At 40.8% G+C, this 72,089-nt stretch overlaps 2 protein-coding genes across 9 annotated transcripts; both read left to right on the plus strand.

Moving 5' to 3' along the window:
* The first annotated feature begins 17,789 nt into the window (after positions 1–17,789).
* FMR1 (fragile X messenger ribonucleoprotein 1) lies at positions 17,790–38,461 on the plus strand. 7 transcript variants are annotated; one of them, XM_089536310.1, is made up of 16 exons: positions 17,790–18,646; positions 21,483–21,535; positions 22,594–22,687; positions 24,492–24,563; positions 24,801–24,949; positions 25,832–25,925; positions 26,012–26,128; positions 27,834–28,004; positions 28,100–28,178; positions 29,212–29,321; positions 30,390–30,452; positions 30,575–30,661; positions 30,909–31,107; positions 33,583–33,726; positions 35,305–35,387; positions 35,993–38,461. In XM_089536310.1, exons 1-16 carry the CDS (start codon positions 18,596–18,598, stop codon positions 36,152–36,154), a joined length of 1,728 nt encoding a protein of 575 aa, XP_089392436.1. In that variant the 5' UTR covers positions 17,790–18,595; the 3' UTR covers positions 36,155–38,461. The 7 variants fall into 7 exon arrangements, with proteins under 7 accessions (XP_089392436.1, XP_089392440.1, XP_089392442.1 ...); XM_089536314.1 differs by having other exon boundaries at positions 36,044–38,461; XM_089536316.1 differs by having other exon boundaries at positions 17,791–18,646; positions 33,547–33,726; positions 35,998–36,086.
* A 3,377-nt stretch (positions 38,462–41,838) lies between these two features.
* On the plus strand, positions 41,839–52,907 carry FMR1NB (FMR1 neighbor). 2 transcript variants are annotated; one of them, XM_089537107.1, is made up of 5 exons: positions 41,839–42,066; positions 45,262–45,354; positions 46,743–46,883; positions 50,232–50,325; positions 52,417–52,907. In XM_089537107.1, the coding sequence occupies exons 1-5, from the start codon at positions 41,898–41,900 to the stop codon at positions 52,580–52,582; spliced, it is 663 nt and encodes a 220-aa protein (XP_089393233.1). In that variant the 5' UTR covers positions 41,839–41,897; the 3' UTR covers positions 52,583–52,907. The 2 variants fall into 2 exon arrangements, 1 of the variants encoding a protein (XP_089393233.1); XR_016282227.1 differs by lacking the exons at positions 41,839–42,066; positions 50,232–50,325 and having other exon boundaries at positions 45,199–45,354.
* Positions 52,908–72,089: the final 19,182 nt, after the last annotated feature.

Raw genomic sequence — 72,089 nt, forward strand, 5'->3', positions numbered from 1 at the left:
GTATTTAAAAGAATATGGACATCTAGATATTTTTTTTAAAAAAATCCAAATACAAAATTAATGTTGTAACACATGCAGCCAGAAACAAAGAACAACTGAACACACTCACACCATTAGCCACAAGGCAATATTGCTCACAGGACATGGCAGGCACTTTCTTTCTGCAAATGTATAATAGTATCCAGTACTTCTGAAACATTATTTTTTACGCAACCAAAAATAGCTTTGGATCGAAAAAGATTTTAGATGTTGATGCTAGAGCAGTTTTCCGTTGGTACATTGACATAGGGCAAACAAAATGTGAAACCAATGAATCAATAAAATGTACATACACCATTAAAAACTCAATTCAGCAAGTCTACTTTAGCTGGGATCGGCAATTGAATTTAGGCCTATTTCCTAAATAGTATAGTAGTACAGGCGCCAGCGTGGCATAGTGGTTTGAGTGTTGGATTATGGCTTTGGAGATCAAGGTTCGATTCCTGGCTCGGCCATAGAAACCCATTGGATGACTTTGGGCATGTCACATACTCTCAGCCTCAGGGCAAGACAAGGGCAAACCTCCTCTGAACAAATCTTGCCAAGAAAATATGATAGGTTCACCTTAGGGTCACCATAAGAAGGAAATTACTTGAAAGCAAACAACAACAACAGTATACATAAAGACATATAGAGAGAGAGCAATCTACAGTGCTTGGCTAAGGTGCCTGGCAATGGATGATGGGGATGGGGTAGCTAGACCACAGCTAGCTTAGCTTTAGCAGCCAACTGGACGAAAACACCATCATCTTCCCAGACCCCCAGTAGGATCCCTAGGAAGTCTGAGGTCTAAATAATAATAATAAATTATTTATATACCTTTCCAAAAGATCAAGCCAGTTTACAAAATAACATAAAATACATAAAATACATAAGTGATTTAGCAAATAAATAAAACATCTAAACGCTACATAACTTATACAAACTGAAATCCCATCATCATCCATTAATTAAAATACAATCATCATTAAACATTAAAAAAAATAGAGGTGTTTCCCTCTCTCTTGGTCTGGTCTCTACGACAAGACTGTCTTTGTCTTCTGCAGCCAGATGCTAAAACCCAGCTAACCATCTCCCATCATCCCCTGGCCACTGAATGGCTGTGGAAGGGGGCCAAGTGACCTGGCAACAAGGGAGTAAGAAGGGCATTTTCATTGCGCTAGTGTAATTCATGATATCAGCCATGCTCTAATAAGAAGTTTTGAAGGGCCATTGAAAATGACCAAGTTTCCTTCTCCCTGAACTGTTCTATGCCTAAACTGCATCCTCCAAATCCACCTCTGATTTCGTTCTCAGAAAAAAAAATCCAGTGGCAGCTCTTTTCCACATCAGCCCCTATTGATTCTAAATTATGTATCTGTCTTCCCACTCAGCTGTCTCGATGCACCGTTACTAAGGTTCATTTTTGGCTCGCTCGCTGAACTGGCAGTCTGCAAACAGATGCTCCCAATGCAATGGGAAACCTGATGCCTTTGACATGTATTATCCCCATGCCAGATGGCAGGGAGAGGACGACACTACCTGCCGAGCAAGAAGGGAATTGTGTTTGACATGTCCTTCATTCCAATGAGCAACATGGCACTCCTGGCCAAACTTATCATCTGGTCCATCAAATGTTGTTTGACAGGGCTAGACATCTGACTGCTAGAGTGGTGAGTGCTTGGCTGTATTTACATGGGATAATGCGCAGATGTGGAGTAAGCAAGTGAGCAAGATCACAGCACCAGAAACAGCCAGGAAACAAATGGTTTCAGTTGTTCACCAAGGTTTACAATATGTTGGCCTTGCTTCCCTCACAAGGCATTGGCAAGGAATGAATACCTCTATTGCATGATTGCTCATCCATTGCAATGGCCTGTTATCGCACTTAGTAGCAAAACTGCATGCCATTATGAGCGGTGGGATGCATTTACTAAAAGGGCTGACATATTATTTGTTTCCTGTGGCCGGTGTGAAACATTTCTAGCTCACCCCTTGGTACAATCACTTCCATGTTTCGTCTTGATAGGTTTTCAGTTTTAAAAGTAACTTAATGCAAACAACCGAAACAGTAGAATACGGAGACATAGCCATGTTAGTCTGGAATATCAGCATGCAAAATGGATCTTGCAGCACTTTTGAGACTAACTGTGCAAAAGAAGTTGTAGCATGAACTTTTGTAGACTTTGTCTACTTCCTCAGATGCATCTGTGGGAATAGACCAAGGTCCAAAACACACTGTAGAAACAATCCAGTTTGAGACCACTTTAATTGCCTGGATCAATGCTAGGAAATTCTGGGGACTGTAGTTTTGTGAGACATTTAGCCTTCTCTGTCAAAGAGCTCTGGTGCCACAACAAACTACAATTCCCAGGATTCCCTAGCACTGAGCCGAGGCAGTTAAAAGATCCCTGAACAGCACAAACTTTAAAAGGAACATCGTGGTGAAATAATATTTATGATCCCTGTCATGGATGATGCAGTCCAGGTTTCAGAGTCTTCCAGGAAGAGCCAAGCAAGTAGATTTGCAGACTGGCCCTGGAAGTCATTGATGAGCTGAGGATATTGATCATTTCTAGAAACAATATCTAGAAACATTAAGCAACGGTCTGATTCAGTCGCTGGTATTTTCTATCAATACAGTCTTCCTCAACTTGGTGCCATCAAAGTGTGTCAGACTACTGTCCTCATAATCCCCAGACAGAATTATGGCTGGAATGATGGGTTGTGTAGTTTGGCATATCTGCAGTGAGTCAGATTGGGAAATGTAATATTTGGAATAATGTTACTTTTGGGAGCTTGGAAATTTTACTTAGGATTTGTATGACCGAACAAGTAACTCTTCCAAGCCATGAGAATACTAGCTAAAGGCAAACACACACACACACACACACACACACACACATCAGATTTCAAAAGTTTTAACACACACACAAACACCCTTTAGCAATTAACTGTTCTGCACTCCTGAGTCTAACAAAATTCATTGGGTAATACTCCTGCCTATTTTGCTTGTCCAAGAAATGCCTATTTCTCAAAGGTTCAGTTTTGCACCCACTAAGATACTTGAAAACATGAGATGAAAAAAAATACGTTCACATATGTGCAATTTTGTGCAATTTAGAACCGGATTCAAAGAAACCTTGAATCACAAACAAATGTTAAGGGGATGGGGCATTGCGGGTTTTGTTCCTTCACATCCGCCTGTATTTTCAATTCTCACGTTTCTGAAGCAAGATGGAAAGGAGAATGGAAAAAGAGAAAAGAACTGTGTAATCCTCTGCCTTTAGATCTTGCAATGCTGTGTTTAAATTGAGTCTCTCCATTTTTTTTGTACTGTCCCTAAAATGAAAAGAAAGTAAAGAAGATGACATAATAATGACAGTCAAGGATAATAACTTTTTTTTAAAGTTCAGTGAAATGACAATCATTTCAGTGCATGATATGGGATAAGGGAGAAAGCTGTCTTTCTGACCATATAACAGGATTTCCCCCCTCCACTTAATATTCATACATGAGACGCTGCTTTAAGTGTGTAAAAAAAAACCTCAATAGAAATAATTGAACTACGTAGCGTGATAGTATACAGCATTATAACATTACTCTCTTTTAAAGTACCTTAACTAGATGTCCTACAGGAAAATTCAGACATATTTCGGTATTATACAGTATTATTGTGTGCCTTCAAGTCATTTCCAATTTATGGAGACTCTAAAGTGATTCTATCATGGGGTTTTCTTGGCAATTCTTGGCCTCATTCCCACTTGCAGATAAATCGGTGTACGATCCAGATCAATCGATCAATTCAACATCGGATCATGGTTTACACTACACTTACCCCGATCACATTTTCTGTCATTTTCCAGCATCAAAATAAGCCACTGATGGTTCCCATTCACAAATAAATCGATTCAAAATGATTCAGTTCCAGCTGGCCAAAGGGGAAACTAGAATCGATTCTGCTCCGCTTGTGGTTCACACTTGCGTAGAATAATTGATTTATTGGGAAAACAGAAAAAATCAGTGTCAAAAAGACACGGGTTAAATGGGTCTGGAGCATGTTCCCCGTCTCGGAATCACTTCAGCGATTCAGATTAAGTGGGAACCAGGGTCGTTTGAACCGGTTCGAACTGATTTACGATCTGATTTAAAAGGTATGGGAATGAGGCCTTTGTTCAGAGGAGGTCTGCCTTTGCCTTCATTTGAGGCTGAGAGTGTGTGAATTTAGGTTTATATTCCTATATCAAATCCACTGCAATGACTCATGTCCATACTGGTTTCTTGGTCTATTGTTCAGCAGAGGCACTTGTGAATACTATCATGTACATCTTTTCCTCTCGAAATGTCCACATTTGCCATGCACACTTTTTCACGTGTTCTGTGCACATTTTTTCAAGCATGTGCCTCTTTTCATGCACACCTTTGAAATGTACACATTGGGTTTTGAACAATTTTTTTGTTTAGTTCTTCCACAAATTACATTGCAAGCTCCGAAACCTACAGACATAAGTATACAAATGGATGTTTGGTTCTCACCGTACAGAGGCTTCTGAATCAAAAGTGTCTGGCTCACAAGTTGCTTTCTGAACTAGAGCGAAGGGGAAACTACAGTTTTTCAAAGTGAATTCTTTATTTCTGCTGGCATAGCTTCTTAGGTGGTAAAATGCTGACCAAGGGCAGTAGCCAACCCGACGCTCAGCAAAAGCAAGCATGGAGTCAAAAATAACCCAGAAGAACTAGAGATTTGACTCACATTGTATATTCATTTTCTCCCAAACTGCAGAGTCAAGCAGTTTCTCGCCTCCTCCTCAATGCGATTCCCTTCTCTCGCGGGTCCCTCAATGAAAAAGGTTCAAATATGAACCATTTGCAGCATAGCCCTTTCTAGTTTCAAGCCTTTAAATATAATTCTCAGTTGAAATGCTCCAGTCTTTGGGATGAAAGAAAAATGGAGCCCAATCCCAGGGATCTAGACAATACTTCTGAGTGCCTAAGAATACAGTTATTCCACATTTTTCGGGAAAGATAGGAAGAAAACACTGATAATTTATTCTGGGGGAAGGAAGGAAGCAACCACATTTACTAACTTGATTACTAAATACAGAGTAAAACACAAACATTGGCTCATGTCCTATTGTTATCCCTGACTAGAGTAGACCCACTGAATGGATAACATTTGCTTTTGACTCCCCATTCAACAATTGGATTAACATCTCTACTCTAGTAGGGATTAACCGTTTATACAGACATAGTACTATTAGCTATGCATGAAGGAATTCTCCAAGATTGCCCTTACAATTCTATGTATTTGACAACAAGGGTGGACTTCCTAAGTGCCACCTTAAGGATGCATGCAGCTCTCAAGGCTGTTCTTGTGGATCACCTCCTTCTTTGGACTGCTCTTTTTCATGCAAAAGAATAAGAGTGAATGGCTGATCTTAGGGATCCACCTTTTAATTAAGGGCTGTATAGGCCTCCCCTAAGAGGCGGCCTGCAGCTGCTCCTTTTAGAGCCAGACTGGGGTCTCAGCAACTGCACGCTGTGGCCCAGATCTTGCCTTTCTGCGCTGCGGAAAGGGCACCGTAGCCACTGGTGCCGTGGCTTTTCAGTGCTTCTTTGGCACTGCCTCATGTAGATGCAGCAACAGAGGAGCACCGTGATGCCAGGCGCCATGTGATGTGGCGCACAGCATCATGCCAGCCTGGGGGCAAAGTCGGGGCATGCATCGTATGGATGCCCTGACTCTGCTCCCAGGCCAGTCTTAATGGCTGGTCTGTACAGCCTCTAAGTTACTGGGTAGTTCCCATGTCAGTGAAGTACAGTGGGCCCTTGGTATCTGCTGGACTTTGGTTCCAGGATCAGCCATGCATACCAAAATCCATGGAGGCTCAAGTCTCATTAAATACAATGGCAAGTACAGTGGTGCCCTCATATAAAATGCCAAAGTCAAGGTTTGCTTTTTAGAATTTATATATTTTGGAATATTTTCAAACCGTGGATTTTAAAAAATGGAAAATTCTCAAGGATTGTAGAAGTCGAGAAAATATATATTTTTTAAAAAAAAAATAAATAAAACATCTCAGTGAGTTCTGATACGCTCAATGGATACAGAATACTGACCCAAGTTTGCAGCAAGGTTGGGTAGATAGGGGAAGAAAACCTAGGAAAGGGAATGAAATGTTCTGGGAAAGGGTTTAGCAGGCAGACTAGAAGCTAAACATAAAGACTGCACATTGCAAAATGTTGTTGCAAGTCATGCATATGTGTTTCTGTGTGCATTTGACATACAGAAATGGGAAGAATCATTAAAAACTGAAATCAACTAGTGAAGATTAAAGTTAGCGAGTTATGCTGTGTGTTTTCAGTTATTTAAAGGGGATTTTAGAGTGGTGGGATGCCATCGCCAAGGCAATTGTAAGCTGTTTGGTCATTCCACCTGAACCAACAGAAATGAGTGATTAGTTCCATGTTTGCTCAACTCTGCATTGCAAGCAGTAATAATATTGGACTTCTGATATCTGCTCCAATTAGTTTCTGTGCATGCCATAGTTTACTTACATGCAAACTGGAGGCCAACAAGGTACACAGAAAATTTTGTTGCTTCTGGGAGTGAAAAACTGTGAGTGTGTTGCTTATGTGTGTGTTTGTTAAATGGGAAACAAAACCCAGATCCTGTAGGAAATGAAGCAACATATCCTAAGGGAAATGTTGGCAGAAAATGGAAAGACAGCATGTTACGCCTTACGTTATACGTCCTTGTTCCAAGCTGCTATGAAAGAAAATCAAAGGATTTATTTAAAGCCAGACAGTACCCTCGTGTGGTTCACCGAAGGACTGCTAACTGATATGGGTTGGAAAATGCCCTGCAATGGGGAGGAAATTACATAATGGGATAAAGATTTGATCATCTTGAAATTCAGGGTCCTTCGATGTGTTTTTGTTTTGCTCAAGGCAGAACTTTTAAAGAGCTTAAGAACTGAGACATGTGTAGCATGTTAGCACCTGGTGGAAGTTTTTACCGTGGGAAATAAGATCCTTAGTATGTGGTTATACAGGTATACCTCAATAAATAAAGTAGATGCTTTCATTGGAATTACTTCTCTGGCAGAAAATGTGGTGCCAGAAACAGAAATAACAGGGAAATAATAGAGATAGGTTCCTATGCTGCAAGAAAAAAATCAAAACTAACAATATGCACAGATGAAAAGAAACAACTAGGGGTGCATCTATACTGCAGAAACAATGCAGTTTGACACCACTTTAAGTACTATAGCGCTGTCCTATGGAATGGCGAGATCTGCAGCTTTACAAGGTCTTTTGCCTTCTCTGAATCCCAGAATTCTGTAGAATGGAGCCATGACAGTCAAAGTGGTGTCAAACTGCATTATTTCTACAGTGCAGATACACTGCAAAATAAACAAAACAAGCATAACTCTCTCTCTCTCTCTCTCTCTCTCTCTCACTCACTCACACACACACACAGAGAGAGAGAGAGAGAGAGAATCCTCCACAGAATCCTCCTTCTCTACCTCATTGTGATATGGAAGTGACACTAAACTTTTCAAGGATATACCAGAAAAACATAAGCTCTGAAAGTTTCTACCAGATTGTTGACTGAGGACCAGCCTAGCTAAGTAAGGAGAGGTTCACCATAAGGACGACCACCAGACGACAAATTAGACATATAGCAACTATGCATGAAATAGTACTCCTCATGGATGGAGGTACCACCTGCAATGACGGAGTCAAAGATCATCAAGGTATATGTGGCATGGGATGTTTTTCAAACCTTTGTCACTGCTTGCAAATAAAGCACCTTTAGGCATTTGAAATCCTTATGTATGTTGCATTAAAATTTTCCAAATCAAGCCAATCCATTTTGATGTGAGTGAAATGGCCTTGAAATGATCACCTTGTCTAGAGAGAACTTGAACCAAGTCCATTAAGGCAACTGAGGAAATTGACATCTGGCAGAAGTAAATTCCTATCAAATTCCTAGGAAGTTGGCACAATACCTAAATGTCAAAATCTTAACGTCAAAACATAGGATTTTTTAAATAGTGTTTTGGCACACAGTGGTGGAAACCAAACTAATAATCCAATAAATATCTATGCAGTGTAAGACAGAGAAAAACTGAGATACTGAGAAAAATGGATGCAAGTTTTGGACTCTAAAGAGAAACTCACACATTTTGTGTCCTTTCTACAAGTTTCTACTTCGACAATAAAGACAGATGTCTACCAGAATGTCATTAATGTTATTGCTATCTTTATTAGTGTATTTTTACCAAGAGAGACAAGATGTTATTCTTTCTAATCTCAAATATGACGTTTAATAGGCTCATTCCAGACACGTCTCCACCGGTAGCTATTTTATTACATTTGCTGCAGATGATGCAATACTCAATTATGTGCCTTGTTATTGCTGCTGCAGCCTTTGCTTTAGAAGCCAAAACCACCATTTACTGGAATACGCTGATTTTATGAGTCATATACTCTCCAACATGGCTTAAAAGATATTCACAGCCATACCCCTTACAACCACAATTCACTGGTGCATCATGATAAACTTTTCTAGCCCTTAGAAGTGGCAGTGTTTATATCTAAATAATTAGAGAAATGCTGGCATATTTTCTAGTATATATATGCAAACAAGTGCTCATTGATATGGGGTTATTATGCAAGCGTTCTAAACTCTCAACTACTACTGTTCAGATGTGTGATGCTGGCATAGGGGTGGCATTGGTGCATGCATTGTCCAAACGCCATGCACCCACGCCAACCCCACGCCAGCGCTTCAAGCTGGTCTGTACAGCCCCTATGTCTCAAAAGTGCTACAAGAGCTTTCTACATACTGATTCTACAGACTAACACGGCTATATCTTTGAATTCTACCACTTTGGTGGAAGGAAATTCTACAGCCTGGAAGCAGCTACAGAGAAGGTTCTCTCCTGTGCCCTCACCAGATGTGTGTCCTCACCACGTGTGAGGATTGTGGTGGGATCTACGAGAAGCCTTCCCCAAAGATCTTATGTTTCAGGCAGGCTTGTATGGGGAAACTGTAGCCTCAATCCAACATCCCTGCAGCAGAACATAAACATCTGCAAGTGGACCTACACTACGCTGATCTGTTGCCACCACCACTGAATTTACTGTAAAGACCTGAACTTGCCTCAGACAGCCATCCCATCCTTCATGGTGAGCAGGAAGGAATGGAGAAGGTCTGACTTCCCCAGACACACAATGATAACACCAGTGCTAAGATCTGTGAGGGTCCTCCATAGGTCTTGGCTGTGAGAGAGGTTGTCAGAGGCTTCTCTGATATTGCCTGTTTGCCATGAAGCAGAGAATGGCCATGCCAGGGTGGCTTGGGGACTATATAGTAAGTTGTGGGGGGGGGGGGGTAGAGGCATTGCAGAAGAAAGGCATACCAAACCCTGCAGCACTTAAAATAGGATATCCATATGTACGAGAGACACTAAATACATGTGTATGTCCCTAACTAATTCTGGCCACAGTCTTTCAGATGGAATTTGGAATCTTTGGCTTCTAAGTGAAAAGCACTGTGCTCTACCACTGATTCTTCTTGATTCTAAGGGGGAAGGCAAGGATGGAATGATCTTGGTACATCTACACTATATAAATAATGCAGTTTGATATCATTGTGCGTAAACAGCACTGATGAAAGCGTTCAAGGAGTCATAGGTGTTGGACCATGTTTCAGACCCATAAAGGAGAATAGACAGTACAATGGCTCTATACACACTGAATTTGTGCTTCGCCTCAGGTGTCTGTTACACCAAACTCTTTTGTGAAGCCTTCCAAATGCACTATATGCCTTTGCTAGTCTGTTATCAATCTCTTTATCATTCTTGGCATCTGAGGAGATGATGCTTCCCAGGAAGATGAACTGCTGGACGGACTTAAGCACAGACGTGCCTACAGTGATGTGGGGATGGTAGTGTTCTTCCTGTGGGGCCGGCTGATAGAGAACTTCGTTTTCTTCAGACTGACTTCCAGTCCAAAGAGCTCTGCAGCTGTAGCAAAATAAGATGTTAGGCGCTGCAGAGCTGCTTCCATATGGGCAACAAGGGCACCATCGTCAGCAAAAAACAGCTCACAGACTAGATAGTTTAGAGTCTTAGTGCAGGCCCTCAGGTGGCTTAAGTTAAACAAGCTACCATCAGTACGGTAGCGTATATAAATGCCGTCTTCTTTGAGATCTGCCGTAGCCCTTTGGAGCATCATGCTGAAGAAGATTGTAAATAGAGTTGGAGTGAGAACACAACCTTGTTTCACACCATTAGTTATTAGAAAGGGCTCCGAGAGAGCGTCGCCATATCTGACTTGACCTCGCTGGCCTTCATGTAGCAAGATAATCATTTTGAGGAATTTGGGGGGGCATCCTAGTCGTTCCAGGATCTGCCACAGACCTTTTCTACTCACAGTGTCGAAGGCTTTGGTGAAGTCGACAAATGTTACATAGAGTCCTTTATTCTGCTCTCTACATTTTTCTTGCAGTTGTCTGCAATATACCCAGGGATGTCCCTTAAGATGAAACCGCCTTACAAAATTAGACTGACAGGCAAGAAAATTCTATGGATGTATCTGCTTTCACAATGTGTCCTTCCTAGCCAGTAGCATTACATTCGTTTCCCACTTTTGGCTTAAATCAGGGATACTCAGGTAGTAAAATAGCTCCTTTCTTAATCTGTCCTGTAATAAAAGGAAAGCTTTTTTCACATCACAGAAAATCTTTTACCCATTAAAAAAAATTACTGGAAAAAATGGGACTTTTTATTTGCTATATAATCTGGATGTATAAATGCACATAGACTGATGAGGTTTAGATTTAATTGGAAAAGTTAATAACTAAAGTGCACAAGGCTTATTTTCCAAATCTGGTCCCTGATATTGCTTTTTTTTCCTTACAAAAAAGAAATGGGATTCTTCATTTCTTCCTAATAAAATTATTTCCTGACCACAAATTTCTGATATTTGTGTATGAATCAGTCTGGCTTCCTTTGTCTAGACTGCAGTCCCATGGTCCCTAGGAAAGATTTCCTCTTCCAAAGGCAGAGAAAATTGTATATTGTCAGATCAGGAGATCTGTGTATTGTCAGATTAGGATGCTCCACTCCCAGCCCCAGGGAAAATGCCAAGGAACTTACCTTTTTGTGTCAGGATGTGAAGAAATCCCACTACTGCCAAGATCCTAGTCGGAAACAGGCATCTTGACATAGCAAGGCAGCACCCTGAGGATTCTTCAACCCCTTTGAGGGATCTCACCTCCTGCATAAAACCAAGATGTCAAATGATGTCTTTTTACTGCAATCAAAACACATTATTTGGCATCTTCTTGGTTTCATGATGGAGATGAGATCCCTCAAGGGGTTTGGAAAATCCTGCAAATTGCACAAGGTATATTTCTCACAATGCACCTGTCTCTGCAAAAGGCACGTTTCTTTTCCATTTTTTGAAACTAAGCTCACCCAGTGGATTTTGGATGAAAACAAAAGACACAAGCAGCTTATTCAGTGCTACTACTTTTATGCAAAGGCAAGAGCCGGCATTATATACTCGTCTGCATGTTGGACTGGGATTCTGGAAGACAAGGGTTTGAATCCCCACTCAGCCATGGAAACCCACTGGGTGACCTTGGGCAAGTGCCATTTCTCTCTTCGTTGCCACTTTTCTTGGTGATGGCTGCCAATGACTTGAAAATAGGATTGAACCCATGCATGGAGGACAAGGCTATCAACAGGCACTGGTCAACATGCAGGAACTCACAATCCAAGCACCCCCAAGAGATGGTCATCCAGCCTCTGTTTCAAGACCTCCAAAGAAGAAGACTCCACTACTCTCCAAGGGAGTGTGTCCCACTTTCTAACAGCTTTGTCCAGTTTCCATACACAGAGTCTAGTTTCCAATGCCTTTGTTCACAAACAACCATCATTAAACCTGGACTTGCCACTTCATTTCCATACACAAAAGATTTTGAATTTGAATTGACATCCTCACATACCAATGGCATATATAAGTATGTCCCTGGCTTTCCACTTCAGCAAATGCATCTGAGGAAGTACACTTAAGTCTACAAAACCTCTTATTTCATGTATTTCTCAAAGGAGAATAGCAAACATGGTGAGACTCAATGGGTTTCTTAGTCATGCTGAAAATAGAGGACATTTTGGAATTCCTCCTCAACAGAAGATTGAAACGTAGGACGCGTCCTGGAAAAGGAGGGCATCTGGTCACCCTGCGTTTGCTAACCCTCCAGAAGCATTTGGGGTGGTCAGCATAGGAACAGAATTATGGTTTAGACGAGACTTTGGTTTTATCCAGCACAATTGTCCTTGTGATTTTAACCCAGGGCATCCTGCCTCTGTTACTTTTGCTCAAGGCAACTAAACAGAACTGTCTCTTTTCTGGAAGTCTCATGCTCCAGTTCCCTGCCTTTGCTGGCAACTCATTTCATTTTCTTTAAGCACTTCTTCCTCGCACTTCTGAATTCCTGGCCTGCTCCTTCCAAATACTTTCTGCTTTGTTTGATGTCAGCGTTGGAAGACCTCCTGACCTTGCTAATCCTCTCTCTACTTCCAGGTGATGTGCTTCTTAATCGAGTGGTATTCTGCAATTGATTCTCCAGCAGCTCCAACTCTGCCTGCCTGAGACAGATTCAATAAAAAGGGCAAGGATGGTCACCAGCACTCTCTGCTGCCGAAAGTTTCCTTTTAAGCGTAAATGAAAAACGACGACGTATGGAATTGCTTTTTGATCACTGCCACGGAGAGTGGCTGAAGATGCAACTCGGCTCTGACTACAGCGCTATTGAATCAATTAAAACTGTCTTGCCAAATGCCACAAAGTGCCAGCGGTGATCTCTCCAAAATGGGAGACAACTGGCGCAGTAATAGCAGGTCAAAGAGAGGAGACCTAACTTTAAGAGATGCCCTCGAGAACTGTAGGTTGCCACTGCTATAGCCAAGGAAACATCCATCAGGCATAGAGATATGAACGTCTGGAGAGTGGATGGAATGGGACAATTAAAAACAAAGTTTGCATGTGTTTTCTGTGTCTTTTTAAGCATTGCTAAATGGGTTATCAAATGTTTTTTTTCAGAATGTTGAATAAATGCTTAATACAAGGGTTTTATACAGTATATTTACTGCCCCAGTTCTAAAAACTTTGCAAGAGGGAGATTTTTGTGTAATAACAATTATTATTATTATTATTTATTTATTGCCCGCCTCTCCCCAAAGGACTGAGACAGGTAGTAATCATAAAATGCAATTTAACAACTATAAACAACATAATAAAATAACATGATCCCCTTACTCCCAGTAAGACTATGTAGTGCCAGACCATTGCAATTCTAGGTCTTGGGCTCTTCTCAGATCTTTTCATGGGTGCATTATTTCTACTTGACACAACAAAGAACAAATAGAAATGAAACGATTTGCTTTCTTTGACTAATGATGGTTTCTTCTGTTTTTATTGGGGATGGCTTACTTGCTCCTCAGAAACTGATGAAACTGAAGAGGTTTATTTTAATTCAGGTGTTCCTTACAGCTAAGTTCTTGTAAGTGTATTTGCAATGAAAATATAAAGTTTGTTTTAAAAAAAAAATAAATTCATTTTGTAATTATTTTTAATAAGCTGTACTTTTCAAGATACCAAATATGATGTTTTTGTACTAGAATCACAAGGGTCCCATGGGTCATCAGATCCAACACTCTGCTCAATGCAACATCCCCAGCAAGTAGCTCTCCAGCATCTTTTTGAAGACATCTAAAGGAGATCCCAACACCTCTCAAGGCAACTGGTTCCATTGCCCAACTGCTAATGTCAAGAAGTACCTTCTAACATTGAATTGAAAACTACTCCGCTGCACTGATGCACATGAGTTAATGAGACCGGGGGTGGTGGGGATTGATTATGGATTGATTTTATATTTCCCCCCCTCATCTGTTGTCAGATGCTATTCATTTTGACAGTTTTCCAAACCATTCCTCCAAATTCACCCAGCTTTTTCAAGAATTTAATTAGAGAATGTGGGGAGACTTCATAGCATTCTGAAGTGAAAGGACTCGCTTTCTCATATTTCATTTTTACTTATGTTTATAATACCATACCAGAGGGAGGATTATAGGGACAACTTACACCAGGGAGCCATCTTGTGGTTAAGTTTAAATACTTTACTGCAGAGTCTGCATGGAACTACCATAGATATAGGAGTGATACATCGAGAAAGAAGTGACCACATTGTAGGGAATATGTACCTGAGAGGATACCATGCTGATTTCTATGGTGTCTACCGTAATAATCAGGATAACCATAATCTGCAGTCTTATGCTATATGGATCATCCTCTCACAAACATTTAGCTATGGATACATCTGTGGTTCTAAATCCCACTGAGACACACAAACCCATGGTAGCAATGCTCTTTTCCTGTGAGCATGATATAGTGGCATAGACATTTTCCCTCCCACTGATACCGACGGATGAGAAATAAACTACATCAGCTCCAAAGTCCGCTTATGTTCCTCTCCGAAATTTCTGGGGGAATTTTGTGCAAACAGCAAGGAGAAGGTAGAGCGATGCAAGTACGCAAAATTCATCCCATGAATGGCACTACCTTTCCACGGCGGTGGGACTGCATGCTCTTGTGAGGCAAGAGGCTATGCTGATGGTAGCATTGCTGCTAGTATGTCATGCTGTCAACCATGTCGGATAGGTTTTTACTGAGGAGCCAGACTGAACATGTGCCAAACAGCTACTGGGCAACAGCAGGAGTGGAGGGTGATACTGGCGGAGGATCTCTCGGAAAGAATGGCAATGGCACCATAGCTAACACTTTTCAGTACTGTGCAGAAGGAGGCACAGTAAAGTCCTTTTGAATGTACACTTGTCCCTCCATATTCGCTAGGGTTAGGGGCACAAGATCTCTGTGAATATGGAAAAACCACACATAACAAAAACACCATGTTTTTACCTGAGAGGACAACTCTCTAGGTCCTCCAGTGCAGCTCTATGGTCAACATCTGCCAGACATTGACCACATAGAGTTGCGCTGGAGGAGTTACAAGCGCCTAATGGAGTTGTGTTCTCTCTAGGTCTTTCAGTGCAACGTTTAGTTACAGTTGACAATAGAGTTGCACTGGAGGACCTATTCCTGGAGAGAACATATTAATCAAATCCGTGAATAATCAAAGCCGCAAATATCAAAGCCGCAATACGGAGGGATTGAGTGTACTTTACTATGGAAATCCTGTGATGAGACAGTCAAAATGAAACGAGAGATAATACCAAATGAAACTTCCAGGTTGGAAGGCATGCAATAAACTACTGGAGTGCAGTAGAGGGCAACTATAGAGTAGAACTGTGGCTAGGGATACAACTGGACGCAAGCAGAGATGACATTCAGCTGTTGTCATGCTCAGAGGAGAAAGGAAAGTCTGAAGCTGAACAATACATACTGCAGTGGTCCCTCCGCATTCACTGGGGTTAGGGATGAAGGGCCCTTGTGAATATGGAAAGAACACAAAGAAAGAGACACTATTCCTTCACTCCCTAAGAGTCTCCAGGTCCTCCAGTGCAACTCTATGGCTAAGATCTGCCAGAATCACACTGGAAATCCTACAAATGCCAGCTTCTAGGTTCTCCAGCGCAACTCTATGGTCAACCTCCGGCGGAGTGGCGTTGGAAGACCTAGCAATTCTTAGAAAGGACATATTAATCAAACCCACAGATAATCAAAACCCAAAGTCAAAGCCGCAAATGAGGAGGGCCAACTGTATAGGAATACGGAATATGAGAAGCATGAATCAGGGGCAGATGGAAATGTAAGCAATGCCAACTTACAGCACTGTCTGAAGTAAACATTCTTAGGAGTTGCTAACAGTAGCAGAGCAGTTAAAGCGTTGGCAATACACTGACTGCTTGAATAAACTCACAGTCACTTGTTGCTATTTCCCAAGCCTTTGGAGGTTCTCCATCATAGATTGCAATAGCAGTATTCAAATATGTACAGACTCTCCTCGTGACTCTTTTTAATACTCACCGTCCGTAATCCAAGCAACTCCAACCATCAACAGACAACAACCTACTATCATCAACCCACAGATGCATTGAGTCAGTTGTATAGAGAGTTGCTCAATGGTTATCGCCTGTTGCCGCTTAACCTGACGCTGTCCTTATTGCAAGGCTTTGCCTCACGTCAAGCGCTGTGATTTAACAATCTCAGCCACACAAACGACTCAACTACATAAACAATATATAGCTCAATAAAACATATAAGAAAATATATTTTATTAAATATATATATATATATATATTTAATAAAAATAAGACATCTGCTGAAAATAAGCGCAGCGTTTCTCCTTGAGGAAAAAATAGATATAAGACAGTGCCTTATTTTCGGGGAAACAGGGTATTTGGAACTGAGATTGAAACAGAAATGGCAGCATTATTATTATTGTTGTTGTTGTTGTTAAGCTTTATTTATAAAGCGCTGTAAACGTATGTGGCTTTGTACCTACGACCAGATAAAAAATAGGAAAATAGAATAAAATAGACCTGCCTATTGCATACGTCCCACAAAAACAATTAAACATGATACATATTAATACATATTGACACTTAAACAATAAAATATCCCAAACACCACAGAATTTACATATATATATATATATATATATATTCTAAATATATACTACATATCTCTTTCTCTCTTTATATATTTATATATATATATATATATACACTATATATATAATAATATTTTAATACATTATATATATATATATATATATACATACATACATACATACACACTTATATATACATCTTCTAAATATATATATATTGTGTGTGTGTGTTTAGTATAGTATATATATTCGGCTCATCCCGCCATTTCCGGCTCAATCTCGGTTTTAAACCCACTACGTCCCGCCCCTTTCTCTCCTCCCAACGCTTCATTGGGCAGAAGAGCCGTCAATCAAGCCCTGAGTGGTGGGGAGGAGGGGGCAAGCGCGTGCCTTCAACTGACACTCGCTGCGCGCGCGCGCACTCCCTCCCTTGTTCTCGCGCGTAGGCCCTTCACGTTTCATCGCGCGAGACTTTGCGGGGGGGGGGCGAGCCGAGAGGAGGAAAAGGTTTCCTCCGAGGTTTAAAGGCATCTCTCTTCTTTGGACTGTAGTCTCGCGCGACTGGGCACGAGAGCGGGAGTGCGCGCGGGAAGAAACAATGCGCGGGAGTGTTAATGCGAGTGCGCAGGCGCACTTCCTCTGTCTATTCGCGGCCCCTCCCACATCTATGGAGGGGGAAGGGCGTGACGCGAGAACGGTTTTCCGCTGAAGTTTAAAGCCTCGCGCGACTACGAACGAAAGCTTTCGGGAGCACGAGGAATAATAGGGGAGGGAAAGAATGCGCGCGGGCAGATAGGGGAGTTTGTGTGTGTAAAAATGAGGGTATAAAAGTGCGCATGCGCACATGTGGTGAGAGCATTAAAGGCGTCTCTTTCTGCTGTAATGTCGCGCGACTAGTAGCGCGAACGGGAGCGCGCGAGGTCAGAGAGGAGAAAGAGAGAGAAAGCGCGTGCGCTTCAGTTTAATGAAAGTGCGCAGGCGCGTCTCCCCTCCCCCACCCACTGGACCAAAGAGTATGAGGCGAGGAATTGAAAGGCTTCTCAGCTTCGGGGCTGTAATCTCGCGAGACTACGAGCGAGAACGGGAGCGCGCGGGGAGATAGGAGAGAGACAGCCAAAGGAAGCGCGCGCTTCAGTTTAATACAAGTGCGCAGGCGCGCTTATCCTTTCTGAGTCCCCCCCCCCATCCCCTCCCACATCAACTGGACGAGCAGAGAGTGGCGGCGAGGGATTGAAAGGCCAATATTGCTTCGGGCTGCAATCTCGCGAGACTAAGAGCGAGAACGGGAGCGCCGGGGGTCGCGCGCGCTGGGACTAAGAGAAAGGGGCGCGAGTGCGTGAACGCGAGTGCGCAGGCGCGCCTCCGCTTTCTCGGGGCCCCTCCCACTTTATTCCCCGTTCGCCGCCTCAGGGAGAGAGAAGGCCGCGGCGGCCTCCGTATCACGTGACCGCGGCAGGCCTTTGATGTTTACACCTGAGGCGGACTCTCTCCTCCTTTGCCGCCGCCGCCGCCGCCGCCGGGCGCCCATTTCCCTTTCCTTCTCGGGCCACGGCTGCAACGACGACGACGACGACGACGCCGGTCCGCGCTGAGGAGGAGGCGGCGGCGGAGGCTGAGGAAGAGGAGGCCACGAAGGAGCCGCCTCGGCCGCTTCCCCCGCCGCAGCCCAGCCACCACAACCCGGCCCTCCCTCCTGCTCCTCCTCAGCGGCGCCGCCATCATCACCAACACCTGAGGGAGGCCAAGGGCGGCGCGGCCGGGCCCAACTCCGCCTCCGCCACAACGGCGGCAGGACGGCTGGGGCGCGGAGGGGGAGGCGGTGGGGGCAGCAGCGGCAGCGGGCCTTCCTCCTCCTCCTCGTCCTCCTTCGCCTCCGCCGCCGCCGCCGCCGCCTCGGTCTCAGCCTCCGCCGAAGACGAGGACGACATGGAGGAGCTGGTGGTGGAGGTGCGGGGCTCCAACGGGGCCTTCTATAAGGTGAGGCGGGCAGAGGTTGCGTCCATGCGGGGGAAATAGTCACCCGCTTGGAATTCTGGGAGAGGCCCCAGTCAAAGCGTTGCCAAACCGGGCTATGATTTCTTCAGGGCGGATGGAGCCCGACCTTTGTGGCTCCCGGCTTCCCTTCCTCCCTCCCTCCCTCCAAAGCCAGGAGGAGGAGAGGCCTCTCTGGCCCTGGAGCCAGCAATAGCCGCTAGCCCTCTCTAGATGCCGAGGGCTGAAGGGAAGGGAGAGGACGGAGGAAGCCTCTTCTTCCCTGCTCTGGATGGCGATGGAGGGAGGCGGGGGCGCAGTCCAGCCCCTCCTGGGAACAGAAAGTGAAGGGAGCCTCCTCCTCCTTTGTGTGTCTGTTAGAAATAGAGGAAGCTCTTCTCATCAAACACATCATGGACCCTGGGAAGCGTTCAGGGAAGGAAGAGGAATGGCGGCTGAGGATCTGGAGCCAGCTGCTCATTGGATTGGGGCAGAGAACTGGCTTAAAGGAAAGGGCTTAAGGAGTGAGGGCTGGGAAGGGTGAGAGGAGCATCCAGCGAAATCCTGATACCTTTGCAAGACGAAGGGAATTCTGGGCTGCAGAGGAACAAAAGGCCCCAGACAGACAGCCAAAATCAAGCTGCTTCAGGTCGCTTTGGAGGTACGCTGTTTCTATGGTGCAAGTGTCCTAAGAGTCCAGAAGTCCTTAGCACTGGATGATCATGGCTTTGGTGCGGCTTCTGGACTCTTGGGATAGATACATGCATCATTGAAACAGCATACCTCCAAAGTGGCCTGAAGCAGCTTGATCTTGGCCTGTCTGTGTCAGGGCAAAAAGTGTGTACCCTCAGAAAGGGCTGCTCTACTACTTCATAGAGAATGGGAAGAGGTAGATGAGAGGATAAAAAAGGTCTTCCTAGTAGATGAGAGGATGGATTATACCAGCAGGAATGGAAAAAGTTCGATGGGGGAATCTATATCAGTTTTCAGCAGCAACATCAGTTTGCTATTTCTGACATTTCCCACGTTTTCACAACTCTCCAATTATCCAGATACCCCCATTTTTTTCAAAGAACGAGTATCTATCTCAGCATAAGAATTAATGGCGATGGCAACAGAGCCACGGCCTCATCTTTTAACAGCGTTCGTTACGTTTGATAGGAGAGGTATGGATTTGATGTTGATGAGGAAGGCATGTGCATCATTGTGAATCTCTTTCTTACATAGGCCTCTGTAAGACTTTATATCATTCCCAGAGGGTTAGACAATACCTTCTTGCTTTCTCCATTGAATCTAAATGTTGTGGGAAACAAAAACCTTTGCACCTTGGCAGACGCCATTGTAAAATAGTAGTAACGATTCTAACTTTAAAGCTATTAGGCCTGCCTAGTTGGAGTACTTAAATACCATGCCACTATTTGCTTGAAAAGATCGTTTGGAACCAGGTTCTCTTTCTTTCGTTATTATTGTTGGGAGTCCATCCCATGGCTTTCAGTAGCGCTTGACTTCCAAGTTATTGCGCACAACATCTGGGCTTAAGGAAGATTACCTGTTTGGTATATTCAGCATGGGTTAAATAATCATTCAATGTAAATTATGTTTTATATAGAACTGTTACCAAAAAAAGAAAAACAGTATTATAGGGCCCATACAGACAGGCCAAAATCAAGCTGCTTCAGGTGACTTTGGAGGTGTGCTGTTTAAGTGATGCATGAGTCCTAAGAGTCCGGAAGCTGTACCAAAGCCAAGCTCAAGTCCTTAGGTCTGGAGAGTGGCTTCTGGACTCTTAGGAGGCATGCATCCTTTACACAGAATGCCTCCAAAGTGACCTGAAGCAGCTTGATTTTGGCCTGTCTGTATGGGGCCTTTGGCAGTATAACTGAAATACATCAATAATTACGTCCATAACTATAGTTTATTATAGTTTTCTTTGTAGTGGCTATTCTAAAAGACGCTTTCATTTAATTAATACACACACGCGCACACATATATGTGTATGTATATGTTTCTCAGTAATAATTTCTCTAACGAAATCAGAGCTGGAACGAAAAGCCATAATACTTGTGTGTGTGCGAGCGAACGCACAACCCAAAACACTTATTTCTCAGTTCCAGCTTTGGTAGTTACTTTGCTTTGTCTCAGCAAAATCCTTATCTACATATTTGCCTTTATCACCTTATAGTTACACTGAGAGTTCTTAGTTTAAACACCATGTTTGTTGTAACGATGAATGATGATTGATTATTTAATAGGCATAATAACTGTAATATCTTGTATCCAGTGTGACCATAATGAATTGGAATGAACACATAACAGGATCTTGTCTAGAACGCCAAAATGCACCACTCAGACCAGATGCAAAAGACCTATATTTAGAATTAAAGAATTCTGAGCCCAGAGGTATACTAATAGAGGAAACGTGTATAACTAACAGTACTGCATTATATGTCAATACCAATATAGTTTGTGTGCATGTACGCATTAGTAAAATATTTTGGGGTGGCTGGGTGATAAATACGCAAAAGCAAAACTTGTTTTGCCCCATAATACATGTATTTGATACCTTTCTGTTGCCATTCTTATGTGTTTTCCCTGTACCTACACTTGCTTTTAGCCGAAAGGCCAAGAAGCCTTTACCTCTCCTAATCATACTTTATGTGTCCTGCCCATCTCAAATCTTAAGATCATTGCTCTGGTGTGCATTGACAACATTTTCATTAATACCAGTACTTTATATTTAGAATAAAGGTGCAGCATTTTCATATCATGCTTCCATTCAGTAGAAATGTCCATAGTTCTGATAGTATGCTATTGCTCTTAACTCTTATTTCTTTTTTTGCAGGCATTTGTGAAGGATGTACATGAGGATTCCATTACAGTTGCGTTTGAGAATAAGTACGTATGGTCTTCATGCTGACTTACAAAGTTGTAAAAGACATGTTTATCTCTTGTGTGTTCAGTGACCCTAAATAACCTGTTGCAGTCGTCACTTAAGTAGAAAAACTTTGCTATCAATTCTTATTGTTTCAACCCCACTGTATCTGCTGAATCTCTGTGCAGTGCTTCAATCATACTACTCTTCTTTCCATCCTGCAATTCTGTCTTTCATGAGTGGTATTTTGGTACCTTGGTTACTCCTCCTCCTCCCTATACAGTACCTACCAGTTTCTTTTTCTAACAGTTAAGCAAAAGGAATTCAATATAGGAACAATGACATAACTATTATGATGTCCAAATTGCTGTAAGACCTCAATGGATTATGCAGCTTCCCACAAAAAGAGTGCTTGAAATTCTTCTGAGGGCTTACAGATCTTCAAGGAATAAACTATAGTTACCCTCAAGCCCTTATTTTATACAATAGAGCATTAATGTTTCAGTAAAAGATAGAAAATTAGTTGGGATCACTTAATGACTAGCCTTCAGGTTATTTATTGAGCCTTTAAAAGAAGGCAGGGGGAAGAGATAACCTCTCCCCATTGCCCTTGTTGCCCATGCTGTTCTGGTTAGTTGGTCCATAAAACAGCTTCAATTAAGCATCCTTGTATGTAAGCCAACATAAATTAATGGCCTGCTTGGGGAGGTGGTGGCAGAAAAGATACAGACAATTGCATCCCTCCTCCCATAAACAACTGCATTTCTGGACTGAACACAGAAGAGGGAGCTTTGCAACTGACTTCTTATTTGGTGTCATTGCCAGATATAGAGGAGGAAAGGAGTATTTTATTCCTCTTGCCATTCTCCTTTCCTTCATGCAGTTTCTTGTTTCCTTTAGCTGCCAGCCAAGTGCTTAAACCCAAACCTAATTTAAAACTCTTAATAAAAATGTAGTTTTTTAATATATTTGTCTTACTCAGGTTCTGGCCACCATTCTTTACAAAGAGAGACACATTTCTTTTCGCTGCATATTAGTTGCTTTTTAATAGCTTGAGTTTTTATTGTGTATTTTATTCTAGCTGGCAGCCGGAGAGACAGATTCCATTCCACGATGTCAGGTTTCCTCCACCTACGGGGTACAATAAAGATATAAATGAAAGTGATGAAGTGGAGGTAAGGACTGTCTTAATCCATGTTTTTAAATGAAGGAGAAATAGCAGTAACATTGGGGTTTTTAAGGGGGGAAAAGAACTGTAAGGGATGCTACTTTATTGATTCTGAAAACATGTTAGCAGTGTAGGTTAGAATTCTAAGGATAAAACATACTAATAGCAGTATTTTAAAACCCTGCCTTAAAAACCATTTCAGTAATTCTTATGCAATGGTTCATAAGATGTTCTTTCCCTTATTTTTCCACTGAGAAAGATTGAAATAAAGTGACATCAGAAGAATGAAGCCTTCCCAATATCTTCCTGTTTTATGTATTAATTATATTTATACCACACCTTTCGTCCAGTGAGCTCAAGATTGCAAATGTGGTTCTTTCCCTTCATCACTTTATCTTCACAGCCCTGTGAAATAGGTCAAGCAGAGATGTAGTGACTGCACTCCCTTTTTGTGGACTTGGAGTCTGCGGTGTTGTTCTTCGCAGGAAGGACAAGTGGGGAGGGATAAAATAGCAGTGCATGCCCATGCGGCCCCACACGTATGCCATTATTTTCAGTGGGACTCGACTTTACATGAAGGGGGAGTCTGGAATGGATCCCCTACAAACTGGAAGGAGCTACTGTAGTTTTTCTTGAGTTTCATGCTGGGAATGTGAATCTGGATCTCTCAAGACCCTGTGCAACACTAAATACTAGACCGTAACAGTTTCCACTTACATGAGGCCTTCTTAACACCTACACATTCTGTCCAAATAGTCAATCAGTCACTGTAGAGGAAGAAATACTGTGTCTCTGCCCTCATCTCCATCGATTTAGCAGTGAAGGTGATCTCACACTGTAAGTCCTAACATCACCAGTTGAGAGCACAAGTACAAATATTGCCTGTATGAAGTTGTACATGTGCAGAGCCATTTCACCATCTCTTGCAGGTCAGGGATAAAATGAAATGCTGCAGGCTTGGCTTCTTTTCAGTTGTTGATTGAATTCTTGGACAAAACAGAGGGAGGCAGTAGACAACTGTGAAGAATTAATTACACATTTGAAACCCCTGCATTCTACTAGCATTGCATTAAGTGCTGATTTTGTGTAAAAGTACATTTTTAAAAACAAGCAAAAATCAGTGGAAGAAGATAGAGGGAATGCCCATGCTCTCCCCATGCCTGGATTAAAACCACTTGCCAGTTTGCTCCTAATTGAGGTACAGCATGGACTTTGCTTAATAGCAGCTGCCTCACGGTTTAATGTCAGGTGCAACTTAAAGAAGCAGATTAGAATAAATGGATACAAAATGTGTTCCACAGTTTGTAATATACAGTGTTGAGATTTTTTGCTCTTTTTCATTACTTGTTATGTAGCTGGATATACTGTCGCCTCTCTTTTTTTAGCAGGGGATCCGTTCCGGACCCTCTCGCAAAAATGGAGTTTTGCCTATATTCAGTCCCCATTGGCTTGAATATAGGCGCAGACATGTGCCGCAGGCACATGCCCCATTCGTCCCCGTCCCCCCCATTTGTCCCTCACTAAACAATTTGGGACAATTCAATTCATTGTTTTTCCAATGAAAAAGCTTTCTGTTTTAAAAAAAAAAATTGAAAGACTTCAGTGAAAATTATGGTAGTTTCAGGACTTCAAGCAGGCCTTCCATGTTTAGTTATGATAGGATAGGAGCATATGGATAATAGGAAAATCTATTTAACTCCCTGCTTCCCTGTATAGTGGTGACATTACTATTTTGATGTGTTGTCTCTTCACTAGTTGACAGTATCTTTATTGCTTAACAGTACAATATTTCATACTATGATTTTGTTTAGGTTTATTCCAGGGCTAATGAAAAGGAACCATGTTGCTGGTGGCTGGCTAAAGTGAGAATGATAAAGGGTGAGGTAGGAATATATATATTTTAATATTATGTTTTCATGTGTTAAGTGTAGCTTCTGAATTTTAAGTTCTTTGGGGTCTCTTATTTATTGGGCAATTTCTGTTGTGATCTTTGTACTAAAGCTAAAAAAAAGGAGTTTCTCAAAAGTAATCAGCAGGCTTTTTCTGTAGAATATAGTCCTACCATATCATCATTTCTCAGTTAAACAGTGTCTTGGACGATTCTTTCTTTTTTTCATTAGTTTTATGTAATAGAATATGCAGCCTGTGATGCTACCTACAATGAAATTGTCACCATTGAGCGTTTAAGATCTGTGAATCCCAACAAACCTGCAACAAAGGATACTTTTCATAAGATCAAACTTGATGTGCCAGAAGATCTCCGGCAAATGTGAGTACATATCTGTTTTGTAAAGGTCTAAAGCGAAGAGTAACAGAATTTTCTTTCTCTCTCCTCCCACCTGCAGCCTTTGCCATCACCAAAATGACTGGGGGGGGGTGCTTTCTAGGTTGCATCCACACTGCAGAAATAATGCTGTTTGATGCCACTTTAACTGCCATGGCCCAGTGCAATGGAATTCTGGGAATTGTTTTGTGGGACATTTAGCCTTCTCCGTCAAAGCTCTGGTGCTACAGCAAACTACAGTTCCCAGAATTCCATAGCTTTGAGCCATGACAATTAAAGTGGTGTCAAACTGTATTATTTCTGCAGTGGAGATGCAGCCCTAGACTAAAGAGCAGATTTTGAGAGTCCCCTCTCATTACTGCTAACAGAAAAAGACATTTGTATCACATTGAATCCTGCTTAGAGAATTTTAATGTATGTTATAAAGTAAGACCAGTCAAATATTTTGATGACTTTATAGTTTTTTAAGTTTTTCTAGAAGTTTTAGATGGTGCACAATTATATAGCATCTAATTAAAGTATTTTATTTATGGGATGGTATTCATGATTGTGAACAGTTATGATTCTAGAATCCATGTCAATCAGTCCCATTTTCTATAAAGGTATGAAAGAGATAACTGCTGTTAATATCAGATGAAAATAATTAAGTGCAAAGTTAAGTAATGGTTTTGAACCATTTCAGTGTTGGGTGGTTTGAAAAATGTTGCTGTTCAGAGAGTGTCAGCACAACTGAGCTGATTTTTGCATTGTCGTTTCTGAAAAGTCTATATCAGCAGGATTCTAAGTACACATTAACAAATATACGTTATGGCTGATTTACATGTGTCAGAACATTTAATAAGTATTAAAGATTAATTTGTGTTTTAGGTGTGCTAAGGAGTCTGCACACAAGGACTTCAAAAAGGCAGTTGGAGCATTTTCTGTAACATACGATTCTGAAGCCCATCAGCTTATCATTTTGGTAAGTACATGTAGAATTGGCATGTATTCATTGGCTCTTTGTTGGATATGATACTGATGAAAGCTCCTTTTTCCTTCCATTTTTAGTCTATCAATGAAGTAACAACAAAACGTGCAAATATGCTCATTGATATGCACTTTCGAAGTCTTCGCACCAAATTATCATTGATAATGAGAAATGAAGAAGCAAGCAAACAACTAGAGGTATTTTCTGTTGTAATATTTTCTCACTAGAGCAATATATTGTTAGTCTATTGCTTTCAAAACAAGGATAACTGAGTCTTTTGGCATCTTAAATCTTAATACAGGTATAGCTCAGTCAACAACATGCTATCAGGGATAATTTTTTTCATTCCCCAGTCTCCACATTTCTTAAGATTTCCACTTGGTGGCCAGAGATACAGATATTTGCTTTTTAAACATGCTTGGGGGAGCTGGCAAGTCAAATATATCTGCTTGTCCCTTTTTTCCTCTGCTTTGCTGTCCACACATGCTTAGTAAGCTCAAGCTTAATTGCATGTTTGTCCAGCTTTCCATCACCATCCTTCCAGTATTGATGCTGCTAAAAAAAATCCAGCTAGGAAGAGGACAGGACAGGAAAAGGATGGGTGGGTAAGTATAGACAGGATTTGTAAGAAGGAGCTTCAAGATACCACAAGACTCAATTCTTGCTGTCTTGCATTTGGTTTGGTTTGGTTTTTCAATTCTCTGGGTTGGTGAGGGGAGAGATCCATACAACATGGCTTTTTCCTTCACTGCCAGACACAAGCAGTAAGAACAACAGGTCTCATGATACCAGAAACAAATAGATTTTGCTGACTCCTCTCCTCCAGCCATCCTAAAAACAAGTTGTTCTTCCTGCCTTTGACCAGAGCAAACCTCTTATATTCCTATGTTTTCTTGGAACTTGCCCTTTAAAAGCAGCTCACGAAACATCCATTTGAGCCTCTTAAAAGGGTCTCTTTGAGGCTTCCCTCCTTTGAGGTAGCCTTTTTGGTAGCTATCACATCTGTTCACCTGGCAGCCTTTTCAGTTGGGAGAAATTCTACACCTTTATTGAGGACTACCTTTCTCTCTATTCTGACCCTTCCTTTATGCCTAAAGTGCTTTCCGCCTTTCACCTGTTCCAAGAACTCCCTTTAAAACTCCATATATAATCCATTTTTACAGTAATCCTGGAGTGAGTCATCATAGTTTCTGCTTTACAGATTGGGCATGGATGTTGGCTGACTTGCCCAGGGTAACAACTGCCCATATAATTTGAACATAATTCAACATCTGTAATGAAATGATACACTTTGTCAGTGAGAATGTTTTAGTTGCCATCAAGTCAGCTTATGGATGAGAGATCACCAAGAGGCCTAGTTATTTAACAGCACTGCTCAGGTCTTGCAAACTTGGGGCTGTAGTTTTCTTTCTATCTGTATTGTAGCCTTCCTTTTTTCTTACTGATTTCTACTTTTCCAGACATTATTGTCTTTTTTTTTAATGAGTACTGTTACCTCATGATGTGCCCAAATTCCTATAGGTTCAGTTTCCTTGTTTTGGCTTGGAAAGAAACTTCAGGCTAAATTTGCTCTCAGAGCCTTTATGGTGGTCCATAAGTATGTAGGACCTCCCTCCAGCACCACATTTCAAATGAGTTGATTGCCTTTCTGCCAGCTTTCTTTACAAATTTCAGATTTATACATATAAACTGGAAATGTTACGGTTTGAATGATCCCAACTTTGATATTCAGTACTCCAAAGTCCCAATAATTGTTTTGCTAAATTATGAAGATTTTATTTAATGGTGTATATGGAATACCCAAATAAGGAACAGTGAAAACCTTCTCAATAATCTCTTTGTCACCCATTGTTTGGGTGCTCATAATCATGTTGTACTAACCCAGAATGCATTTTTTTCCAGAGCTCAAGGCAGCTTGCTTCTCGATTTCATGAACAGTTTATTGTACGTGAAGATTTGATGGGCTTGGCCATTGGTACTCACGGTGCTAATATTCAGCAAGCCAGGAAAGTACCAGGTGTGACAGCTATTGACCTTGATGAAGACACTTGTACATTCCATATTTATGGGGAGGTGAGTTGCATCTCTAGTGTTGCTTCACCAGGATTTCTGTGACTCCAGGATATGGCAGAATTCACAGCCATTTTATTTAACTTTTTTCCCCATAGGATCAAGATGCAGTAAAGAAGGCAAGAAGTTACCTTGAGTTTGCTGAAGATGTCATCCAAGTTCCAAGGAATTTAGTAGGTATGTCAGTTTGCGGTTTGAGATAACTTAAAATGTTTACTTCCTTAAAAACAAATCCTGAAATCCATTGATACTCCCAACATAGGTAGGTGTGTAGGTATGCAGGAATTGAGTACCTAATAATAATAATAATAATAATAATAATAATATTTTATTTCTATACCGCTATTCCAGCGATCACATATACTATAAGTTGAAAAATTATGCCCCAAAATTGACCTATTCTCTGGAGCAGCAGAAAACAAGCTTGCTCCATCCTCAGTATGACAACCCTTCAAATATTTAAATAGCACTTTTTCTGGAGTTGGTCTTACATTTGTAAAGCACTGTAATTCTATTCTAATCATGCCATTAGTCCACCTAGGCTGCCCTGCCTACTGTAGCAAACATATCCAGAATTTACTCTCTACTTAACTAGACTTACCGGGAATTAACCCTTCTTAATTAGAAATCCTGAGGATTAGTTGTAGATGTTGGGAATAAGGACTCTGAGATGTTCTGCCAGCAAAGCATATATATATATATTCAAATATTGACCTTTGGGCTTTCCCAAAATAAACCTATTGATCCATGTTAGATTTCCTGTTACATGGCACTGCATTCCTAGGTTTGTTTATGTCTGCTCCTGGTCTTCTTTACTGAAAAAATGCATGTAATGCAATTGTAATAGTACATGAAAGTTTCAAAGGCTGTTGAAATAGGATCTCCTACATATAAAGCCTGTATATTTCCAGTAGAGTACAGATGTTCAAAAATTTTAGGAATGCATAGATATTGTACTCAGTTGAGATTTTTGTAAGAGTCAAAGCTATACTTGTCTTCCTTCATATATCATCTGAAGTCATAGAATTGTAGAGTTAGAAGAGACCAAAAGGGCCATCCAAGTATTGGGTATTTTGAAAAATCTAGACACTCTAAAATCCAATAGAGGGATGCAGGGACTAGTGTGGAACCTGTAGATTTGCTCTATCAAGGCATCAACAAAACTTTCAAGTGTGAGTCTAAAAGTTGATGTTTCTGTGCTCTTTTGTAGGAAAAGTTATAGGCAAAAATGGAAAACTCATTCAAGAGATTGTGGATAAATCAGGTGTTGTGCGAGTTAGAATTGAAGCTGAAAATGATAAAAATATTCCACAAGAAGAGGTATGTAAATCAAGACTGATTTGTTTTTTACATATTTCATTTAAAAAATTGTGTGAGGGCTGTAATTTTTATTTTGCAGGGTACTTATTTTGCTATGATTTTGTTGTAATCCTGAATAATTAAATGTGTTGAGACATGCATACACAAGTACAGTGCTTGCAACTACCTTTATTTTAAGGATGATAACGTATAGTACATAAATGAATAATTCATCCTGATTTTCATCTCTATCTGGTGTAGTAGGACATTATTTTCGTTTTACAAATGGAGTACTGGGATAGAGAGGGAACACCTTTTCCAGTACTATCATCAAGCTGATGGTAGAGGTAGAATTTATGTCCAGATTCCTTTCAAACACTAGCTTCTGGACATCCTCATTTTCATCATTAGAATTATTCATTTAAATCCTGCCTTTATCCCAAAACTGATACTCAAAGCAGCTTGCAAAAATAAAAGGAAACAGATAGAAACACATACAAAGACATGACTAATGTAATTATTTTATCCCTAGAATTAAAGCTTTGTAACCAATGTATTAAGAAGATAAAATTTCAGTAAATTAATAAAATATATTATTAAAGTCTGTATCAATAGAAAAGTTTTCACTTATTGACAGAAGTACAGCAAGGAAGAAGCCACACTTTGGTGTAATGCAACACTCGGTTTTGCTAACTAGGACTATTAAAAGGTAACAGGAGGGAATGCCAAACTTTGTAGCTCACAAGTTGTGGAGGACTGATTCAGACTCTGTTTGATTGTGAATATAGTTGACCTTTTATGTTGGTTGTGAAGTGGCAGTTGGATGCTTTTTGGTACCGTCACCTACTAGTATAGAGTAGGTGCCTCCAGACATATTTGGAAAACTAGAAAATTGCTGAAGCAGAGAGATGCCCATGTACTCTAGGCTCAGTTCTACCATTGGTTTAATCTTATTTGCAGTTTTCAAATTCAATTTTAAACACTAGTTTGCAGTGCTTTTGTCCTCCCAAGTCTTGGGTTGAAGGTTCTATATTGACTCCTGTGTTATATTTAATGACATCACTAACACATGCATTCCTTACGCTGCAGGCGTTAGTTGTGTCATCAACTGTAGCAGGGAGAAAGCAAAAACCTGAACTCAAAACTTGGCAGGTAAGAAACATTTATCTTCCATAACTTTTATTTATTTCAAAACTATAGCCTTTAGGAGAGCCTGACTAAATTGACTTGGCTTTTTTTGGCTAAAGACCTGTGATTATGAAATTGCTTTCTAGGGGATGGTCCCTTTCGTCTTTGTGGGAACCAAGGACAGTATCACAAACGCAACAGTTCTTTTGGACTACCACCTCAATTATTTAAAGGTTAGCATCTTACTAATTTGCTATTTAGGTGAGGGTTGGTAACAGATAACTGGGGATCAAAGTTTTAAACTCAGCTCAAATGAACCATAGATTTTCAATCTATCGCATAAACTAATTTTGACAAGAATAATCAGTTCTTAACTTCTTTAAAGCACATAACTTTTGCCAAGATGCTAAATAAGATTGATCAAATTAACAGCAACTTGGTATTTATTTTTATATTTATTTATTTATATATTTATTGTAGGAAGTGGATCAGCTGCGTTTGGAAAGATTGCAAATTGATGAACAGCTTCGACAGATTGGGGCCACTTCTAGACCACCACCCAATCGCACAGATAAAGAAAAAGGTTATATGGCAACTGATGACGGACCAGGCCTTGGAAGAGGTAGCCGACCCTACAGAAACAGAGGGCACAGCAGGCGTGGTCCAGGCTATGCTTCAGGTGCGTTATGTGGAATGTTTGTATTTGTATCTTTAAGTTTCATTTATGTGGCCTTTTATCCAGAATGCTTACTTTTGGAATTCTAGGAAAGCATCCAGTACATGAAGTTTAACATACTTGAAAATGCAAATGAGCTTTCATGTGTTATATTTATAGTTGTGAAGCCTGCTACCGCTTTTGCCTAGTTCATTTGTTGTTTTTTGAAGAATCCCAATTTTTAACTGCTGAAAGTATTCAAAGTTGGTTGATGTGGTTCCCTTTCACTTCTGAGGCCTCAAACAATTCAGTGGTACAGGTTAATTTGAAATGAATGATGACTAGGATTGCCCAGTGTGTTTCATGGCTCATCTTGGCTTTGAACCCAGGCTTCCGAAGTGGAGACTTTACATGCTTTTGGTTTTGTGCCTTGGTTGACTGACATCTTGTTTCCTATGATGCTGAGTTTTCATCTCTAGTTAAAATTGTATTCATACTGAAATACAGTTTACTGGCTAAACTTCTTTATTTGGCTGATAATAGCTGAAATATGCTGCTGCTGCTGCTCATATTTAATTGATGGGCTTCTTTTTTGCTGCTTTCTAGTCTACAACCTACTGCATATACAGACAGCAAATGTTCCCAGCAGAATGTAACTTTAAACTAAAATTATGATACTTTCACTTGAGCTGTATTAGTCTGTGGGAGAAAACTTGTGAACATATTTTAGATTGGGACAGGCTAATAACAGCTTGGTAAAAGACAGTTAAAATAGTCTCACATGGTAGTACTTGTGGGATCACACCATCTGGCAGATGTTCTTTATATTACAACAGAATGCTGAAAAGGTCCTGGCCCAGCCAAGAAAGGAATTTCTTAAAGCCATGAAACTTACATGCTGTTTCACATATTCATCTCAAAGTTTGATGCGCTAGGCACATCATTTCTTAAGTTTCTTTATCCCCACAAAAATGGTTCTGATCTCCAGCCATGGAAATACTGCTCTGCTGCTTCTTTCACCTCTGAATCATTCAAATACTTCCTTTAAAACTTTTTTAAAGGTTTGGAATCAGGAAATAGATAGGTATGATCTGGTGAGTAGGGTGGATGGTCTGTGCACTCAAACCCCAAATTCTTCAAAACATCCATTGTCTTGCCAGCCTATGAGCAGGTGCATTGTCCTGTAAAAAGAGAACATCTTTTCGCAGTTTCCCTCACTTTTTTTTTCTTTCAAGGCCTTAATCAACACATCAAGTTAGAGTAGCATTCCGAATTAACTGTTGCACCTGTCCGAAGATAGTCAGACTTCAAAATGACTTATTTTGCCCATGTGGCCATGACCTTTCCTGCTCACCTTTGGTCTCTGGAGCATAAGGATGTAACCTTGTTTCATCAAAGGTGATGAGTTGTTCCCAAAAAAATATCACTAGATTACTCAGTATGCTGCAAAATCAACTTGGAAGATACCCATTTGACTTCATTTCTGGTTAGCATTTAGACATTTTGGCACCCACTTGGCTGACAGCTTCTGCATAGCCAACTGATCATAAATTATAAACCAAATGACTTGTAGAGTATTTCTGGTCTTTCAGTAATTGTCTTAGCTGAGATTCACCCAATCTGTCAAAATCAGATCATGAATACACTCAATTTCAGGAGTTGACACTGTTGAAGGCCTCCCAGATGTTGCTTTACCTTTGGTCTGAAAATCTCCATGTCTCTTCTTTGCAGTTGAGTATGGTGGGCACTTGCCACTCACTGTTTGCATTATACACCCATGGATTTCCTTTGGAGGTTTCTTCTGTAGGAACAGGAACTTGTTGACGGCCTGGAGTTCAGCACTTGAAAATTCTAGACTTTTCATTGACAAGGTTCTATTGATAATCTGGGGAAAAAATCAGAAATTCGAGCTACGAACCTGCAAATTGGCACTTTACAATATAGAAGAGCAATCTTTCAATCTACAGTGACGAAATTGCACTCAGAGCTTTGGAAATGGGTTTGGCCAAGAACTTTTCAACACCACATTGTATTCCTAATCTGGCTTGCACCATATGTATAAATTCAGGATTTTTGGTACAGTTGCCTCAAACTTCAAAAGTTGTATGAAAAAGATGCACTGTTTAATTCCAAGTAAAAAAATAAGTCACCGGAAGTTGAAAGCAATGTGAAGGTGCACAACAATGACAAAATGCCATCAAACTTCCATTGTTGATGAAAAATACTGCAGCAATAATCAGTTATTTGTTGGTTGAACTGGTTTAAACTTTCCAAAAAGGCTTCCATTCTTCTTCTTACAGGAAAATTAACCAAGTCCCGTGAAACCTACAAGATGGGCAAATCTATTATAGCATGAGCTTTCGTGGATGATAGCCCATGTCTAGCAGTTCTTTCAGTTGGTTGGTTTTTATAAGATATGAAAATAGACTGTGGTATGTCTCGGTTTTTTTAAACTCTTGATAGGAACTAACTCTGAAGCATCAAATGCTTCTGAAACAGAGTCCGATCACAGAGATGAGCTTAGCGACTGGTCATTAGCCCCTGCAGAAGAGGAACGGGACAGCTACCTTCGCAGAGGAGAAGGCCGAAGACGTGGTGGAGGGGCACGCGGTCAAGGTGGCAGAGGTCGAGGAGGCTTCAAAGGTAAGATACTTGATAATGTCAGGCTGGCAGATGAACTCTTAGTCGTTTTTCCTAAGTTCTGTACAGTGGGATATGTTTGAATCTGAAGGACGTAATCTGTATACAAGCCAAGACTGTAACAATCCTTTAAAAATGGAAAGACCAACACCATGTTCCTGTGCATTGGGAATTAAAGACCTTTCAGCAGCTTTTTATTAGAAACGAAGTGATAACAGAGAGAATATGGAGGAAAGAGTATAAAACTATAAGAGAAATTGCCCACTTACAAATAAGCCACCATAAATGACAAAAACAAAAGAATAAAATAGTGTTACAGGGAAACAACATTTTGTTTGTTTTGTCTGTTTTTAAAGCTGCACTTGTGTATTGTAGAATAACCAAGAATATAGGAACTCTTTTTAAAGGTGCTTTACCTCTGTAGAGTATTTAATCCCCTTTAAATAAAATATGCCGATACTTACAATGTTCTAGGTGGGCTCACACTTCCCCTGAAAGACTGCGTCTGCAGCTTGAGACTACTCCTGGATTCGTCGCTTCAGCTGTCTTCTCAGATTGATGCGACAGCCAGGAGTGCTTGTTATCAGCTTCAGCTGATACGCCAGTTGCACCCCTACCTGGAGCAGTGGGACCTAGAAATGGTCATACATGCTCTAGTAACCTCTTGTCTTGATTTCTGCAATGCGCTCTACATGGGGCAACCTTTGTGCCACATCCGGAAGCTCCAATTGATACAAAACATGGCAGCCAGACTGGCCGCTGGAAAATCCAAGTTCAACCATATTACACCTATTTTAAAATCACTACATTGGCTGTCTATTAGCTTCCAGGCACAGTACAAGGTGTTGGTTTTCATCAATAAAGCCCTACATGGCCTGGGTCCAGCCTACTTGAAGGAACGCCTCCTCCCATACAATCCTTCCCTTACACTCGGATCCTCCGGGAAAAACCTCTTACAATCTAGAAAGACCAGACTGGCGGTGAAATTCCCAGAGGTCCTTCTCTGTCACCGCTCCAAAAACCTGGAATGACCTACAGGAAGAGATCGCCAATTATCCTCACTCGAGGCTTTTAAAAAGGCGACAAAAACCTTTTTCTTCTGGCAGGCCTTCCCCGATTGATAATGTCCAGAACCACTTGAATCCCCCTCCTTTTATTATTTTACTTATTTGTGGTTCATTTTTTTAATTTTGATGTATTGTTATGTACTTTTTAACCATGTTTTACTGTTTAATTTTATAGTTGGGAAGGAGGGTTGGGTCGGGGTCTTGTGGGGCTTGTTGTTTTTATTATTGTATACTGTATTAACTGCTGTTACCTGCCTCGATCCTCAAAGTGGAGGAGGCCGGATATAAATATTTTTTATTATTATTATTATTATTATTATTATTATTACTTTACAGAAAAGAGAATGAGTAGACTGACTGATAGCACTGCACACAGTCTTACATGTCTATATATATTGGCCTCATGGGATATATTTTTTTCTATGCCCACAAAAGCCAAAGGCACAGGTGTGCTAGTAAATGCAAAATCTAAAATTTTAAAAAGATCTTTCTGAAAACCATATTATTTGTTCAGGAAATGATGAACAGTCAAGGACAGATAACCGTCAACGTAATTCAAGAGATACTAAAGGGAGAACAACAGATGGATCGCTTCAGGTAATATTTTTATGTTTCATTTATGTAGGGCTGAAGATCTACAAATATGGCATTGCTCTGTCCAGTGCAGCCATTTCTGACACAGCTATGCAGCCATAGCACTTTATTACTTTTTCCTTCTGCAGTTGCTTGTGTCTACATTATCTTCATTAACAATGTTATTTTAATTATATATTTATGATGCTATATGCACAAATGGTTGAGGAGAACAACTCCTGTGAATAGTTAATTTACCAAAACCTTCATTGCATTAAATCTTTTCCGTTTGCCAAACAAAACCCCACAAATCCAGCATACCTACAAAATGCCTGCAATGAATTTGTAACCTGCTTTTAAGATAAGATTGGATTTGTGTGGGAAATGAGTTCTGCGCAATTGCTTAATAGCTAGCTATGCAACTTCATATTAATGAAGGTATATTTATACATGTTTATACCTGAATTCTGTAAAAAGAACAGGATTCCTTTTCTCATAACCATATACTTCAGGGTATTTGAAGGTGAAAAGGACAGTTTCTGGAAATGCCCTTTCCAGCAACACTTGATTAAGTGTTGGCTTTTAGATTATCTAAGGGGTATGCTTTATATAACTGTAACTTGTTTCAGATCAGAATTGACTACAATAATGAAAGAAGTGTCCACACTAAAACATTACAGAATACCTCCAGCGAAGGTAGCCGGCTGCGCACGGGTAAAGATCGTAACCAGAAGAAAGAGAAGTCGGACAGCGGGGATGGTCAGCAACCGTTGGTGAATGGAGTACCCTAAACTGCATAGTTGGAGAAGTCATATTTCCTAAACTGTTTCAGTAAATCTTATTCCACATTAGAGAAACTTGTTAGGCCAAAGACAAATAGTAGGCAAGATGGCGCAGGGCATGAAATGAATATAAAAAGTTCTGTTAGCCTTTTTTAACATCAGCAGTATGCAGTTTTTTCAAAATAAGAACGTTATACTTGCATTAAGATATCTTGAACTTCTGAAAAATTGCTTTTCAAGTACATATTGCACTTCAAACAATGAGAGAATCCTTTTTGTTTTAAAAGTACTGAACTGTGCATTGGTATTTCTGTTCAGTTGTACCATTTTAACGCATCTGGTCAAAATCACTGCTAAATTTCAATTTTCAGAATAAATAGTGTTTGCGGTAATCAAATTGGATTTCTGTTTTCAATCTATTAAAAAGTTCCTCATAAAAAACAAAAACAAAAGCTATGTTTTACGTCCTGTGTCAGTTCACATTTCGGTTCACTTTTCCAGTATTTCAGTGAACCTGGATATATGTGTAATGTAATTAAATTGTCATTTTCATTAGCAAAAAGTTGTATGATCTGTGCCTTTTTTATATCTTGGCAGGTAGGAATACTATATTTGAATGCAGAAATCAGGGAAGATGAGTTGGAAACACTAAATGTACAATATATGTAGCAAAATCTCTCCAACAATTAGTACTTTATTAGAAGAATGCATGCTTTCCATAATTTTTCCTTGCATAAACATCATTAGGCAGTTTATAAGAATAGGAAACTTATTTTGCACTGAAGATAATGGCAGATTGTGTTACTGAGATGGTGTTTTTTTGTTTGTTTGTTTTGTTTTTTCCTGTATAGGCAGGACAAAAAAAGTTTTTTAAGCGCATATTTCCATTTGTGATAAACAAAACCAGTTCATGGTTACTGAGGGAACAAATTGTAACTTGTTCATAAGCTAGTAGTGTGTGCCTGCTGTTTGGCCAGAGGACCAATTTAAAAGAATAGCTTTATTTTCAGTTCCCCTACAGTTTTTGGTGTTTAAATGTGGACTCTATCTCAGACAAGATAGCAAAATGATGGCTATTCGTGACTCCTAATTCAGGGATAGTGTACCTTTAACCGCACCGGAAGTAGAAGTATTGCAAGGCTTAATTCATTCATAGATTCAAAATGCAACTGGCATTGGTGTAAAGTTCAGTTACCCATAATAGGGGGTGGGGGATATTTTCAATTCCTGATCATGAATGAAATTTACATGCAAAAAAAATGGTGTAGTAGGATCTTCATTTTAAGCTATTCTATTTTTTATTAATTACTCCAGTAGGAGTGTTGCTGATTATGTACAAAATTGTACAAACCTGGCCCCTGTCTCTCTGTGTTGTGTTTCGTTTCTCTGCTTTTTGGATTAAATTTTTCCCTTGCATACAAGCAAGCATATAAAAATGGCAACAAGCTGCACACAACTTAACGAAATATTATGGGGGGAAAAAGTCTTAAATATTGCCAAACATTTAATGTTGATTTCTAGTTATTTATTTTGGGGGAATGTATAGTATTTGAAAACTGAAATTGGTACCTTGCACACATCATCTGTAAGCTGTTTGGTTTAAAATACTGTAGATAATTAACCAAGGTAGAATGACCTTGTAATGTAACTGCTCTTGGGCAATATTCTCTGTACATATTAGCTACAACAGATTGGATTTTATGTTGACATTCGTTTGGTTATAGTGCAATATATTTTGTATGCAAGCAGTTTCAATAAAGTTGGATCTTCCTCTGCTAATGGATGTTGATGCAATCTTTATAAATGATTGCTTTAAACAAATCAATTTAAAAGGCAAGAACCTATTTTTTTTCCTGTGTTAAAATTGGAAACATTGTTTACTCCAGATGTGTGAAAGCTGAAACATTTTCAGTTTCAAGAATTTGGCTAGTAATCTGCTGTTACTGGTCAAAACATGCGTATTTAGCTATTATATGCACTAATTTTACACTCAAGGCTGACTTCAGTAAGGTGCTAACTAGATTTGACTTAACTAAAACTGTAATAGGATAATCACATTTTCAAATGACATTTTGCAGTATTTTTGTGCTTTAAATGTGTATTCCCTTTCAATTCAACAATCCACTGTTTTTAAGTATTCGTACATTTTTAAAAAATTGTAAATCAAAATGTAAGACTCATTTTGAGAATCATGCGTGTTGCAAAGGTTGAAAGTGCAGCAAATGTCTGATGTTTGGGTTCACCTCCTTTATTGGTAACTTCACATATGGTCTAATAAATTACAATTATTTTGAAAAATAAAAAGTTTTTTTTAAAGAGTGAAAGAGATCTCTGAATGGCCACAAAACTGAAGTATAATATGGGTAGGCCTTCCCCATGCCCAAACCTGGAAGTAGAAGGACTTGGTTTTCTTTCTCTCCCTTGTGTTTAAAGAAAAGAATGAAGAATACAGGACTTGAGTTTCCCTAAACAGGGCTGCTAAAACCAAATACTTCAGGGTGGGTGCTTGACAGCCAGACTTTGTTCCCCAGGTAGTATGCCCTTCACAGACTGGTCCAAAGTTTCATAACTTCTGTTTCATACGCATTCTTTCCAACAGGCTTTGGGGACAAACTCTTTGTTCATACCATTGTTTCAGGAAAGGCTACAAAATGTGCTTCTACTTGACGTCATTCCTGTTGTAAAAATGGAGAAAACATATTCCTAGGAACACTTTATGCATCTCCTTGATAAACTGTTTGAAATCTTGGATTAGGGATAGGCAGAGTATAAGTTCTCTCACACTCTGAATTGTTCCAAAGTATTTTTGTGATCAATCACCCCGTGTTGCAGATGTTCTTGAGTTTTTATTATACTCATGTTTCTCTGAAAGGAGAGAATTTAGATTTAGAATTGCAATTCACCATAGACAATCTCACATGGACTCTTCAGTAACATCTATGCCTTTTTTGTCAATCAAAGTGGAACTGACAGTGGATTTGGAAACCATAGAAACTGATCTATATAAACATATCTTCTGTATGTTATTTAACAGCATAGGTGTGAGTTTTCCTTTTAATAAGGTGTGCACTTTCCAAAGAAAAGTGTAAAAACCTGAAGTTTTTTCCCCATGAATGTTGTGATATCAATATAGTCATCATATTTACAGCATTTTGTTGTACCTTCGAAACAAGCTTTTATAAATTGGCAGAAGGGTTGCGTATATAAATAATCAGACCTATATTATTTTGATATAAGCCTGTTACACAAAGGATTGCCAAAGATAATCACCCTCAAGCAAATTAATACATATATATATATATATATAAATTTTAGCAGTAAGAGAAGTTAGGGAGAGCCTTGGATAAGCTGTGTAGAATTAAAATGATCAGTAAGATGCCTGATTTCGTAGTAGATCCCCATGTTGCAACCCAAACATCTTTAGTTGGTGGGTGTGGGTGCGTTTTGTTTTTTGAAACCCCTGTTTCAGAAGCAGCTTGATAAAGTTGTGTATTTGGGGATATTAAATCTGTGGCAAACCTTATGCTACAGCCACTTTTGCTCATTCTCAGTGGTGCTACAAGATCCCTTTACGAACTCAAAATGAAAGATTGTGGAAGTGGTAAGTATCTTGCAACCAAGATGGATTTGGACGTTTAAATAGTAGTATGAAAGTTACACATTATAAAATTGAGATTTTTTGTTTGTTTGTTTGTTTTTTCACATACAAGATTTGCTGTGTGTGAGGAGAAAGCATCTGAAATGTTACAGCTTCCCTTTTGCCTTGGTGTTTTATAAGTGTAAGGGAAGTGGCATTCTGCTATGCTTGTGAGCTAATGATCAATAATAGGGCTGGCATTGTTTTTCTCTTAAATCCCTAGCTCCTTTTATATGTATTTTTCTTGGCCATTTTAGTGCCCAGTGAGACCCATCTTCTCGCAGCACTCTCTATAAAGTGTCATTGGTGTAAGAGATTAGCACAGCCACCCCTCTAGAGGCCATTACCAAATGGATAAGTCACAATAGAAGTCCCCATAGTGATGGGAGCTACACAGCTCTCTTGAGTAACTCCCTGCACTGCTGAGTTTACAATGATTAGAAAATACAGTGGTAGTGTATGTTTACTTTAGTCAAGACATAGGATAATCAGGTGTGTAGGAGGAGTTGAAGGTAGGAAACAGAACAGAACTGATTGTAGATAGTGTGGAGGAAGAGAATCTCGTTTTCATCTTTCCATTGATAATAGGATTATTGGCTCCTTTCACTCAGAACATAGCACTAAGGTAGGTTTCAATACTCCATCATGTCTCTGTTTATGTTAATTAGAATGTAATTCAGAAATTAATTCACTCCAGCTCAATGTAATGTAAGCAAGTATTGTGTTCTTCATTGTGGTTTCTGTGCATCGTACATGTGAATCCGTGCCTGTGCAGAGTGGCCTATCAGAACCCAGAAAGTGTCCATTTTTGACAGTGGCTTCCTAGACATCATCTAGATTTGAATTAATTTGATTTCATTTTAAAAATTCTTTTTCTAACCTGGCCTCCACCTCAACTGTACTTCTGTTCACAATCATTTCCACACACAGACTTACGGTATTTTGGGTGCTGTTCAAAAAGTATATAATTTGCCATCAGAAAGTCTGATGATGATGGCAAATCCTTACTTTGTTGATGGGTGGGCAATATCTGGACTGCAGCTCCCATTAGCCCTAGCCAGCAGCCCATTGTTGATGGAAGTTGCAGTCTGGCAACATCTGAAGGGCCAGGGATTGTCTACCAGCAGCTTTTTGCCATCTGTAATCAGGAATGTAGGAACCAGCATGGCATAGTGGTTTGACTCTTAGACTACAACTGTGAAGACCAGAGATCTATTCCCAGCTTGGCCGTGAATCTTACTGGGTGACCTTGGGCAAGTCATATGCTCTGAGAAGAAGGCAATGGCAAACCACTTCTGAACAAATCTTGTCAAGAAAATCCCATGATAAGTTTGCCTTAGGGTTGTCATAAGCTGGAAAGGAAAGCACACAGTGTTGACAAGCTGGAGGAGGTTGACAAGCTAGAACGTGTCCAGAGAAGGGTGACCAAAATGGTGAAGGGTCTGGAAACCATGCCCTATAAGGAGAGACTTGGGGAGCTGTTTAGCCTGGAGAAGAGAGTTAAGCCATAATATGATAGCCTTGTTTAAATACTTGAAGAAACGTCATACTGAGGATGGAGCAAGCTTGTTTTCTGCTGGAAGTATTAGAAAAACAGCCCCAAAATTCTTAAGTAAACTGGTGGCTCTTCAGTTGATGGCAGAAATACCCATCACTGAGAGCTGACCTAATTTCAACCATGATGGATCCTACAATAGAAAAGGTCCTATTTGGCAGTGACTTTGTCATAACAAGTACACTGCTGCAACCTAGCTGCCATAAATGTAAGTCAGGTTCCTCTGTAAAATGCTTTAATCATTTAGAAAGGAGCTTTAAATGAGGTAACAAACATTGTTTTTAAAAAAACTTAAAATAGCCACAGATAACAGGAAGCATCTCAGAAGAAGCACCCCTGCTTGTCTCACACACTGTTGCTGTTGTGTGCTTTCATGTCATCCGATTTATGGCAAACCTATCATAAGGCTTTCTTAGCAAGGTTTGTTCAGTGGGGGAGTCCCGTTGCCTCCTGAGGATGAGAGAGTATGACTTCCGTCACCCAGTGGGTCTTCATAACTGAGTGGAGATCCTGCCTCGCTCTGGTGCCGCAGCAAACTACAGCTCCCATAGGACTGAACCATGTCAGTTAAAGCGGTGTCAAACCAGAGTATTTCTGCTGCGCAAATACAGCCTGAGGGATGTCTTTTTAAATTTCTTTTTGTTTTTGCAGGACCAATGCAGATCATTCCCTGTGTGATGCAGAGTTTAACAAAATGCTTGTGTGTATTATATCATGCTGTCAGCCCAAGTGAGTATTGTACAGTAGTTTTAAAGCATAAACTAGTAAGCTTGCTTTGGCAATGGCCGAAGAGAAGAATAGAATAGTTTGGGGAAATTTAGGCAGGTTCTACTGCCCCACGCTTCCAAAACTCCAGTTACAGGTTGAGTCTCCCTTATCCAAAATGTCTGGGGCCAGAAGTGTTTTGAATTGCAGAGTTGGTTGGGTTTTGGAATATTTCCATATGTGTGGCAAGATATTTTGAAGATATCTTTGTTTCAAGTGGCAAAACATCTGACAACAGCCATGCCAAGCTAGCATGCCTCCTAGGGCTGTTTTCTAGCAGTGTTTTTCACTTCAGTGCTGTCTGCACGGGTCAGAATACTCCAGGAATAGCAAGGATTATTCTGGCCCAAAAGCTGCCCCAATGTCCCCTCATTACTTTGAGTCCTCCATTGAATTCAGTTTGGAAATTAATTTAGCTGAATAGAAAGTATCAAGATGGCCAATGTAACTTTGGCCAGAACTTTTAGACTATGTATATCTTTTCCAAACCCAGAACTCCAGAGCAGCTTCCAAATTAGTTTGTCTTATTTATAACAAGGGGAAATCAGCTTTCACACAGAGACATTCACTCACACACCTATAGAAGAGCCAACAATGTAAAGGATAAGATACTGATAGCAATTCAGAAGCAATTCAGAATACATTAACGGTTCCAGAAACACCTCTCTAGTCAAGGAAAGGCTGTAGAGTCGATTGTGCCCAGATCACCTCCTGAAAGTGATATTGAGTCTAGCTGAAAGTTGGCAGAGTTCTTGCTTGGTTTCATGTAAGGCTGAATTAGAATGGCCCAAACAACTATTTATATATTTTAAACTGCATCCTTGGGGCAGTTTCTCAGGACCTTTGAGTTTATTTTTCCAGGAGGAAGAATGTGGAAATGACTGGACAATAAATGCAAGCATCTTAAAGAGGTGTCATGTCCAGATGGCAGTGCCCTTTGATTTCCAACTTTCCTGGCAGATACTTGGTGGCATTGCACCATCACATTCCTATGTGAAGGGGTTATGTAGATTTCAACCTCAAGGGTTTCAAAGGGTCTATCCTGTCAGTGTGTGTTAGTGCTTCCAAACCAAGACTACTGGATCCCCATATTTGGGCAGATTCCCTCCTAGCATTGAGGCAGTTTTCTGTGGCTACGTGATCAAACATCCATTTTAATACTGAGTTGATATAAAAGGTCTACTAGGGGTGATGGAAGGCTGATCTATGTAGTATGCTGCCATCCATCATTTGCTCTGAGATCAGAACTAGGGCCCCACTGTTAATCACATGGCTGCACACCTCTTTTATGACCTCAAAATGAGTGGCACATGTCAGTGGTGGTGGCACTGGATGACACAATGGGATGTGTTGTAAATAGCCACCTGATATTGCAACAGAGGGCTTTGGGTCTTCCAGGAAGATACAAAGCAAAAGGTGATTTATTTTAAAATGTTTTAATTTGGGTATATGGTGGTTCATTTAATAATTTGTTTTATTTATTTATATACCGCTATTCCAAAGATCATAGCGGTGAACAGCAAGTAAGCTAATTAGCAAGTAAGCTAATGATGCACTGGCTGGAGTTCATCTGGATTTTGAGCTCTGCAACTGATCAACTCTTCCTGATTCTTATTTTATTTTATTGATTTGTATTTTATTAAAATGCCACACCAGTGCATTTTAAGTTGGGGAAGAGGGGCAACCTCAAGGTGCTTACAGACTCTAAATATCCATAACAGGAGAAGTAATAGAGGGAGGCAAAGAAAAGGAAAATCCCAAGCTAACAGCAAATAAATCTGCATAAGGCATCTTTGTGACCGGCCTGCACCACAGGAAGAACACTACCATCCCCACATCACTGTAGGCAAATCTGTGCTTAAGTCCGTCCAGCAGTTCACCTACTTGGGAAGCATCATCTCCTCAGACACCAAGACTGATAAAGAGATCGCTCACAGATTAGCAAAGGCATATTTTGCATTCGGAAGGCTTCACAAAAGAGTTTGGTGTAACAAACACCTGAGGCGAAGCACAAAAATCAGTGTGTATAGAGCCATTGTACTGTCTATTCTCCTTTATGGGTCTGAAACATGGGTCACCTATCGCCAAGACCTACAACTCCTTGAACGCTTTCATCAGCGCTGTTTATGCACAATTCTTAATAGACACTGGACTAACTATGTGACGAATGTTGCTGTCCTTGAGCAAACAGGGATCATCAGCATTGAGGCCATGCTATTGAGGACGCAGCTGTGCTGGGCAGGACACGTTTCTAGGATGGAGGACCATCGCCTCCCAAAAATAGTACTCTATGGTGAACTCGCCACAGGTCAGCGTAAGAGGGGCACCCCAAAGAAGAGATACAAGGACTCTCTGAAACAATATCTCAGGCTCGGCCAAATTGATCACCAACAATGGTCCGCCTTGGCCTCGCATCGGGAGGCTTGGAGATGCACTATCCACAGTGCTGCAGCCTTTTTTGAAAGCTCACGCCAAACGAGTCTCGAAGAGAAACGACAACGCAGAAAGAACCACAACCCGGAAACATCATCCAAGGAGACTCTGCTGTGCTTTCTGCAACTGGACTTGTTTATTTTGGATTGGCCTTTTTAGTCATCAGTGTGCTTGTAGAAAGCGCGGGATGAGTCCTTCCTGAATTTTCGTTCGTGAAGAAAAGCCAGAGAGAGAGATATGCCTTCATGTCGCCTGTCGACTTATGGTGACCTCATGAATTTCATAGGATTTTCTTAAGTAAGCAATACTCAGAGGTGGTTTTACCAGTTCTTTCTTATGAAATATAGTGTGTAACATCTGGTATTAGTTAGCATTCTACCACCCAGGTACTAACCAGGCTTACCTTGCTTAGCTTCCAAGATCAGACAGGGTTAGGATGGGCAAATGATGTTTTATTCAGCCTGTGTAGACAGGGACAACATTAACTAGACTTTATCTCTCCAGTGTCCTTTGTTACGTTGGGCAGAAGAACAGTGCTTCACTAGAGCCACTGGTGTATATACATTATCTAACTCCTGGGTTAGTATATGCATATATTGAGAGTTAAATGGGAATATCAAGGAAATTGAGTCAAAAAGTTGTCAGTGGTTTAATCGTGTTATGGACTTACTTGCTTCATACTTGAAGTGCCATGAAGTCCTATGCTAATTGTTTGGAGTCTTCCAGGTTTTGCACTGCCAATTCCGGATGCTCCCAGCGAGCCGAGAACAAAAGCTGAGGCTGTATCTGCAAAGCTGGTCAATTTCTTCAATCCAGTGAGTAAGTAACACTGTGGTATTATTGGGGCTTTTAACTTCGTGTTGAGTGGACTTGAAACGTGGGATTAATTACTGAAATTTCACTTGGCTAAGCTGCAGTGAGGGTGCCCATCTATGCACAGAGCATTACAGAGCATTACAGTTGGACAAGGGAATGAAAAAGTATTGACTTTAGGAATTCCTTCTATCTTGACTTCTCTGCTGCAGTTTTTCTTGGCTGGGCCTGCCGTACCACAGAGCAAGCAGCTATCCAAGTCTCTTGGATTTAGGCTGTACTTTGGATCTGTCCCAATCACTGCTATACTCACAACACAAAATTGATCACAGACTTCAAATATACCAATTGAGAGGGCTGAATCCAGAAATGTTCTTCCGTTCATATGAAGCTCGCTCTTGATGGTGGAAATTCTGTGGCCTTCCAAATGTTGTTGAATTGCAAGTCTCACTAGACTTACCCAACGTAGGTGACAGTGAAGAATCCTGCAAACTGCCACTCATCAACATCTGGAAAGCCATAGGAATCCCACCTCGACCCTTTATCAATGGAGGTGGGGAGGAAAGGTGGCTAACAAAACATATTTCAAATTAGCCAAGGTAGGCCAGTGGGCAAAGGCTTTGATCGTCCTTCCTCTGCAGAGATTAAGACAAGTGATGGATTCCAAGTGTGATAAGGTTTGGGGCTGCATCCACACTGCAGAATTAATGCAGTTTGGCACTGTTTTAACTGTCATGGCTCAATGTTATGGAATTCTGGGATCTGTAGTTCTGGGAGAGATTTAGCCTTCTTTCTTGGAGAGCTCTGGTGCCACAACAAACTACCTCAAGCATTGCCTTGAAGGAGTGTAAACTTGTGTACATGAGTGTTTAAACAGCTTTGAAATTCTCTTTCCCCTCCATATTTCCTTAGGTCTGCAGGAAGTACCCTCCTCTGTGTCCCTAATACTACTACTAGTAGTAGTTATGATGATTATTATTGGATGCGAAGACTTATTATTATTATTATTATTATAGTATATTAAATGAAGGACACGGGAGAGGAATTTCTTGGTTGTGGCACCCCAATTGTGAGAAACCCATTGTTGGTCTGATTGATGCCAATGTGGGTTGATTTCTCATGCCAGGTCAAAGCATGTCTTTTCATTAAAGCCTTCACTGACTAATTTACTTTGAAATGGATATATATACACCCTTTCAAATGGTTGCATTTCAAGTTGTTTTTTTTTAACTGTTGTCTTGTTCAATATGTGTCTAGCTTGTGTCGACTGTTTATGATTTTAATCTGGAATATTTTACATGGTTGATCTTGTGTGCTTCCTGGAGATTCCCACAATAAAGGGTGGGATACAAATCATAGATATGTTGTAATAAATAAAATGTCATTTCCCAAAGCATGTCAACCCAAATCAAATCAAATAGTGGAGCCTTGCCAAGCTGGAGAATATACCAACGAAACCTTGTGCCTACAATACAAGTGCTGTGTCTCTTCAAGAAAACAGATTCAAATGGACTGCTACACTCCGCTTGAAGACCGTAAGTGGCGTTCTGCCTATCAGCACCTTGTATAATCTGTAGACAGGGAGAGATACACATTCTTTTTTATGCCCCTTTCAACTTCGAAGGTACCACCTTCATCCGAGCTTATGCTACTGCTGTTATTCAGATAGCATAATACAGTAATATGGATGCCCTTCCCAGAGCTCTACTTTTCTGCAATTATATTAACTTGATTGCAGTTCACATCATTTGTTGTAGCGTACCTTCAAGCTGTTTCTGGTTTATGGCGACCCTAAGGTGAACCTGTAATTGGGGTTTTCTTGACAAGATGTGTTCAGAGGAGATTTGCCATTGCCTTCCCCTGAGGCTGAGAGCATGTGACTTGTCCAAGGTCACCTAATGGGTTCCTTGGCTGAGAAGGGAATCAAACTTTGGTCTACAGAGTTGCACTCCACCACTTGGTGAAGAAACTGATGTGTGTTACGAAGTAACGCACATTCTCCTTCCCTCAGTTTCTGTCTCTCTTGGGGATGAGCATGTTGGTAGTAGTCATGATCACAGCACAAAGTGGGTCCACCCCTCTTCTGCCACCCCTTTTTTCTCTCTCCTTTCCTGGCCCAGCAAACTTCTAGGACTCCAAGCCATTAGCTCTTCGGCTTAGATGAGAAAGCAATTTAATTCAGAAAATCTGTTTATGTGGATCATCTGTGGAGGTGATTTTTAATTGCTCTTACCTTTGCCATAAATTATCCATAGGTTTAAGGCAACTGTACAGTGAAAGTATTCCTGCTTTGGAATGAAACTTCAAAATCTTGATGGAAAATGAACTATGCTTGTTCGCCATTATCTGGTGTACTTCCTTTTCCATCCACTTATTTGCCTGCGGAGCTATTAGGTACCCAAATGCTTCAGGACATGCAGCATATGTCAACAGGCAGTGCATGCTTATATGGCCCACAGGGTGCACACTGTGAGCAATCTAGCAATCTGTTGACAAAACGGAGACACAGCTTCAATTCAGAGTTCTCGCATCTTCCTAGAAAAGCATCTGGTTACTGCTTGCAATGGGTAATGGGCAATTTCATAGCCCTGTTGGTTAGATAGATCCTTAAATTCCCTTAATTTGTTTTCTTGCTTCACTTCCCAGTTTTGGCAGTAATCGGGACGTACGCTCCCATGTCCTGCAAGCTGGGCAAAGCTGCTTGTCCTGTTTGTGAGAAGAAGGTTCCTGGGCAAGTTGACCTTAGGGCCAATCCAAAAGAGTTACTTCCCTCCATCATTTGTTCTAACTAACATAACAATAAAATTTACAACAAACATACATCATGCAACTCATGATCATGTCTTGAATGGAAGGCTTTGGACATAGGGCTTTTCTTTATCATTCATTCATTCATTCATTCATGTCAGGGATGATGGGAGTTGTAGCTCTTCACCTCTGGCTCGAACTCACCACCTTGTTACGCACCGGTGCTGACCAGTTTTGGCCAGTGGTTAAAGCTTTGCTCTAAAGCAGCAGAGTTACAGAGAATAGGCTGAAGACCCTGACAAACTCTCCAAGCCTTCTCACTCTTGCTTCCACAGAAGTCTTTACACTTCTTCAGGATCCAGCTGGCTCTTGTATCTTCACCCAAGACACCAGACAACTCAGTAGTCTTATATAAAAGATCTACTTTATTCTACTATATACAGCTCCAAAACTATCCAACAAAACTCCAATATCCACTACTACCCACACAATACATTGGGATTCATAGCAATTATTACAGTCATTGGAAAACACCACCCACTCTTGTCAGTTTCCACCCAGTGGGCGTATACAACCATTTTCATTGGTTCTCTTGGTTCATCCCATAATTAATGATTTCATCATCTCACCTTGTCCACTTAACAATTCTCAAGTGTGTTCAATTATCCACTTTGCATTTCTGTCCTTGGCATTTGGGACTTGCTAATTACATTACCTTTTACACCTGTGTGGCTCCTAATTGCTTTTGCTGAGTCATCCTGACTCTCACATACATGTTTTATTTCTTTCACTGTATATCCCATGTTGCTTTTTCCTGTTTGTGAGAAGAAGGTTCCTGGGCAAGTTGACCTTAGGGCCAATCCAAAAGAGTTACTTCCCTCCATCATTTGTTCTAACTAACATAACAATAAAATTTACAACAAACATACATCATGCAACTCATGATCATGTCTTGAATGGAAGGCTTTGGACATAGGGCTTTTCTTATCATTCATTCATTCATTCATTCATTCAATCCATGCCCTTCAGCCAAAAAGGCTCCTACGGTACCTTACAGATCATTAATTTGACAATTTCTTCCCTTCCATCTGTCAGTCTAAATAAGACACAACCCATAAGGAAAAGGTAATGACAGTTGGGGAGAGTATTGAGTCCAGCAAATGGTGGTGGTTCTTCTCTACCTCCGTGGCCAGAGCAATAGAGGAACATGGAGGGGGGACCTTTCACCAGATCCTATGTGGTTACTACTATATTTGAAATAAACAGTTTGATTTAGGCAATAGAAAGCATTGGTAATTCTAGTCCATGATCAGAGGCTATAGTATCCCAGTGAAAGGACACACCTTTGCAATCTTCACAGAAAGCTTGGAAACAAAAATGTCCCATCAACAGAACTGGAGATAAATAATGTTCTTCTCAAAATAACCAGTAATTTAATAATTTTCTCCATGTTGCAAGAAAGTTTTTGAAAACCATAATTTCCAAAGCCTGTTCACAATTTGGGATTTATTCTGCACAACATATACATGCGGTTATTGTGAATAAAAAACAAAGTGTGTTGTATATATTGGAATCAACATTTTCTACACAGGAAATACTATTTCCCTGCAGAAATATTATTTTCTGTGCAAAGAAAGATGTGACCTGTGGAGAAAATGCTATCTTCTATTGAGGGGGGGAAACGTCCTGAAATGTGAATATTATCATCTGTCAAGGATTCTTCTCATCTGGGTTTCTCAAAACTTGAAAAACATGTTGTTCAACCAGTTATTTTTGAAAATTATTTCCATATCTTGACTGGAAGCAGGGATGGATTTGCCAGGTCTGTAAGTGATTTCTTTTGTGCTTACAGAAATGTTGCAAACCAACACTAGCCTGGGGTTAGCAAAATTAAAATTGTTTCTCAGTATGGTGACTGGGAGGGAAGAAGGAAAGGCTATGGCACCACTTTCCATCCTGTTCAGAGCAAAATGCAAAGGCAATGGGTCCAGAACCTTCTCCTGGCATAAATATATACATTGTTCAGCCAGTGCCCTAGAAGTTGTCCCTCCCACCATTATGTCGATAAAGTAAAACTTGCTTGCTAAGATGTAGGTCAGATGCAAGCCAAACTCATGTTGCTCTAACCATAACAGGCCCTCAGCAGATCCTGCGGTTCTTTGGCATTGGAATTGGAGGAGTGATGCTCATTGCATGCTTTCCATTTTGTTGCTTTATAGTGGAGAGGAGGTAAGAAATTATTATTTCCATGCAAAAATCCAGTTCTACAGTGGGGTTGAAGGGAAATTGCTCAGCAACACCATCACTCGGTGATTTGCATGCAGAAGGTTCAGTCCTAGACATCTAATCACTAATTTTGGGTATCATCATCATCATCATCATCATCATCAGTTCTGCCATATTTTCACCATTCCATGGGCTATTTGAGGCCTAGGAAAGGAAGTAAACCATCTAGTAATCGAGGTCAGGTAGAGGAAAAGTGTGAATGTAACCCCTGGATCCAACCTTGGTTGTCATCAGACCCTCCCGCCCCACAATTCATCTCCAAATCCTGAACCCCCCCACCCTAATTTTTTAAAAGTCAGTGTAGTTTTTTTCAGGCAAAAAAAAAACATTGCCCCAAATTCAGTGAAAGCCCTTCCGCGTGTATGCAAATATGCAAGTTCCTTCTTCCTCTTGAGTACCTTCTGTGCCCTCTGTTCTTCCTTCGAAATGGTGACAAGAAGGGACATGATGTTACTTCTGGCCAGAAAGGGGAAATGGAGACAAAACAAGGTGTGCTTGGTTGAGGACATGGCCCATGGAGGTTTGGGTTGGAAAATACACACATGTGCACACTTTTCTACACCTCCATCCCAGTAGATGGTTTAAGGGTCTAAACTGGTCTAAGATAGCTTCCAGTCTTTCAGATTTCCAGCACAAAGTTATTCAACTCTCAGATCATTTACCATGAAAGGAAATTGCACTGTTTTGCACATATGGGACCACATCCCACCCTCTTTCCTTCAGCCTGGCAGATGGTTATTTGTCAAAAGTTTCCACACAGGGACCTCATGCTGTGCAAATCTTCCCATTTACAACTTCCTCTGCTATCGGCACCCAACAATTTAAACTGCAGCTAGCCAAGCAGAGGCACTGGCAAGTTGCCAATCCAGAGCCAAGGAATTAGCAGGGAATTGTTTACTCAGACGAGCCTTGAAAAATGGATGTGTTTGGAGAGCAGTTGTATCAATATTGAAGTGACTTAGCTGTGGGAGTGGGTGGACAGTTGCTATTACAAGGAATGCTGCTGAATGTTGCCTTGAAATGATTTTTTTTCTTCCCATAATTAAGTAGATGCAAGTTCATTTTCTTTTCTAGCATATCCGGTTGGAAATGTCTGAATACATCAAGCAAAGCAAAAATTACATGACTGTATTATCGTTTCCAGTTTCAAGAGGATGCTTGCTGTGGTTGAATGTTTCTTCCCAACAAGTTCCCTCAGCACATCTGCAAGGGCATGATATTTATTGGGAAATTATCAAGGCTGCCGGATTATTTCTTTTATTTCTCATCTGCAAGTGCCTTGTGCAAGTATAGTGTATCACATCCGTCTTTGCATTTGGCCTTCTGAAGACCAGATCATATGTGACAGATTGAAGTTTCCACCCTGCTCCCATATAAAGCAGAAGATCTTCAGGGGGTAGGGGCATGGAAATGAATTGGGAATGGGAAAAAGTTTGACACTGATTTAACTACCATGGCTCCTTCTCACAGAATCCTAGGATTTGTAATTTGTCCTGGCATTAGAGATCTCGGCCAGAGAAGGCTTTCTCACAAAACTACAAATCCCAGAATTCCATAGCATCAAGCCATGACAGCTAAAATGGTGTCAAACTGCATTGTGGAACAGTTCTGTCAGGAAGTTCTTCCAAACATTTAGATGGAATCTGTTCTCTTGTAATTTGAATCCATTGGTTGTGTCCTAATTTCTAAAGCAGCAGACAACAAGCTTGCTCCATCTTCTACATGACATCCTTTGAAATATTTATAGACAGCCATTATATCACTTCTCAGTCTTCTCTTCTCCAAACTAAATAAACATACTTAGCTTCATATGCTATTATTTTTTAAAAAAGACAGCCCTCCTCTGGACATGTTCCAACTTGTCAATATCCTAATCATCTATCTATCCATGACTAAGGATTCTGCATGATGTGATATGAGAGGAGGTCAATGGAGGGGTAAAGCCATGCTTTACCACATTGGCTGATGCTAACCCTAGTGATGCCACTGTCCCATAAAAGACCATTGTCTCCTCTTTTCCCCATGGTGTTGCAGCCCATGTGCCAATCCTTTGCGGAGAGACGCCCCAGAAGAAGAGACAGATGAAGGAGACAGTGATGAAAGCAATGATGGCAGTGAAGAAACCAGCGATAGCCAGTCTGTGAGTTTACTTCAAGATGATGTTGAGAAACATAAGACCAAGAAGAAAAGAGGCAATTAAGCCACTTGTCAGAAGACACCCAGTTCTTGTATTATTATTTGTATGTTATGAATTGTGAACTTTAATATTATACCCTTCCATTTTGCAGTGCTCTAAACAGCTGTTGTTGTTGTTGCTGTTGTTGTTGAAGTGCTTTCAAGTAAACCCCGATTTATGTCAACCCTGTGGATGAGACATCTCCAGGACTTCCAATTCTTCACTCTTTCTGCAAATTGTGACCTCCCTATCCATCTAGTGTGCAGTCTTCCTCTCTTTTTACATCCCTCCGCCTTTCCTAGTATTATTGTCTTTTCTAATGAGTCATGTCTTCTCATGATGTGGCCAAAGTACGACAGCCTCAGTTTGATCATCTTGGCTTCCAGGGAGATTTCTGGCTTGATTTGTTTAATGACATGAAACTATAACTGATGTTGCTGATCTGGGTTGGCAACTCTGGTTTAATACAGGGACATTTTGGAGACCACTTGAACTGTCAGAATTTATTTTAGAAAGGGGGAGGAGAAACAAAACCAGAAGTAGTTGAATGTCCACTCCTGTTTTTGAAAAACAAGCCTTTTCCAAAGTTGCATCACAATCCCTGGAAGCCTGTAGGAAAGAAAATTTAATCAGGTTTGTGTGTGTATTTATTTTTTTAGTTTTGACCAGAACAAAAAGGAAAGGTCTAGGAAGTCTTGAAGGGTTAAGGACTGCAAGATGGGGTCCACATGTTGCTCACCCCTGTTTTAGACAGAACCCGCTAAGATCCACAACAAGCCGAGCATCAAAACAAATGCAAGAATAAAAAATCATACAGGGACAGCATCACTCTGTGGGATGGCCATAGTAGAAAGTACTGGGCTAGACAGAACCATTAGACAGTCAGATTTGGTATAAACCACTTCTTTTGATGAAAGGCAAAGGTCTTATACATTGTGCCACAAAAGGCTATATTGTATTACAGAAACAGATAAGAATCCTACTTTGAGAAATGGTCTTGTGTCTTTTAAATTAACAGCCACAAGATGGTGGTGTAAGCAAACTTTCTTAATGGTTTTGCTTTTCCTCTGTACGCTGCTGTCTTTCAACAGAACTTGTGGCTGAATGTTGCTTTTTGAAGCTTTCCCACTTTTAAAATGATTTTTGTACTGTGTGATTTATCGGCTCTTTAGATGGCTCCAGCCCATAAAGCATCTCAGTGTAATAGGCTGTGGATGATGGTCTCCTTATTCAGTCCTGTAAGGAAACACAGCATAGCCTTAATCTCTGGCCTGAGTAACGGATTGGCACAATCTACTTTCTGAGTTGGTACAGAACAGTGAAATAAATATATTGCACCTCATATCATAGGAGTAGCATATCATAACTAGATCTGTCTACACCATATAACAAGTTTCTTTCAGATCCATATCATGACATACTATGGCCCATACCTGTGGCATTTAATTTTAAACTTGTGTTTTGAGAGCACCTACTTCGAGAGAGAGGTATAAGCTTGTGTCAGTGACTTGGGTGCTACCGTTCTATATAATCCACTATGAGCTCTCTGGAAGAGAACTGTGATATAATTTAATCTTTTTACCCGTACAATTTGTACACTGCATTTTAGCGAAAATGGTTTTGAAGGCCATCAGTCCATCTATCCATCGATTCAATATCAGGCAAGGAAAATGTTATTCATAGTGCACACCAACATTCCTTTGCTCCCTCACCTCACAGAATGCCCCTAAAACCCTAGACCCCTCTTAAAAGTTATTTCCTTTCTTTCTTTCTTTCTTTCTTTCTTTCTTTCTTTTTTGAGGGCAATCACCAATAAGTCACTCAAACTGCCACAAAAGTGTTGAAAACTGTATAGTTTGGAGTTCTTCCCCCACATTTCTCCAATCTAATCCAGCTCATAATTTCAATTTAATCCAGCTCGTAATTGATGCTTACCTAACAATGCTTCTTTGAGCTCTTTGGAGAAGATGATGGGATACACATTTGAGTAGATGATGAAGTACATATTTTGCAGGACCAATTCCAACTATTCCATGCCATTCTTTAGGTGGACCTTATGATTATGGCTCTCTCCAGTAAAGCTGCTTTGCACAATTTAGGGTGCATCTACACTGTAGAAATAATGCTGTTTGACTTCACTTTAAGTGCTGTAGCTCCATCCTATGATCTGCTGGGATTTGTAATTTTACAATGTCTTTAGCCTTATCTGTCAAAAGGTTCTGGTGCCCCACCAAACTATAAACCCCATGTTTCTGTAGGATGGCACCATGACAGTTAAAATGGCATCAAGCTGCATTATTTCTAGTGTGTAGATACACCTGAGACATGTTGCTCCATATAATTAATAGGTGATGAGGACCTATAAGGAACATTGGTAATGTTAGTCAAGGAGAAGCATGACTACTGATACAACAGTCTCTTCAAGAATAGCTCTTTGACTTATAACTGTATCATCTTCTTGTCTTGTGCCTGGATTCTTGAAAAGGTCATCCGTGTCTCTCTGTACTGGAGCTCTGGCAAACCAAGCTTTAGGTCAAGAGTTCATTTTGCAATGAAGTGAGGAAATGTTATACATGCATTTCACGTTTCATTTGCTTGGCTGGTTGGCTGGCTTCTTTTGCTTTGTATTTTAAAAAGGCATTGAAATAAGGAATTCCATTGTACCAGGTGAGACTGTCCAACTTGCTCGGTATTGTCCACTTCAACTAGAAGCAACTCTCTGACTGTTCAGTCCTGAGAAAAGGTGCAGGAAAAGCTGAAAAGATGCAGGAGAAAAAAAAGTAGCTTCAAATGTTCGTGGGGCTAAAGAAACTTCCTTATAAAAAGGGTATTAATATTTAGAACTCATGCATCTAAGGAAGTAGGCTGAAGTCTACAAAAGCTCATGCTACCATCGTCTATCTTTCAGTTGGCCTCAAAAGTCCTGCAAGACATTACACAATATTTAGAATTGTTTAGCTTGAGAAACAGTTGGTGCAGTTATTTGAGCAAGCTTTTAATGCTTAAGCAGGCAAGGTTTTTTAACTGGGATGCATATTTTATCTGTTTTTAACTTTTGTATTATCTTTAATCAGTTTTATAGGGTGTTAATGTGGTGTGTTGAAACTGGTTTTATATTTTTTGCAACCATCTTTAAATTTGTTGTTATAGAAGCTGCCTTGGAAGAAAGGTGGCATATAAATAAAGTAAGTGAATAAATACGTAGATCCTAGATTCAATTCTGGTCTTCTCCAAAGATCAAGTAACTTGCAACAGATAGGTTACGTGGCTCAGATAATTATTTTGCTGTTTGGAATGAAGGAGAAGAGATACCCAGGAAATTTTGGAGTCAAGGCTCTGCTCATGTCAGTGCTTTTAGCAATAGTCACAAGGAGATTCCAAAAACAGAGGTGGCGGTCAGATCCTCCACACCAATCCTCCCTGGTGTCATCCAGTGCAGGGGCATGCTTGCCCTTCTCCTTTGCTACAGTGGTGGTCTCCTCCTCAGGAGGGAGCCATGATCGTGGTGAAGTCAGGAGGAGCATACTCACCCCTTATCACTTTGGAAGGAGGACTCAACTGGGTGTCACCCCTCTTCTAAGATGTCACCCAGTGCAGTCTGCACCCCCTATTCTTCCTAATGATTTCATTAGTAGCTGTCTTGGTGTTAGATACAAACAGACATGGAAGTGTGAAGGCAAAGGCTTTCATGGCCGGCATTCATAGTTTTATGTGGGTTTTCCAGGCTATGTGGCCGTGTTCTGGAAGAGTTTATTTCTGACGTCTGAAGATGCCAGCCACAGATGCTGGTGAAACATCAGGAATAAACTCTTTTAGAATATGGCCACACGGTCTGAAAAACCCACAAAAAACTATAAATATGGATCTCATTTGGTGAGATATGGTGGTGAATCCATTGCTGAACCTAGTTTCAGTACAGGATCTTTTTAGTTTCTTTAGGCAGACATGGGAGCCCCCAACTTTGACTGGCTGGTAGATAGCCAGAGGAGGTCAGGCCTCCAATCCTCCACACAAGCAAAAACAAGACCTATGCCTATCCCTCTGAAGGTTGTACATCTGAAAGGTAGGTCCTGTCTGCACTGGCCAGGATACTCTGGGGACAGCCTGGTGTATCTTGGGCCCAGAACTGCCTTGTTGCCTCACACTCCCTTCCACTCTCAGATGGGTTTTCAGATGTGCATCCCACTGAGTTGCCCAGTGCATCCACCACCACTGGGAGGATCATATGGCTGGAACCTGACTTCAGAGCGAGCGACTGGTGGCAGTGGTGGATGTGCCAGATGGCAGAGGAGGATATACTTCAAACAACTGCCCAGCTTTGGAACAGAGGGTTCTGGATCTTGCAGAAATATCTGGAGCAAAGGTATTTTAATTCATTTCAAGGTGGATATGCTGCAGTTGTGGTGCTGAACAGGCAGGACATTGGCATTAAAACCGGGGTTAGGCTCATGCATCCTTCAGTGTCCCCACTGAGAGGACTGCAGGAGCTTGTTTTATTTTGTCCATGCTTTGACAGGGCCTAGATTTCAGCTTACATAGACTCTTAACATCCCATATTTGTGTCCTTCGCTACCACTGTTAGATTAATCCGGACATACACGCTCTACTAAACGATAGGAAAGAACCCCCTGGAAAAGTGCCAGGGCAATTGCTGAAGTTAAAAGCAAAGTTCTTTTGTCTCTAACTCGAGTGAAGAATCAAAATAAAAACCTTTGCACAGGGGGAGTGAGTTTCTGAAATGGCAGCTTTAGCTACGCTGGTGGTGTCATCACGTTTGGATCCTGCTGCCTTGTCTGTTCTTTGCCAACAACCGCTAGCAACCATTTGCCCACCTTCCCTGCTGCTGAGCTGTATCAAGATTAGATGCAAGGCGATGAGCAGGCTTACAGCTTCATCTGTTGACACCACAGGAATGTAGAAGCAAAACAGCATGGCGATCGGGTTGGAAGAAACTTTGGAAATCATTGTCTGTCTCTGTGTGGATTCTTTTTGCTTTCAAGGCCCTGCCTTGGAACAGCGAGCTTATGGAGCAAGAGAAATGGAAGGAAGAAAGTGGAGGGAGGATTTTCGATTTTCCCACTGAGAGAGAGCAGGGGGAAAAATCCTCAAGACACAACACATCAAAGGAATTTATGTATCTCATTTTTTCCCTAACCTTCTGAACATGATAGGATGGAAATGAACTACCCTGTGATGATTAATGCTTCTCACAGATTAATAACTGTTTGCTTTATGTCCATGGTCATCTTGCATCCATGTTAGGGCTGCCATTTGATTAATGGTATTTTGATTGAGCAATCATATGGGCCTTAACCAATTAATCTATCGGTTAAATTTGCTTGGGAGGAAAGCATTTTCTTTTCCTGAGCTCTCCTTTTAGGCAATATTGTTAAGGAACTCCATGTCTTGGGAAGATAACTTGACTTTATTTTGGTAGCACAACCACTGGAAGCCAGGAGCCTCTTGGGTTGGCAACCATTTTGTTTCAACAGCTTACACAGCCACATACAAATGAACAATGATGCTCCTATGCTGCCTCTGGAACACAGATGATGTTGTGTGCCTTCAAGGCTGCATCCGTGCTGCAGAAATAATCCACTTTGATGCCACATTAACTGCCATGGCTCAATGCTTTAGAATTATGAGAATTGTAGTTTGGTGTGGCATGAGAGCTCTCTGACAGAGATGGCTACATGTCTCACAAAATTCCATTCCTCAGTTTCCATAGCATTGAACCTTGGCAGTTAAAGCAGTGTCAAATTGGATTATCTCTGCAGTGCAGATGCACCTGAAGTCATTTCCAACTCATGGCAATCCTAAGCCAAACCTATCATGGGGTTTTCTTTCTATCCATCAATGTGTTAGAATCAATAGAAACCAAATTCCAAATATGCATGGGTAGACATAGTAGATAATAATTGTATTTGAACAAAGAAGGCAAGATCACTGTGAATTCTAAATTCCAAAATCTACTCCAGCTTCCTGCTCTTAGAGAATAAACCACTGAGACCTCTAGCTGTTCCCTAGATTGTTGGCTTTTTCTCCCAAGGCAAAGCATTGTCCTGTACTTCTAACTTAATCCAACATTTAAATAATACAATATTTTTAAAAGGAAATCTATGTAAATTGAAAAGTTGTGGAGATCTGTAGCCTACACTGCCTAGAAAACATGGAGCTAAGTCTACAAACCCCAGTCTGACCATGGTGTGCCAAACAACTCTCAACACAAAGGCTACAAAGGATTCCTCCCTACACCATCTGCTGTAATTTAAAACTATAGTGAAGAGGGGGGTATGCAGGTAGTTTCATCCATAACTCTTTGAATCTCCCTTATTTTATGGGCTTCTTCCAGGACTCTTACTGTTACTTTAATGGAGCCTTTTGTAGTTTAATTTTATCTCTATATGAAGCTAGGCACTCACAGGTAGACTTGCTGGTAATATTGCTTCCTTGTGAGTCATTAGTTGTTTCATATGAGTTGGATATACGATTTACTCATTTTTACTCAACTATAAAAGTCTCTGGAAAATTCCCAGCCAGACGGGTTATCAGGCCTCCTGAAGACACAGCAACTCAGCTTCAGGAAATAAATAGAATGCATGGATCACACAAATGCTTTGCCCTCCGTAGCTTCTAAAAGCTCCATAAACATCCTTTTAAAAATCAGATTCTATGGTGTTTGGTATTACGTTATTACCAGCCGAGCTCTCTTGCTCCTTCAACCATTTCAGCATCCCTTGTTATCAAATGGCACATTGTAAAGGAACGTCCTTGCACTAGATGATGCATGAAAGAGATGAGGACCACATAGCACTTCAGGTGTGGTTGAACTATATAGGCTTGTCTACACTGGTGAAAAATGCTGCTTTATCCTGAAAGTGGTGCTGGCCATTCTCATGTATAGATACTTACAGGGGGGAACCATGGTGTGGTTTTTGTCATCCCAACTTCACCCAAAAGTCAAGAAAAAGTCCAGTGTTTCTTGGAAAACCGGAGTGATCTTGAGTTTGCTGTGCATGTGGATAGGCGGATCAGATCCAATTTGGCCCAGTCCAGTTGTCCACATGCCAAGAGCTGTGCCATCCTCCTTCCCCATGCTGAGCTGTGCAGGGAAAGGGGATGACCCATTTTGGAGTTGCCACTGTGAAAAGCCTGTCTGGCACAACATTGCTTCTGCTTTTGTCAGAAAGGGATGCCCATGTGATAGAGAGCCTCATCATGTGATCAATGAAGAGAGGGCAGAGTGACCCGCCATTGTTGATCACATGATGAGGTTCCCTATTTTGTCCTCAGCAGATGTTATGGTGGTGGCTTTCACAGGGAGCCACTTAGCTGCCTAGGCTGCAGCAGTGGTGGCACTGAAGGAGACAGGCCAATGCAGTGTCAGCCTCGCTGGTCCATGTATACAACAATGCAATGTTACACCACATTCAGCTTGGTGCATGTGATCACCATTGTGATCAGTCCAGGGCCAGTCTGGAGTATAATGCAAACTGGACCCAGATTAAACAGCGAGTGTAGACACATCCTATGTTTCCCCATTCTTCCCCATTGTCTAAACTGGCTAGGGCGATGGGAAGTTACAGTCCAAAAATATCTAGAGGGCTTCAGGGTCCCAAAAAGATAGCATTTCACACTTCTACTTTTCTTAATAACAGAAGGAGAGCAATGAGGGTACAAAAGGCACTGTGTCAACACTCGGTAGTACAGAAGAGTTGGAAAGGCCATAGCGCACTGAGTAAAGATGGAGATGTTCGGATCCCATTTTATTGCACCCTCATCTAATTTTGCCATTTTAAACCAATCTGCAAATGGAGACTTGGCCTTGACTTGAAGGTAAGCAACAACAACAAATGGGGTTATGCAAAATATAGTGCCATGGATCTTCCATGCTTTGGACCCAGCAACTCTCCTTCATAGTCTCTGAAACTCACGCAACTGAGTCTCATGCCTGTGCAGAGCTGTGACCGGAGCATTCTAGACCTGAGTGATTTTTGGTGGAAACCACTTTCTCTTCCCACTGTGTTGGAGTTAGCATATTTCAGCTCCTTCCCCTGAGTCCTTTTTCCTCTGCCATGCCAGCAGCTTTGGAGCATTCTCTGTTTGTGAAATTGGCTGAGTGAATTCATTTTGTAAATAGCATAAACAAGAGTTAGTACCATAGCTTGTAAGCAATGAACATAATATTATTTTCTCTGAAGATGCCAGCCACAGATGCTGGGGAAACGTCAGGAAGAAAATCTTCTAGAACATGGCCACATAGCCAAAAAAAACCCACAAAAACATAATATTATTTTATTTTCTTCCACCTTCAGTCATTTTTGTTCTTCTGCAATGTTGGGGAACACAATTGGCTGAGTGAGCAACCTTTGGTCTGGGAAGTGGAATGCGCTGCCTCAAAGTGTGGTGGAGTCTCCTTCTTTGGAGGTTTTTAAACAGAGGCTGGATAGTCATCTGTCAGGAGTATTTTGATTGTATCTTCCAGCATGGCAGAAGAGGGTTGGACTGCATGGTCCTTGGGATCTCTTCCAACACTAAGAATCTATGATGCCATGAGGTTATGAGCTCCATTGGGCATCTCCTGTGGGAGACGGTCCCTTGAGGCCGACATCTCAAGTGCTTCTTTCATTTTCATGATAGTCATAAGATTTGCTCCTGTCCAATTGGTAAGGGATTCATTAAGCAAGGACTTCATAACCGGCAACCTCAAATGCATCTAGTAGGCTGGGAAAAACATCAGTGTGGCAAACCCAGTGACTATATGCGCTGATTTCTTGATATACTTGTCTCATTTTTACAGTTTTCACTTCTTCAGTTTCAACCACAAGAGGAACAGTGGTGTTAGTCTCTGATGCCTCTCATACCAGGCTGGTACTGATCCCTTCTCTGAATATATTCTATATTCTATGGTCTATATTCTTTCAGTCATGACTGAGATTACAGAGCCACAAAGTCTCTCACCAAAGACCCACTGGCTCAGCTATGGAAATAGCCATCCAAAATATGAGCCTCTTTTATGTGCCAAAGACAGGGAGAAAAAGATTGGAGTCTGGATTTGTTCCATAGCCTGCTGAATATAATAAACCCTTAATTTATTTTTAATGGGTTCCTGTGCACATCTTAAATTCATATTTTTAATGTTTTTGAGACCCAGCCCCCCAAATATTTAGCTTATGGTTGCATTTAGATCATTTGCTGTTAATATTACCATCTTTTTAAGCTTGTCCAAGCAACATTTATTTGGAAACCCACTAGTATCCATCTGTTCTAATTTAACCCAATACATGATGAAAGCCAGGTAGATATGCATTACAAATGGCATTAATCTATGTTCTGCTCTAACCTGACCTGTTGGTAGATCTGATGGAAGGCACAGATGAGACCTTATCAATTAGTCGGAGGAGGAGGTGGATTTCCATCTGTTTTATATCACTTAACCACCATCTTTTTAATGTTCCCTAGGTAGCCTTTGAGTGTTAAGGTTTCCTCTTTCACTCTCTGAAAAGCACAAAATAGTGTGATGATAACTTATGACATAGTCGCATTGCAGAATTAATTCAGTTTGATGCTGCTTTAACAGCAATGGCTGAATGTTATGGAAGCCTACGATTTGTAGTTTTGTTGGGGCACCAGAGCTCTCTGACAGAGATGGCTAAATATGTCGCAAAATTGCAAATCTCAAGCTTCCATAACATTGAACCATGGTAGTTAAAGCTGTGTCAAACTGGATTATTTCTGCAGGGCAAATGCAACCAATATGACATGAATTCAGCAAGCCATTTCCAGTAGAATGTAGTAGAACAAAAGACTGCATGGTCTTCCTCTTTTCATTCCTATTCAACATACAGAAATGAACTGGATTGCCATCTGAAATTTATTTCAAAATGGGTATCAAGACAAGGTCTGGCATTCATGTAATGGCAGAAGGCTAGTTTAGGGATGCAAGAAGTGTAGTGTGGCAAATGCCAGCTCTGTCCGCACCACAAAGGTATGGCATGAAGAGGAATGTCCAAGAGGCCACCATTGCTTCTCTTCAATATTTGAAACCTGAGGCAGTTGCCTCATTCTGCCTAATGGTAGGGACAGCCCTGAAATCCAGATTTAAACATCTGAGTATTGCTGTACAAATTTACTTTTGGAGGGACTAACATTTGCAGAATCCTCCAGCCAACATGGTTGTAGCCAAAAAAAACCCCCAAACAAACAAGTTTCCAAACTGAAAATCTGGGTCAGTAGACTCAATTTCAACCCTTCAGGGACAACTCTCAACCCCTTTTCTTTTCTTTTCTATACATTTGTGATGTATACAATGTCCTTAATTTGGAAAGTGTCTTATTGTATATCAGGCAGAGAGAAACAAAAACACAAACCCAAGGCCACAAATGACAAAAGATACTATTTAGAGCCCAGATGGCAGCATAAAATAAATAGCCATTTCCTCCATAGAAGCACAAGCAATTTGGCTGTGTGAAACTGTGTTTCCAGCCGAGATCCTTGAAACAGATGTCGAAATTGCCTGCGCCTAGAAACTTTTTAGTGAAAAGCAAGATGTTCAGGTAGAGGGAAATGTACAATAACAGACACCCTCAGATTTTTTGGTATCTATGCAGGAGATGTGAGTATTTACAAAAAAAAAAGTGGAGCCTGATGCTTAGCACACAAACAATTCTCTTTGGGCAAGATCTGATACACCTTTGAAAGCTTTTATGATGTTCCTCTTTTTATCTATTTTCTGCCTGTTGAGGAAGAAGGATAGAGGCGTTTTCCTCCCTCCTAAGAAGAAATCTTGATAATAAATCAAATATGGAGAAATATGGATGCCATTAGTCTGGGTGTATAAATTGGCAATTTCACAGATGGACTTTCTCCTTCTTTCTCCTTCCCTCCTTCTTCCCTGCCTCCCTTCATTCTTTTCTTCCTTTCTCAACTGTTTTATCAGCCAAAAATCCCCCATGAAATAGAATAAAAATTTATCAGAAAAAAACATGGATAAGGGGCTATGTGGCAAAGAGAAGAGGTTGTTTGCTGGTGTGTGTGTGCGTGCGTTTGTGTGTGCTTGCATTCAACTTGGCTCTTGAGAGATCCTGCTTGTGTACTTTTAATCAAAGCCAATTGCTGCACCTTCATAAAACACGCAGTAGGCATCCTGAGGACTCCAGAGAGAAGTACAGCCCTGTTTTCAGAACTCAGTGAAAGAACATTCACAAAATGTTACAGCAAAAGCCCAATAAAACACGGGGGAACTGGCACTGCAAGTTGCTGGAGATGATGGAGGAGGTTCTTCCAAATCTATCATCCTCCGTCTACCCAAAGAAGGGAACATTGTCTATGTGGGGGGATCAGTACCTGGACTCTAGATATACTTCACATTAGTAGTTTGGTGAAGCACTGGAGCTCTCTAACTAAGAATTCCAAATATGTGTATATGTGCCTTTCCCATCACCTGAGCCCATGACCCCCTAAATTTTGTAGGGTTTTCTTAGGCAAGGAATACTCAGAGGTGGTCTAACATTGGAGCAAAAGGAGCCAAGCAAAGCTTGGATGAACCCTCCCTAATTCTGACTGGTGGCAGTGGCCCACTCAACCAAATGTTACTTTCATGTGTCCTGTGGTTCCCTGAGTGCAATTGCTTTGTATAAATCAATTATTCTGTCAAAGCCACTGTTAGTATTGCAAACTAGCCTGTATTAACTCGGATGTCTTTTGTGTCTTTAGAACACCCTTTGTTTGATTTATAGCCAGATAATCTAAAGGAACATCTGAGATGAGATGGAGAGAGAGAGAGAACCACACTAGTGCTGGGGCACTTGGGATTCCATTCATCTTGGAAAGAGAAGGAAACTGGAATGAGCATGAAGCAAACATATTCAATAAAGGTAAGCTGATAAAAACACTCACAAATAAAGTCAAGAGACAAGCAAATTCTCTCTGGTGCTCACAGCTGTTAGTTTAATGGAATCGCCCTTCCAAACAGATGGCAAAAATAAAGGATGATACCTCCATCTCCTCTAAACTTACACTTGCATCTTACTGCAGGCCAAGGTTTTCATCCTTATCTGGTTGTGTAACTATGACAGGCCTAGGAAGCTAGGGACCCTTACCCCAAACAAATGCAATCCTATCTATTTATCTATCTATCTAGTGGTTCTAGGACTGCAAAGCTTACATATTATGTTACTATATTTGATATATAAAAATATTACACATGCGCACACACAGTAGTTTTAAAATAATTCTAGGCTGTTTTAATTGACTGTGTCACATTCTTTTAAACAATTCAGCATAATCAAAAGAAAAGCCGCAATTCAACAAAGCAATGTTGGATGGCCAGAGATGGTCTAGGGACAGCGCCTACCCCACCTGTCCTTCTCCTCCACATCTCCATGGATCAGACTTCAAGTTTCCAGTGAAACTGGAAGTAACTAGAAGGTCAGGGGTTTTTTTTCATGAAAAATGCTTGGGGATATATACCTTCTGTTAGCCAAGAACTGAGCCTTTGGAGGCTTCCAATAGTTCTGTTTTGATTTTCCACAAAACAATGTTCAATGGGGGAGGCTCAGGGAACTCCGAATGGTCTCTGGGAGTACAAGATTGGCCTTGGTGAGACATATGTGTCATGCATGGTTTCCACCCCTGCAATATACCAAAAGCAAATTATGCTCAGGGCATTCAAATAACTTGGGGAAACAGTCAACTTTTAACTTTAACAATGAAATGATGCCATGTTTTGGTGCCAGTTGGGGCACCCTAGCAAAGAGGGCAACTCTCAGCCTTCAGGTGGCCTGTTGGGCATTTGGCACTTGGCATCCTCTGTGCTTTTGCACTCACAGCAAGTCATCAATAACTGCAAGTTTAGGGAGTTTTTCAGGCTGGGATGCTATTAGGACTTGGCTTTGGGACATAAATCTTTATAAATTTGATTCTTGAAGACAAGAATAAATACTTTTACCATCTCCCTTGTCACTGTGAGACAACTGTTAAACACTACACATTTTTGGATGACTATTCACAAAGATGCAGTGGCTCAAGCGGTTAACACGCTGATTCTATTGATTGCAAGGTTGGCAGGTTGGCAGTTTGAGACCTAAGTGCCATGTGATGGGGTGAGCTCCCATCACTAGTCCCAGCTTCTGCCAAACTAACAGTTCAAAAGCATGCAAATGCAAATAGATAAATAGTTACCACTTTGGTGGGAAGGTAAAGAACATTCTGTGCAGTCATGCTGGCCATATGACCACAGAGTTGTCTTTGACAACGCTGGCTCTTCTACTTAGTAATCGAGATGAGCACTGCCTCCTATGGTCAGACATGACTTGACAAAGGGGAATAGCTTTACCTCGTTGCTTATTCACAGTCCAGGACTAATTCTGTACAGAAAAAAAAATGCACATCAGGTTTTTGCACAGAAAACAGCATTTTCTGTGTCAAAAATAACTTTTCAGCACAGAAAACAAGGTTGCTGCACATAAATAGTATTTTCAGTACAGGAAACCAGCATAATCTGTGCAGAAAACAGAAGCTGGCATCCTGTTAATTAATTATGATGGCATACATTGGACAAAACTGATTGCAACTCTGACATTAGGGACCAATGAGCATTTCATTTCAGTATGATTTTGATTCTACCAAGTTCAGGACATGGGGGGGGGGGGGGGAACAGGCGTAAGCTTTGCCCATCCTCTTGAAGTGGGTGAAATTTTCATTTCAGTGTAGTTTAGATTAGAATTCAGCAAAACATACATGTAGGGAGAAGGTAAATTGACAGATTTGTCCTTTTCTGCTTGCTCCCAGATCCATTTGGAATTACAGATTCTAAATGGATTGGACCTGGGACCTCAGGAGTGGAAGCGTACAGTCACTGCCACCAAGTGATCATCCTTTTCTGCAAGAATTAAAAAAGTATTGCTTCTGATTGCAGGGAAAGAGACCTTATTCTGGTTTTAATGCTGGGGATAGGTTCTCCTTAGGGTCGCCATAAGTCAGACATGACTTGAAGGTACACAAAACAACAAATGTCGGTGAGTGGCTTATTAGCAGGGCTTTTGCTCTTCTTCTTTGTCCTTATGGGGAGGGTGATTTCCCGTGGGAGAGCAAATTTTTCGACTGTAAGGGCAGATGAAAGAGCTGAACATGTTGTTGATGCAGCCGAACAGATGGGAATGGTTCATCTTTTCTCTCTCCTCCTCGGGAGAAGCGGAATCCTTGTGTACAATACTGAATGTGGATATGAATAAATAATAGACAAGGAGATGTTTTGGTTGAGACAGAGGTTATGGAAATGATTCTTTTCTCAGGGCAACACAGGGAGGAAATAATGCAGGTTTTATTTATTCATCAATGCTAACGAGTTCTCACAGAAGCTTCTCAACACTGCTATGACGGCAGTTCTGAAACAGCGAGCCACTGGAATGCAATGCAATGCGATCAATGCATTAATGAATTAAGGACTCCCAAGAGCCTACACTATCCTTCCACAAGGGAGGCTGCCCACTGCAAGGGGGAATATGTCTTCCTGCCTAGAGTGTCTATACATCTGTGAGGCTGTACCATGTGGTGAACTGCTGAACCGCAGGAGCAATGGATTCAAACTACAGAAAAAGGGAGTCCACCTCAACATTAGGAAGACTTCCCTGACAGTAAGAGCTGTCCAACAGTGGAACACACTGCCTCGGAAGGTGGTGGTGTCTCCTTCTTTGGAGGCTGTTTTTACACAGTGGCTGGATAGCCATCTGGTGGGGCTACTTTGATACATTGCAGGAGGTTGGACTGGATGGCCCTTGTGGTCTCTTCCAACTCTAGGTGGCAGTATTCTTTGTCAAGAAACTTCCAGATGGATTTCATCCACTCAATTGGCCACTGGATCCTAGAGTAGAATGGAAGGGAAGAGGACTTCTTGTCCAAAATGCTGAGTCTTCTTGAGCTCTGACATGTTCCTAAATCATCTGTTATCTTTTGTTATTAACTAGTCCCTCCTCCTTCAACCATTCCACCTGGTTTGAACTTCAGCCATGCTTTTCTCTTGGGCCCTGATATCTGAGTTATCTCCTGCCTTTCATTTGATAGTGGTTCATGCCTCATGTCTGACCGGTGGTGGTTGACAGCTCCAAAGCCAGAGAGGTGCTGCATCCACTCTTGGTTTTAATTCTAACTTTACAGGTTCTAAACCCATTTGGTGACTTGGGTTAGCACTTGCCCCATAAAACCCAGAATAGAGTCATTTCCTTGATCAGGCACCAGCCACCAGATTACTGCTGCATCAGACTGGAAAGGCCTTCTAGTCTAGCTCCCTGAAGTAACCAGCTAGATCATTCCCACAATCCCACACACAACGCTCAAGGCACTAGCCTTCCCCCATGTTGTTGCTTCTCATGTATTTGAATTCAGTCATATACTATCTGTCTAAACCTCAAAGTCCCATGGAGTCCCCTGCGTATTTGTTTACTCCTTTTCTAAAACCATTCACAATATAGCTAATATTTAGACCTTCAACTTAGAATTCCTCCCTGATCTACTCAGTGTTACTTCTTCCAGTTTGCAATTCCTTGCCATGAAAAAGCAAATGAGGAATTTCTAATGGACCACTAAGGAGACCGTATAAAACTGGAACAAAGAAAGATATTTTAAAAGATGCTTTCCCATGCGAGTGGCCATGTTCCAAACTTACAGGCCCTAACAAGGCTCTTCTTGGGGTACCACATTCATTTCTGCATATACTTTTGTCCTTTCAAATGCCAACTTATCTAAAAGTACAGATCCCAAAACATCTCAGAGAGGCATTCACCCAAGTTTGACCAACTTGATACCATGGTAAGACATGGGAGATTCCAAGGTATCCCTTATAATAAATGAACTTGCATTTGTGATGACCGTGAAATTGAAAATCTAGCACACATTTTGTTCAGATGTAATCTGTACCAACAGGAAAGGGACCAATACCTTAATCCCTATATTAAACGAACAATATTCTGGGATACTCACATCAGAATATCACACTTTATGAGTGGACAAGATTCAAAAATATCTATTACCACAGCTCGGTTCCTTCGTAAAGCATCACTGTCGAGATCTAGATATGTGGGGATGATTAATGTAAGGGTGATGAAGAGATTTGACATATGATGACGGATGTTTTATGTTATTTCTACCTCCCATTTTAATTCTGTTTTACTTCCCACTATTTTACACATTTCTGTTCGATTGTATAAACACTTTTATTCTTACCTGTTTATTTGTATATCTTTCGGTACATATTGTATATTTTTAGATTTGTATAGTTTGTATATAAGCTGTGCATGTTTAGGCTATTCATACGTATATATATTGTATTGTGGTTATTGTACATAGTGCACTATATTAACATCATATATATGTGTGTGTGTGGCATTGCTTGTATTACTATGTTTTGAGTATTTTGAAACAGCCCTTGGGCTACTCAATAAACTTGTTTGTTTGTTTGTTTGCATATACTCCTACAGATAGAAAAACAGACCGAAGCAGAGGAAGAGGAGACAGGGTTTTAACAGACATGAGAAAACTGACAGGGTTTCCACAGCAGGGCCTTGTCAGCCTTCCAGCACTTTCTGACTTTTTGAGACCCAAACTGTCGCAGCTGGTGCATATTTTAATGCCAAATGACTGGCACCATTGAAGTTGGAATGCACATGTCTATCGGTGCCTGGTACTTGCACATTTATTTGGCAGACTGAATTGTAGGTTGCATTGCTGTTGCGTTATTGTTGGTGGAATTTAGGGATATCTGATACTGCTGTTGTTGCCGCTTAACATGCCTATCCAGCTATCTGTATTCCCTTGAGATTAGAGAGAGAGAGATTCAGATACAGTAGAATTGCTTTGCCAAGCAATGCTCCATCTGATAAAATTAAGAAGAGAAATAGCATGAAGGTAAAGGACTGGGGAAAAAACCCTGCTAGTTTACTGCTCTAAAATAGTCAATTAGAGACTTGCCAAACAGTCTGGCAGACATTCTAAGTCCTTTGAAATGCCAACCCTCAAATGAAAGCAGGGGAAGAAAATATTGCTGGCTCTTTCCGAGTCTTGGCCCAAACAGGAACGGGGATGTAAATTTGCCAGCCATGGCTACTTTTGCTGATAGCAGAAATAAATGCCTGTTGTTTTGTCAGAAGTTGGGTTCATTTCCCTTGCTACTCTAGTCTCACAAGAACTTTTCAGAAGTGCTGAAATCTAGTTGCCTTTTGCTGGCTCTCCAGAGCTATAGCTAAAACAGCTTTCAAGGAGGTACAGCACAATAATAATAGGTCACTCGGGAAATCCCAACCACACATACGCATACCTCTGTCATATTTAAAATGAGTCCAGATCTCCCACTGAAAGGACATATTTACATCTAGGAAGCTTTCAGAAAACCTCCAGCCAGAATCCGCAACGGGAGTCTTAAGCAGGCTGATTCTGCTGACGTCCGTCAGGGTTTTGGAGACCATATGTTGATGTTCTTGTAGGGAAGGAAGCCATTGGACAGATGGCTCAGCAGGCAAAAAAATAATAATTAAAAATGGGGTGGGAGGGAAGAAGGATCGACATTTTACCAGCAGCTCAGTCAGCACCTGAGTAACAAGGAGGCTTAGAATGAGTAGCATATAGACTCAGCCGCTTTGTAGTTCCATTTTCTCCTTCTGACACTGGATCCCTTCTGGACAATACCACTCTCTAGCTATCTATATTGGTGGTTCTGCCATGGGGCAAAAATCTGGCATGGTCCCAGGTTAGATTTATATTGTCTATTTGCTCTGCTGCAAACATGGGATGCTGCTGCTGCTGCTGCTGATGATGATGATGATGATGACGACGACTTATTTTTATTTACTTATTTACTAATGGATTTATATCCCACTCTTCTCCCTGATTGAGTAAGCAGCTGCCACCAGTCAAAATTAGAGAAGGTTCATCCAAGCTTTGCTTGGTTCATTTTGCTCCATAATATGGAATGAGGTTTTCCCAATAAGAGCCTGCAGTACGTACCACTGCATTTTTGAAGAGTGTTAGTCAAGCAAGAAGCCACGGTAGATTCCTGATCCAAGTGACCAAAGTTAACCTTCAGTGAAACAGACCTGAGAGTGGTTCTATTCCAAGTGATGTTGTCTTCCCTTGGTCATCTTCCAGCATGGCCTCTTTTACTGATTTCTTATAAAAATAATATTTTATTGAAAAAGTAAATGTGAAATGCAGTTTATGAAGCAAAAGAGCCTACGATTCTGCATTGGGAGATATAACAATGTTTGTGTTGCTACACCAGGGACACATCCCCACTCATCCCCTCTGCAAACACTGTCTGGCACCACCGAGAGCATTCGCACTGTTTACTTGAAGTAAATCCATCTATTACTAAAACAAAGGTGGTTAAAGTGTGGCCCACAAGCCATAGGTGGACCCCAATGCCCCCCAGAGATAATAAATAAATACAATTGTTTGCTCTAAAATGTTTTTTTAAAGATCTCCAGGAAGTGTGGAGCGCATTTCCATCATGTTTGGACTCCTTTGGACCTATCCCCAGTCAAAACAACTGTTAATGCCAAATGTTTCAAACAAAATTCATCAAAATGCCACCCATACCCTCTGGAGAGAGGAAAGCCCCAAAACATGCCCCCATGTCTCTTACAATGTGTGTGGGAGCAATTGGGGGCAATTATTATTATTATTATTATTATTATTATTATTATTATTATTAAAATGCAACCCTCCAAGGCCTCTTGGGGGCCTAATGTGCCACCCTAGTCTTCCACATCCCTTGTTTTAGGCAGGTTTTAGGGACGTTTAGTCATTGCCTGGTTAGAAGAGAGTCCCAGTTTGTTGCAATAACCATAAAAGTGAATGGCAATGACATGAGTCAGACTTACACCATGATGATTCATGAACTGGAGGCCAGCCAGAGTTTACAAGTTAACCAACTCTGTTATAAAACACTCATACCATGTACTGAATATATGTATATAGTTGGTCATGCAGAGTCAGCCGCCTGCATTATTCCATATGTGATCATGAGTGATTTGTGGGGCCTGTCCTTTGGGGTCCATTGCTTGATTAATGTATGAAATAAAGGTGAACCAAGTTTCTGTGAAGTTCCTGGCACCTGTCCTTATTTCTGGGAATAGCCTGGGAATACCCAACGTATACAAGTACTGATATTCGTTTCAGTTGAAACATCTTTTCCAATTGATCTAATAAGAGATAAATTATTTGAAAGTAATAAAAATATTAAAATATATTTTTTTTCAAGTGTCAAAGTGAATGAGAAGATTCCTGAACTGACAAGAACTTTGCAATTGGGGGAGTCTTATTCTGTACAAAATTCACACACAGATGTTTTATACAAGAAATAGCCTTTTCTGGACAGAAATATTATTTCCAGCACAAGGAAGGAGACAAGGCTGTCTCTTGCACATAAAATGTCGTAATCGAAGATTTGTTCTCTGCCATATTCACATGTGGCTGATTTAGTAAGCATGAGAGAATGAGGTGAGCAAAACCACGTGAAGCAAAAATGCTCTTAGTTTTG

The sequence above is a fragment of the Sceloporus occidentalis genome, unplaced genomic scaffold (genome assembly GCF_023333645.1).
Source record: "Sceloporus occidentalis isolate IW3139 unplaced genomic scaffold, rSceOcc1.0.p SCAF_8, whole genome shotgun sequence".
NCBI lineage: Eukaryota > Metazoa > Chordata > Lepidosauria > Squamata > Phrynosomatidae > Sceloporus > Sceloporus occidentalis.

Coding starts and splice junctions, on each gene's coding strand:
- FMR1NB (XM_089537107.1), top strand. CDS start 41,898: ATGTCAGTTAAAGCGGTGTCAAACCAGAGTATTTCTGCTGCGCAAATA. Junction 46,884..50,231: donor CTACACTCCGCTTGAAGACC/GTAAGTGGCGTT, acceptor TAACCATAACAG/GCCCTCAGCAGATCCTGCGG. Junction 50,326..52,416: donor TGCTTTATAGTGGAGAGGAG/GTAAGAAATTAT, acceptor ATGGTGTTGCAG/CCCATGTGCCAATCCTTTGC.
- FMR1 (XM_089536309.1), top strand. CDS start 18,596: ATGGAGGAGCTGGTGGTGGAGGTGCGGGGCTCCAACGGGGCCTTCTAT. Junction 26,129..27,833: donor AAGCAAGCAAACAACTAGAG/GTATTTTCTGTT, acceptor ATTTTTTTCCAG/AGCTCAAGGCAGCTTGCTTC. Junction 35,388..35,992: donor CAACAGATGGATCGCTTCAG/GTAATATTTTTA, acceptor AACTTGTTTCAG/ATCAGAATTGACTACAATAA.